Here is a 70,331-nt window from a genome sequence, read left to right as displayed (position 1 = left end):
CCGCCCCCCCCCCTACAGGGGTGAAGTGGGGGTAGAGGTCGAAGAGCCCGCCCTGCGGGCCCGAGTGGGGCCTGGGGGAGGTCGGGCCGCGGAGCCCCGGGCGCAGCAGGTCGCCCGCCGTGGGGTTGGGAGGGCAGCCGCCCGGGGCCGTGAGCTCCGCAGACGCGCTTTCTTCTCCGAAAAAGCCGGGATGCTCCCAGGGCGTCCTTCCTCGGAGAGGAATGGGATCCGGGACCAGAGGGGGAAGGGCCCGAGCGACAGGCACTGAGAGGGCCTCGAGCCGGCACCCCTTCCTCCCGGGTGAGACCAGGTCCCTCCGTAAACCCCGCCCACCCCCTCCCCCAGGCCCCCTGCCCCCCCAGCCCGCGGGCCAGGGTGGTAAAAAGGAAAGGAAAGGCCATTGCGACCTAAAGACAGAAGAGGAAAGGGGGGAAATAAATGCCCAAACGAACTGGTCAGTACCTTGCAGTCCTCATTTGACAAGTGACCGGAACACAGCCGCTGGCCTGAATGCATAATTACCCCCAAGTGAAAATTCCCCATCTAATTTGATATTTGGTTCTTTGCAGAAGCTATAGCCTTCGTAAATAATATACAAAGTAAGAAACCTAATCCCGCCTGCTAGAATGTTTAATTCATCATTATGCGAGCTAATTGGAAGGTGATTATATGGTAATTGCTCATTAGTGGTGTATATTTATCGCTGTACCTTATGTCAAGGCCATGGGAATTGTGTAGAGTCTGTTCTCTCATTTCAAGGATCAGTTTCAGAAGCAGGAGCGAAGCAGGCAAGATCAAGTTCTTCCTGACGTCAGGTCCAGCAGAGGGCTATGGAGACCCGCGCTATATATAGGGCCTGAAGCGGGCTGGGGGCAGGGGTGGCCTGGGACCGGGCAGAGGCGGGTAGCGGGGAGGTACGTGGCACCCACACCACTGCCAGGAAGCCCGTCCTCCCAGGGAAAGAAAGGAAGGGCTTGAGGCTGGGGGCCCTGGACCATTTTCCAAACGCGACTCCATCCCCACTCCAGGCACCTCCCGGGCCTTTCAGGTGCGTCTCCACGTCAGGCTTTTTGCTGGGAGAGGAGACCTTAACCCTGCTCTTTCTCTTGGACTCCTCCGGCCGTGTGCGGAGGGGCAGTAGGTTTGGGGTAGAGAAGGGGAATGTCCGGGAGGACGTGGACACTTGGGTAGGAGACGGGGAGCGAGAAGGTAAGGTTGGATTTGGAGAGAGAGCTAGAATTTGGAGGCTGGAGACTTGGACTTCCTCCCCCACCTGATCCCAGGAGAGTGGGGCAACTCCTACCCCCCTGCCTGGCCAAAATTTTCTCTCAACTCCCCACCCAGAGAAGCGGGGTGCTGGCCCCACACGAGTGCGCTGTTGGTGCCTGGGGAGGGAACCCAGAGTCCCTCTGCGGGAAGGGGCGAGAGCAGGGCGAAAGAACTCGAAGCCAGAAGAAAGGCGGGACCTGAGCCCAGTCCAGCCCCAAGGCCTGGGCCTGAGCTGGGAACTTGGGAGAGGCAGGAAGGCAGGCCTGAAACCCCGGGGGTGCGTGGGCTCGGTCTGCGGGCGGAGGTGAGGGCTAGGACCCGGCCGTGGGCCTCCGGCAAATCGGAGGATCCTCCCGGACTCTGGAAGACCAACAACCTCCGCCGAGCGTCCTTGCACGTGGGCCTGAGCTTTGGCGCGCTCTGGCGCCCCCTCGGAGGAGTGCGACGCTCCTTGCCCTATCCGGAACCCAGTCCGGGGCGCCGAGCACCCCTACTTTCGGCCCCCGGGGCCCTCCCAAGCCCCCTTCCCACTCCCGCTGGGCAATAGGCACTAATGAACAAAAGGCCAATTAGACGCAGGGGCGCGGCTGATGAATGGACCTTTCGCTTTCAAGCGTGGCACCGACTCGGGTTTCCCGTACGGGGTCGCGCCGGGAGAAGCCGCCTCCCCGAGCGGGGTCACGGCTGGGGTCAGCGGGTTCTCAAAACTCCCACTTCCCCCTCGCCGCGGCTTTGGTTGGGGGCGGTAAATCCGGCGGCCCGGCGATGGGCCTGTCTGCCGCCCCGCAACTCGGCCTCGGGGCACCCCGACCTCACAGGCCACTTCTCTCTCCGGCGCGGCCCGGGGCTGCCCAGGGGCGGCACCCACTCTAAGGCTGATTGCCGGAATGATAAAGGCCGGCCTAGAGAAATGCGCAGTTACCAAAAACGGCTGTTGTTTACCAAACTCCCGATCGATCGATCGAGCGGTCGCGCTGCAGCAGCCATCCGGGGAACCCAAGCTTGTCGCCGGCCGCACACACGCCTGCTCCCCGAGACAGACAGCTGCTGTCCCGGTTCCGGGCACGGCCGCCAGCACGCGGGGACCTCCACCCACACCCAGAGCCGCGTTCCCGCGGGTCACACACGCCCCGGGGCCCTTCCCGTCGCAGGGGATGCACAGCTACAGCCGGACTCCCAGATACACAATCCGCGGGAGACTCTGGCACGCGGACTCCGCACTCCAACTGCATTTGTGCACCTCGGTGGCCGCTGCAGCCACGCAGCTGCGCGGTCCTCCCCTAACTCAGTGTAATCTAGACGCACAAGGAAAGCTGGACCCCTTGACACGCGCACACCGTCCACACAAGCAGCACTGGCCTCTTCGGCCTCGAACACGCAGTTAGCACAGTTAGCACCCACAGGTCCGGACTCAAGTCCTGGCTCAGACGCGCAATGGTATCTCCGCACAAACACAAGTGTTTCGCAGACCTCACTGTTACGCTCAACCTGTGACAAACACGCAGCCACGGGGCTCTCGCTGTAACGACATCCACCCGCTTATTCCGACTTAAAACTGCCCACAGGCGGGCAGCCCCGACCCAGAGGTCCCCACCGCGGAGCGGGCCCGGGGGCCGAGCCGCCAGAGTCCCTCCCCAATCAGCCTGCGAGTCCGAGACTTTGTTCCCTGCGACTCCGAGGCGGGGACGGGGAGGAGCCGAGGTTTCCAGGGCCGCGCGCAGGCCCGAGCCCCCTTTCTGCCAGGCCCACTTGGCGTGGCCGCCCGCCTGTCACAATCCGCCCCTAGCACAAAAGTGGCCCGGCAGGTTCCGGGCCGCCGCCAACGCTCCCGCTCCGGCTCGGCTCGGCTGCCAGGAGCAGAGTCGGAGGGGAGTTGGGGGCACCGGACACCCAAAACGAAAGCCAGACAGGGGTAACCGTCCCGGAAGTCCAAGGCTGCTCCCACCCCGGGAGTTTCTGGCGTCTTAAAAAGCCACCGCCCACCCCCTCCTGACGCGGGCCTGCGGAGCGGACCCTTGGCTGCGCAGAGGAAGAGGACCCCTAGCAAGAAAGGCACACGGAGCCCACGTGTCCCTGGCAGGCGAACGTAGCTGGGGCACAAATGCATTGTACACTGCGCTTGACTTTCTCAGGGGAAGGCAACTGAGAACGCACCCCAAATCCACTTGGCACACAGGGGTACACGCAGGGAAGGCCCACGAGCCATCAGCAAGGGAGCAGGACGTGGATCAAATGTAACCGGCATCCCCGTTCGGGGCAACGGGCGGGACACTAGGCACACCATGCGTGCAGTTCGCCATGTGCAGGGAAGAGCGCGGAACCTTCCCCCCGATGCCCAGAGAGCCCCGCCAGGGGCATCGAGGTCTGGCACCCGTATACTACGTGGGAGGACGCAGACCTGGGGCACATGGCTCCCACGTACCCCTACCCAAAGGGCTCCATCCAGCCCAGCATGCGCTCACTGCGAGGGGGACGCAGCCTCAAGGCACACGCGCCCCGCACCCTGCCCCGCGCCCCGCGCCCAGATAGTCATCGTGGGATGGCATCTCGCAAATATTTATATTCCTCAACGCCACGGCAGCCCGCGTCCACATTAGACGCTCTAATCCTGCCACTTTAAATAGATGAATTAATAAAGCAAACGAGCGGCTAATAAGCTGACTGTCCTGCCTTTTTGAGGCGGGGGAAGGACTCGAAAGTGCGCCAAATTTGTTTGCAGTGGATCAAGGCGAGCCGCCTCTGCTTCACTTTCTTTATCTTAATTCCGACTTGAAAAGATATAATTATCTAGTTTGAACAGAGCTGCTATCAAATCCTTCTTTGGGCCGGGAAGGGGGGCGTTGGAGTGGATTGCGGCTCTCTGAGCCGCTCGGTGCAGCCGGAGATAGCGCGTAATGAAGATATGGAGGCCCGAGATACAAAGGGCATTAACCTCATTAGCATGAAACCTTTTCTTCTTACCATTGTGGGACCCTTTCAGCCGCCTAATCCCCCCTATTTTCAAAGCTTGGTTTGTAATAAAGCTTTTAGGTTTTTTTTTTTCAAAGCTAATAGTATTCTCTGATGATTTTATTGCTGTTACACTACATAGGACGTTTACCAAAAAAAAAAAAAAAATCTTTGCCACTCTTTCCCTTTTCTTGTACTTAAAAAAAGTAGATGGTTTCTGCAGAAATAAGCCTTTTATTAAGATGGGGGGGATTTTTTTTTTTTTTTCTGCAAAGGCCAGTCAGAATTTTAGCATGTGCTCCATGTTTGAGGCATTCTGGGTTTGGGGAAATGTGTGGAAAGGAGAAGGTAACTTGTTTAAGAAAAGGGGGTGGGGTGGGGTAGCAGTGACTGCCAGGCACGAGGGACGGGACAGCCATCGGACAGGGAGGTCTCCCTGTTAAAGCAGCTGGAAACCCAACTTGAGTTTCCAGGATACCTAGGGCAGCACCTGTCCCTTTGAGAAGCAAGCCTGGGTCTCTCCGAACAGCTCGCCTCACCCTGGCATGCTCCTGCGGCCAAACGTTCCCCACAATACACACACCTTCCCAGGGCAGTCTGCATGAAAATGTACCATGGACAGCCAGGGTGCTCCAGAGGAACAGAGATGGAGACAAAAAGGAGGGACGGGGCAGAGATAAAGAAAGAGAGCGAGAGAAACCAAGAATGAATTCTACTTTAGAAGAGAGGAGGGGAGGAAAAAAAAGAAAAATTTCCATAGTGCCCTATAGTCCCCACACGTGCATGGAATGTCTAATCTTAACTTTTCAAGGCAGGATGTTAACAAAGCTTGTATTTTTGCCCTGCATTGTAACTTGGCCTTATCACAGTGTAAAGGGTGGGGAGATTGTCCTAAATTATGTCCAGGCAGCCCCCCTGGATCCGTGGATTAAGAGATTAAAGGAGACCACTGGGCAAGGCCTCCTCTTTCCCCTTCATATTCCTGGTATGATAATTGCTTAAACTGATTTGCACTTTCACAAAAGCTCGCAGGACGCTTTGTAGCTCGAACAGAACAGACGAGGTTTCTCTATCAATGGAAATAAAACTGATTAATGCAGCCTATCAGGATAAGAAGCAAATGAAGCATGCAAAAACAACCTCGTACCCCCAGAAGGGGGAAGGAGGAGGGGAAAAAAAAAAAGCTAAGTTTCCTCCAAGACTGGTTACAACTTTTTCTTTAATGTTAAAATTAAGAGTTGAAGGTTTCTCAGAATGCTTGCCTTATAAGGCTGCTGAGGCCCTTGGGCTTGCCTCATCACCTTCAGCAGACTGGGGCCAGAGAGATGAAGGAAGGAAGGAAGGAAGGAAGGAAGGAAGGAAGGAAGGAAGGAAGGGGAGAAGGAAGGAAGGGAAGAAGAAAGGGTGGGAAGAAGGAAGGGAAGAAGAAAAAGAGAAGGAAAGGAAGGCGAGAGGAAGGGAAAGAGGGAAGGAAAGGGAACGGAGGGGAGGGGAGGGGAAGGGAAGGGAAGGGAAGGGAAGGGAAGGGAAGGGAAGGGAAGGAAGGAAGGAAGGAAAAGACTGATGGGATGGAGGAGCTTGCACTTTGGGGTTTGAAGTCAGAAGCACAATTTAGAAAGAAGTCCCAGATTGTGATTCTGCTAAGTGTTTCCTCCAATCCTAGGGGAATATTCTTCAATGCATAACTATATATCCCAGGTTGTTTTTTTTTTTTTTTATCTAGAAAATTAAGAGAGGTAAGCATTTTTAACCTGAAATTCAAACTGATCTCCCTCAGTGAGCCTTGTAATGGGCAAAGGTCTGGTTGGAAAACTTTTCTCCCATCCCTTTTCTGAAGGACTTAAGTTTTCCTAATCCTCTCCCTTCTCCACCCTCATCTGTCTTTAAAATGCCCAAGAATCCATCAGTCTGGCCCTTTTGTGGGTGAGGAGCCTGGGTTTCTTGAGCCTCGCTGGGGAAGGACCACACTCAAATTATAGATACTTAAAAAAAAAAAAACTCACTTCAATTTCTCAAAACGACTACTCTGAGGGCATATTGATAAATCTTTATTGACAAAATATTGACATTGACATACTTCTTGGAAGTATATAGTGTGTTAGAATTCTAACAAATTAACACAAAACACAAAAATATTTACATTCTGGTATAGAAGACATTAAGGAAGCATTTGTCACTCTCTTTAGTAAGTCTATGATCTTGGAATAGAAACTCAGTGCTTGAAAACTTGCTGCCATGTCCTTGGCCACACTTAACATCATCCCGCTAACTACAGTCCTTCAGTTTTTGCCACAGATAGATTTAAAGTTTGGAATGGCCTTTACAGCGAATGGTTGAATTTGGCCAATCTCTCCAACCACCAAAAGGAGTTTACTTCGTGGTTTTAAGCCTTCGGGATGTTAGGAAAGGGAATGTTCAAGAAATAGAATTAATTTAGGGTTTTTCTTTCCCAGCACAAGTCCTGACTCCTCTCGTGGGCACCCTCCCCCGCCACCCCCAGCCCCCCATCCTGCTCCCCATTTCTCTGTAAGAGGACCCCTATCGCTGAGCCTACTTCATGTACCTTTCACAATCACTTTGACGTCAGAAGGTATAAAAAAGTGTTTACAGACTGCACATTCTTAGAAAAAAAATCAAAATGAAAAGCACACAGAACCTGTCTTTAAAAGGAAAAGAAAATTACAATTCATTTTCTGTCTTTAGATACCATTCACCCAACAACTGCTACATGCAATTCAAGTTTTTGAACAGGTGTGGGATGGGGCTGGATATGGAATTTCGATTGTTATTATTACTAATTATTTTTAAAGATTGTGGGGGGGGGGGGGGACTCTGTGAAGTGCAAAATAAAAAGTCCTGTGCTTGGTTGGGGTTTTCTTTCACCATCATTATTATCATTATTTAAAAAAAAAAAACAAATCAGGACTGTGATAAACGGAATACCTGCCAATCATCTTCTCTCGCTGGTTTGGCGTTTGACTGACAGCTTCCCTTGTTCAGAGCGCCTTGGGCTTTGCCACTTTTGGATCTCTCTCTCTTTCTCTCCCTCTCTCTCTCTCTCTCTCTCTCTTTCTCTCACTCAGCTGCCTCTTTAGACAAGGGTTGCATGTTGATCAAGAAGCCTCCGTCCTCTGCCATATCCGCGCAGCCTGGGATCAGGACCCCTGCGCCCTCGCTGCTCAAAGTCTGCGATGCACCGAAGATCTCTCTGACTCCCTCTTCCTTTTTTCGGTGAATGTGTGTGTGCGGTTTGTTTTTGTTTTGTAGGTTTGTTTTTTTCTTCTACCCCTCCTCTCCCTGTCTCTGTTTTGCTCCGTGTTGTCCGTTTCGGTTTGTGTTTTTAATCATCTGAGGTCACGTCTATTTCCTCGGGACTCGCCTGCTTGGTGGCGATTCTCCACCGGTTAATATGGTGCGTCCCTTTTTTCTTTTGTTGGGAATCTGAGCCTTCTTCCTCCAGCTTCTGTCTTTTGAATTTCGTCCTTCGGTTCTGAAACCATACTTTTACCTGTGGGTGAGATGCAGATTGGGGCGCGTTAGTTCCTCCACAGCGCCCTCCTACCTCTTCCTCCTCCGAGTGGGACTGCGGAAGTCCTGTCCCCCAGCTGCTCTCCAAAGGGCGGGCCTCCCCAAGGCCTCCCTTCTGGGAGCCGAGCTTCTGGTGCTGGCAGATAGGAAGCCTGGATCCCTACTCTTCTGGGCCCTGGCAGGGAGCTTCCCTCAGGCCAGGCGGCCCAAGGTGCAGTGCCCCCCGCTCGCCTGGCCCTGAATGGCACACCCACATCCTGCTGAGAGCAGAAGCCTTGCAAAGCATGGGAAACCCCTACACCAATAATAAGTGAGGAAAAATAAAAAGAGACAGGTCCCTAACTCCCTCCACCTAGCCAGGGCAGGGAAGGCCTCCTTCCAGGCTGCAGCAGCTTTCTTGTACAAGACCCAGTGTGCTTTGTATTTTGTCTGTTTGGGCAGCATTGCCTAAATATAGCACCTCCTCTGAAAGGCCCGGGCCCTGGGTAGGCGGTCAGGATTGACCTGAGCTTCTCTTCCTTGCCCAGGACACTTGCAGGTGAGCAGAAGTTGGGGGCGGGGGTGGGGTGGGGTGGTGGTGGTTAGTGCTGGAAGAGGCCAGGGGGGATGGTGGGTGGGAGGCAGAGGCCTGGGGACCAACCCAGCTGTACCTTTCCAGCTAGGAAAAGAGACTCAAAAGTGAAAGCTTCTGAAAGACCTTGGGATAAAGAGGAAGTAAGAGAGAAACTGAGAAAGAGGAGACAAGAGACGGAGTGCCCTCTCTTCCTTTACCCTGACCAGCCCCAAGACCCACCAGGCCCAAGTTTCCAGCCTTGGTCACATCACTTCCCACCAGAGTGGGGCTGGCGGCCTCATCTCCCCAGAGCAGCTGTTAGATGTCCTGGGGGAGGGGGGGTAGCGCTGATGTGGGACTGGGCAGCAACCCCATCAACCCCTGGGGGCGCTGGGCAGTGGGTCCCCACTCAGCCACCAGACCAGACAGTGACACTGTCCCAGCTTCCCAGCAGGGCGGTACCACGAGGGGAAATGGTGGCGACAGCACCTCCCTTGCCCCCGGGGCCTGTCCCATCCGGAAAGCAGCAACCCAGGCCCCAGAAGCCCACTCCGCTCCCTCCCTTGAGAAGGCCGGCCCAGGTCCCGGCTTGCTCTCCCCAATGCCCAGTCCCCCAAAGTGCCCCATGAAAAAGCCGAGCTGGAACAAGGCTGAGTTTAATTTGCTTTGAGTTTGCTAATTGAGGGGAGGACGGTTCATTTCTCCCCGGCGCTCGCCCAAGGCGCGCGTCGGTGCGCTCGGGGCTTGACACGCACACAAAGAGCCCAGGCAGCGTGGGCAGCGAGGCGGACAAAGACCACCGCGGCCTCGGCTCTCCAGGAGAAATCAGCCGGGCCGCGCCTTGTGCCGGGCCCCGCACCAACCCGCGAGGCCCTCCTCGGTTTTGTCCAGGGGGACGTTTTAAAACAAAAGCCTCGACCCCTTTGCGCCTCCCAGGAAAAGTGTTACAACTTAATCTGCCCGAAAACGTTACTGTTTGCCGGGAACTTTGACCCCGCCCTGGGGCTCCACCTACAGTAGCGATTACTGTAGCCCTAAGCCCCCTCCCCGACCCCAGCAGGCCGAGCCAGGCCCGCCTCCTGGCCCTGTGGCGCCGCAGGGCTAGGTCCCCGGAGGCAACCCTTCTCTGCAGCCTTCCAGCTCAGTTCCGCTCATTTAAGGATGTCTAGCCTCCACCTCTCGGTTCTCCGATCCCCTGGAGGAGAGGAACAGGAGCCCTCGGTGTGAACCTTGGGTCTGCAGTGGCACAGAACTCGCCCTTAACCCACTCCCGAGACCTCTCCAGACTTCAGCCCCTTGCGGGAGGGTCTCCTCCCCTTCACCCTTCTGCATTCTCCTTCTTCCTGGACCCAGCCGGGTCCCCAGATTCTAACAGAAAGTCTCACCAAGAGTGCACAGGTGTCTTAGCCAGGAGCTGTAAGTCGTGCAGAGCCAGACAGAAGGAGCTATTCAGCCCGTCTGTCCAGAGACTGGGGTGGGTCCACTCTTAAGAGTCCCTTGCTGGAGCCCAGGGAAGCCAGGCACCTCAAAACTTACACATTCTGAACCAAACGTGGAACCAGCTCCCGGGTTCTTTGCCAAAGGCCCTCCCCGAGCTCCGCACTTGTGGCCTAGCTGCGTGGGGCCAGGGATGCGGGCTGGGGTCGCCGGGCGCGCGCCTCGCTCACCTGAGTTTCCGTGAGGCTGAGGCTGTGCGCCAGCTGCTTCCTCTCGGCGCCCACCACGTAGTGGTTCTTCTCGAAGGCGTGTTCCAGCCTCAGAAGCTGGGACGGGGAAAAGGCGGTTCGGATCCGCTTCGGCTTGCGGGCTAGCGCGTTGTGCAAAAGGAAGCTCTCCGGGCTTGTGTCGTTCCCTGCCGGGGACAGAGCAGAAGTCCCGTTAGAGAGGACGGTCCTGGCCGGGGCCGCGCGCTTCTCCCGAGCCGGGCTGGCGGCGCACGGCGCTCATGGCCTTCACGCAGCCGGTGCGGCTCGGCCCCTGGACACCCCGGGCCCTCCGGAGGCGCGCGAAGAGGACGCCGGCCCAGCCGCCGGGCCCGGAACACCAGGGCTGTACCTACGCGGCCCCCACCCGGCAGCTGCCCCGGCGGGACAAGTCCCCAGGCTCCTGACCCCGGCGGGCTTCGCAGCCGCCCTGGCGCCACGGGCCTCACCACCTCCGCGCCCCGCGCCGGGGGCAGAGGAGCGGCAGCAGAGCCAGTCCCGGGGATTGGCGCCCAAGACCCAGAGAAACTTTCTCTTCTTTCTAACCTCGGGGAATGTTAACCCCGGAGTGGAGAGGCGGTGGGCCGCTAGCCAGAGTTTTCTCGGGACTTCATGTAAATTATCTAAGTCTCTTCCCCTCCGGGGACGTACAGAGGACCGGCCGGGACCGAAATTTCGCCGGCGGGTGTGGCGGGTTTCCGCAGTCACTGCCTCCCAAGGACGCGGCTTCCGCACTGCCCCGCTCCGGAGAACTAGCAGACGCGAGCGAAGGGATCGAAACCCAGGGGTTGCCGAGCTGCGGGCGTCCTATGGGACGGTGCGGGGTCCCAGAAAATCCCGGCCACTTCGGGCCTGGTGGGGACACCCAGAGCGTAGCTGGCAGAGAATGAGGAAGGGAGCCCTAAACTTTGTGAGCAAAGACGGAGGAGTTTCGGGTTCACTCGTAAAGGTGGGAAATCGATTCACTCAAAACCCAAACAAAGAAAAACCGACAGTTTAGGAGAGAATGGGGGCAAATCGGGCCCCGGAATTAGGATGAAAGGTTGTTTTTGTTTTGTTTTGTTCTGTTCTTTATTGGGGGGGGGGGGGCAACCACCGGATCCTAGGCTCGGCAGGAACGCAAAGGGTTAATGAATGGACAAGCCGCCGAGTATTGATCGGCTGTCGGGGGAGGTAAGTCTTTTCCCCCCCGGCTCCGACCGCTAAACTAATTACTCGGCCTCTTTTCTGGAGTTTTAACTTTCCTCCTACCCCCGCCCAGAGGAAAAAAACAAACAAATAAAAAAAAAATAGCAAGAAAGGAAAACACCCAAACAGATCTTTTCATCCAGCCCGTCTCCCGATCCGGTTCGTTTCTTTTAAAAGAAAAACAAAATCACAAACAAAAACCAGACCGAACCTGCCTCCCCGCCGAGGACGCTCGGCGCCCCGTTTGAGCAGGTCTTGGCGAGAGTGCCGATCTACCGAGGTTACTATCCGCGCGGGTTCCAGGACCCTCCCCAGGCCTCCAAAAAAAAAAAAAAAGAAAGAAAAGAAAAGAAAAAACAAACCCCTTGCCTTTGCCCTGGGGGCGCGAGGGTCCCCTCGCCGCCCAAAGAGGGTCGGAAACTGAGAAGTCACGGGTCTAGGCTTGAAGGGGCAAGGAGTGGGCGGCGAGCTGGATCTTACGCAGTCGAAGGCGAACCTGGCGGCCCGGCCGTGGCCGTGCCCCTCGGAGCCAGGGCAGCAAGGGCATCGCGGGGGAGACGGAGAGCCTGGGTACCCCGCGGGCTCCGGGACTCTGAGGCGGCCGGCGCTCAGAGAAGGCAGTCCCAGCCTGGCTCGACCGGAGAGCCGCTCGGAGACAACGTCTCCGTGTACGTCCCTCTCGAAGGGGTCGAGCGGCCCCAGGCCGGCCCCCAAAGCGGCCGCAGCTTCGGAGACTGGGGACCAGCACCACGCCGGGCCCCTCGTCGCCCAGTTTCCGAGCGGGGCGCGCGGGCCGGCGAGCTGGGGGAACCTCCTCCCGGGCCTTGCCAAGCGGCCACCCGGCGCAGGCCGAGGGCAGTGCAGGACGCGCGGCGCGCTGCAGCCCCGCGACGTGGCACGTACCTTGGAAGCGGTGGCCCAGATATCGGTAGCGGTGGATGAGCCAGGGGTAGAAGGTGGACGGGTCCCGCTGCTGCGAGGCGAAGAGGGGGTGTGGCGAGTGCGAGGAGGGCAGGGGGTGGGCGGCCAGGGCGTGCGGCGGCGGCACCGGGTGCACGGGCACCGCGGGGTTGGGCGGGTGCGAGACCGCCTCGGCGAACACCAAGTCCGGGTTGGAGTAGACGCCCCTGCCGGCGGCGGCGGCGGCGGCGGCCGAGTGGAAGCCGTTGAGGAACGGGTTTATGGGGCTGGAGTTGGCGTAGCTGAGCGCCGCGGGACGGATGGGGTCCTCAGAGCGCGAAGCGGGCAGGGGACTGTCCTTGGCCACCAGCGACTCGATGGTGAAGCAGCGCTTGGGCGCCGGCTGGAACATGCTGCGCCGAGGAGCGAGCGCCCGAGGCTCCCGGCTCCCGGCGACCGCGGCACGCTGCCTCCGCCGCCCGCTGCCCGCGGCGAGGACGGACGAGAATTGGGGACTTGTTTGTTTGGGGTGGGGGTGGGGGGAGGAAAGGAAGAAAGAAAGGAAAGGAAAAGGAAAGGAGGGGGGAGGGGGAGGGAGAGGCAACGCCGAGGATCCCGAGAATCTTGCACCAAACGCGCCCAACCTGGAGAGAGGGGGAAAAAAATCCTTCCAGAAGAATTTGCAGGCGTGGATTGGGGTAATTTTTTTTCTTTTTTTTCTTTTTCTTTTTTTTTCTTTTTTTTTTTCTTTTTTTTTTTTTTTCTTTTTTTTTTTTTTTGGCGAGATGGCGTGGGGGGGATCGGAGTTAGAGGCAGGGAGGAGAGGGGGGGAAAGTTTCTCGGGGGAGGCAAAAAAAAAAAAAAGTTTTCTCTCCTCTGCAAAAGGCGGGCAGGGCGCCCTAAGTCCAAGGACAATCCATGGAAGTGTTCGCTTCTTCACAAGTTGTGCAAACGATTTGTTAGTTCATGAGCCTAATTAGTGCGGGGATCACATAAACAGCTTCCTCCGAAGCCTGGTAAATGGCTTGATGATTGGTCGCTATTACTCGCCCTGAGGTGGAAGGGGGGAGACTCTTTAAAGTGCGTCAGAGGGAGGCGAGCGCCTGGGAACCCGGAGGCCTGGATCCCGGCCGAGTGTGGAACGGAGTCGGCGCCGCGGCCTCGGCCGAACCTCCTGCGCCCGCCAGGCCGCCGGCCTCGCCGCGCCTTCGCCCCGCGCTCCCAGCTCACTCGCTCCCGCGGCGCCCGCTGCGGCTTCTCCTCCTCCTCCTTCGCCTCCTCCTCTTCCTCCGGCGTCTTCTCCTTCTCCTCCTCCTCCTCCTCCTCCTCCTCCTCTTCCTCCTTCTTCTCCTCCTCCTCTTCTTCCTCCTCCTCTTTCCCCACCTCCTCCCCCTCTGCCACCGCCTCCTCCTACACTACCACCACTCCCTCCGGGGCACCCCGGTCCCTGCAGAGTCCCCGGCCCGTGCCGCCTCTGCTGCGGCCCCCTGGATCCCGAGCTGGTGGGACAGACGGACGGACAGACACGCAGATGCCTGGCGCCTAGCTCTCGGCCGCCGCTGCCTCCCGTGGCCCCGCGTCGGGGAAGCGGGGATCGCCCCGGGAGCACCGCGAGGGTAAGCAGGCAGGGGTGGGTTCCGGGCGAAGGCTAACGGAGCTGTTCGGTTACACCAGTTCCCACCCCCAGCACAACTCCCGGCGGTTTCCCAGGTGAGAAAGGAGCCTGGGCTGGGGGGAGGGGGGGTGGTCTCCAACCACGCGTAGCAACGAGGTCTCAGGGTCGCGGTGCTCGCGATTGTTGACCCTGTTTGTTCGTTTGCAAGTTGAGACACGAGTCAAGGACCCTGCCCGGGCGCCAGGCTTCCAACCAGCCCTGCGGGCTCTCACTTTTTCTCTCTGGGAGGGTTCTCACCTCCTTACCCAAAACAGTTCCTTTGGCAATATCTGGGACCACGGGGTCCAAGGTCAGGGGAAAGACTGATGTGGTGTTACTATTATCGGTCCGTTGTCCGTTGTCGTTATTATTTTTGTTCGTTTTGTCATTATGACTATTGCTGTCCTTTTTGTTATTATTCTTATCATTATTATTACTACGATTATTACTTCTATTATTATTCTGTTATCTGTCGTCCCAGGGGCGGGTTGCTGTGCAGGGATTGCAACTAGGGACTGCAGATCGCGTCTCCGCTCCCAGGCCGTGTCCGCATTTTCGAGCTCGCCTTCGGTTTTGGGATGATTTTAGGGCCGAGTTCCCTCGTCCCCATTGGCTCACGCAACGGCATAATTATGATCACATCCCCCAGGCTGCTGGCGCTGCTCTCTGTTTATTGGTGGTTAAAGATCTATTATCTATTCATCAGCCGCTTCTTTTTTCCTTTTTTTTTCCCCCTTCTTGCCAATTGCATTCTTCTAAAGTGAAGTACCAGCAGGTATTTTGCACGTTTACAATTAATGAGAAAAAAAAAATCTGGCATCCTTTAAATCTATTACTTAGAGGCCCATGCCATTTCTCTTAAGGAGGAAGAAATGCCTGTGTTTGGTGACTAGGTTGCTGTGAGACCCGAGAAAAGTCGATTGGGAGGGGGGGGGGAAGAGCAAAGTCCGAGAGGAGCCTGCAGCTTCATCAGTTGAGGGTCCGGGTTTTTGGACACACTTCCCCGCTTCCCCAACTACCCACCTCACTGTCCTGGGTTCTCCCCGGGCCCTCTGTGGTTTCATCTGATGTATTTTTATGTTCACATCAATTTCTCAACTTGATTCCAGGCATAATTTGCTTTGGGATGGGGAGGGGAAACCTTTTAGGGAAACCCTCCAGGAAAGAGAGGTTAGAATTGTGTTTTCTGGGTGTGTCTGGGCACCTGACCTTAGCTAACAGAGATCATCTGGGTTGTCCCCCCCGCCCACCTTTCCCACAGAAGGCACATATACACACATCCACACCCAAGACAGGTGTGGACCTCCGCTTTCCCCTCATGCCCTGAGAAATCTGACTGCCCCTGTCTCAGGCTTCAGACCTCTGACGCCAGCTCTGGGCAGGGGTGGTGGCTGGGTATTCACCCTTAGCAGGTTCTTGTGGTCGTGCTTTGCAGAACACCCCCAACCCCCCATCCTTTTTCCCAGGCCCAAGGATACAGGGTGTCCAGTGCAGTTCTGGGGGTGGGGTGTATCTGGAGATGTACCTCCCTATGGCCTGAACCACCGACCTCCAGAAATATCATCTCCAGTTCAGTTAGGCTGTAGGGACATAAGCCCCACCAGTGCCCAGGCCAGCAGGGAGCCTGAAGCCACCGAGAAATGGGAGGTCTTCTCGCTGTGCTAACCAGCAAGCCTGGAATGGAGCTAGAGGTCAGCCCTCCATTTCCAAAGCTGGGAAGAAACGCCCAGTTTAGGTGGGCTGTAGATCGTGGATCCTGGAACCAGAGGGAGAAGTCCTCCTTCCTGGAAGGCTCTCCAGGAGGAATGGAAGGTCAGGCTTGTCCTCAGACCAGGCTCTCCAAACTTGGCAGTTAGGCTCCAAGTGGAAAAGTAGGAGCACCAAAAAGCCCCGCCCTGGCCACAGGGTGGGGAATGAGCATTTAATTTCACAGTTCGTATTAGGGGTCTTGGCTGGGGGCCTGAGAGTAGATGACCTTGAGGGCAAAGGGGATCCAGTTTGTGTCCGGGAGGCGGGGTGAGGCCCGCCACGGTGTATGAAATGTAAGGGCTATTAACCTTTTTTTAACGTCTCAGGCTTAGCGCTGAGGTGTTGTTGGTACTTCCTTAAACCCTTTCCTACCTTTGGCTAGGAGTGTCCAGGGTACCCAAGGGAGTGAGCGACGGTCTGGAGCCCAGACCCTCTCCTCCTCCTGCCAGAGGCAGGAAAGTTGGGCCCAGGGCAAAGGGCCCAGTCTCCTTCGTGCAATATCCTCTTCAGGCCACCCACCTCCTGCAAACTGCACAGAGGGGCCACGTTGGGCCCAAGGTGTTTCGTGGACAGCAGGTGGGCAAGGGTGAGGGAGCAGCGGGGGTCCGTTTCCTCTGCCCCAAGGGCTACCCGCCCCAAGCCTCGCTCAGGCCCACCAGAGAGATAAGTGGGTTTGGGGCTGCTCGCAGAAGCCCTGGAAGCCGGATAATCTATGCTAATTCATGCGCCAGGGACCTGAGGAACTCGGGAAGGTTCAAGCAACCACCCCGACGTGTGGGAGAATTAACGAGGACAGTAACTCATTAACCAGACTGGTGGGTGAGGCTCCACAGGGCACTGGGCATTCTGGTCTGGACCCGGACCCTGAGCCAACTCTACCCCTGGCCCTCGCACCGCCCGGCTGCCGCTCACTTTATTCGCGGCTTGGGCCTCGCAGAATCCGGCCCCTCTTTGTTCCCTAGCTGCCCTAGAGGGATGGGTGATTGGTTAAGTACTGGGAGCCTGCAGTGCGCAGTGAGGGGATTTCTGAGGCTCCATCTTAGAGCAAAGGGCTCCCTTTCCTACAGGCCCCAAACCGCCGCAGGCTGAGCTCTGTAGATTCCGGAATCCACGCTCCGCCGGCCGCCGGACCAGCAGACAACAGATGAAGGTTCGAGTCTCGGATCTGTCACTTACTGGCTGGGCAAACACCACAACCTCTCCCGACCTCCATTTTGTCACCGGTGCAAATGCGGCCAAGACTGCCTGCGAGGCAGTTGGAGCAGTGGAGGGTAGAAGTCAGGCCTGTTTTGAGGCGTAACAGAGCCCTTCTACTTTTGGTGACGGTGGTAATTACACTTCTCTGAGCGTTTTTCAAAACTCATAGACCTGTACCCTGTACAGGGTGAATTTTACTGTGTGTTTTACAGAACCCGTTCCATCCCCCCACCCCCACCCCCCCGGTCCCTGCAAAAAGAAAAAAGAAAAAAAAAAAGAAAAAAAGCCAGTCAGGTCTGGGTGACTTTGAGCAAATTAGCTGGCCTCTCTGTGCCGTTCTCTTCTGAGAACTGGAGATAAATAATAGTATCTTGGCCCTTGGGGTTGTTCAAGGAGATAAGCCAAGCAAAGGGCTTTTTGTGATTGGCGTAGAATGAGCTAGAATCGTGAGCTCCTGTCCTTGATGTTGCTGTTATTATTATTACCTGCCCACCTCCAGGGCTCGCTGCTGGGCTTCAAGACTGAACAATATGGTTGTGCAAACATAAGCTACTGCTGGTCTCAAGCTCCTGCCACTGGCTTGTGCGTGCTTCCCTCTCCTCCTCCCCAAGGGTAGGGGACTTCCTTAGGGAGGTGTTGGGGTGAGAGAGGCCTGGATTCCTGGCTAGTGCGAGGCAACAGAGGGCAGACCCCATAACTGTCTGCTCTGAGTTTCCTGCCTGGGGTGCATTCACAGCCTCCCTGCAATTCGGGATGGACGGTCAGGTTGCTGCGTGGGGTCACGACCGTCGTGACCACCTTCTTGGCTCTCAGTTTTCTCCTCCGTGAAAAGTAAATCTCAATATCTTAACAGTTGGTGAGAGGCGTCGGTGAGCTCAGGTCTGGCACAGCCACCGTCCATCAGACATGGTTGTTAGGCCACGGCCTGGCGTGGTCGCGCCCACCGGGTGCGCTCCGCCACGTCCGGGGCTGTCCCTGGGAGCCGGCACCCACCGGCGCCGCGGACCAGAGCGGAGGGTGAGCCCTCTCCCCGGCCCAACGCAAAGCGAAGTTTCCCCGGGATGGGGAGGCCTCAGGGCTGGGTTAGGAATTCCTCCAGCCCACTCTGAGAGTCCCAGTCACCTGGCCTCTCCGAACGCGTAGGGAGAGGGTGGGAAAGCGCAAAGAAGAACTCATAGCTTTGAAACCTGTTTTTAAAACATTCGTTGTTAGAGCAAATTCCCTTCCTGGCGCCCTCCCCGGCGGCTGCTCAGTGGCGGGGATCCGCGTGCGCGCAGCGGCGCCTAGTGGCGGGGGCCGGAGCGGGCGGGCTGCCCGCGGAGCCCCCGAGCCCGGCGCGCCCCGGGGGTGCTGGGGTTGCGCCCCACTGCCGAGCTCTGGCGGCGACCGCAATCTGGGCCGGAAGAGGGGGGTCTACGGAGACGCGCGGACTACAGAGTAGAAACAAAGACTTGGAAACGCGTCCCTCCTCCCCCCATCGGCTCCAGTCCTTCGAATTCCAGCTCCAGGAGGAGTTGGGCTTCTTTTCGAAGTGTGCAAGGAAGGGGGGAACGGGTTCGCTTCTAGAAAGGACGGGGCGGCCGTGGCCGCCCGTGCCAGGGCGATGGCCAACTACCGCGCAAATGCACCCACGACGCCATGCCTGAGGTCCCAGATCCCGCTGCCGGACCGCGGCGGTTCAAAGAATGGACCCAGGTTGCCCAGCGCGGGCCCCAGGTGGGGTGGAGTCAAAGGACTGGGTCGCGGGGTGCGGCTGTCCCAGCTTTGCGCCCCCTCGTGGGCGGCCAGGGATAGCTGGGGACAGGGGTCCTGGTGGTTATTCCCGAGGTGGCGATTGGGCGGCCGCGGTGGGCCCCGGTGACCGGCCCCTTCCTCTTGGAGCCCGCGGACGCCGTCTGTCTCGGGACAGCCTAGCTTCTCCCGAGAATAATCCTCGCGGGGTTAGCTGGAAATCCCAGCGACAGCCTCCAGGTAACTTCAAAGCGTCCACCTGGGGGCCAAGCCCTCACAGGCCTGTCCGGACCCTGGTCTCGGCCTCTGCTTTCCCAGGCGACAGCAGGAGACCGGTGCTGCCCTTCTCTGGACGCTAGCAGGAGCTCGTGAACTCCTGGGTCTCCCGAGATCTGTCCGATTATAGATCCAACAATTCTGAGCGCGGAACTCGGCATGACCCGTTGGAGCCACACGCAGGAGCTGACCCTAGAGTTTTACTTCCTTCATCACGTTGAAGACCATCAATCCCTCAACACACTGCCTGGGCTCACTACTGAAAGCAAAGAGGCAGAATCAAAGGAGGCCCCGATTTCTTTCTCCCTCAGCTGCTTTCAAATGAGTCTAAGGCCAAGCGAAGATAGGCGAGGGACAGACTGAGGGACACAGACAGACAAGCAGGAGTTAGGAATCGCTGGCCTTGCTCAGGCGACCCCTGCTCCGCAGGGGTGGGGATAGCACTCTCTTACACGCTCCCCCCAACGTGCTCACATTCCCCTCCATCTGCCCCCACAACCATAGCTCCCTTGGGCCACAGGGCAGTAACCATCCCCAGGTGCTCCCAGAGGCTGGGCAAGGTGTCCAGCAGGCCACAGGACCAGCATGGGAGGTGGCAGACGGACCTTCGGACCCCTCTGCTATCTTTTCGTTTGAGGCTGCTTTTGCCACCTGTGACCAACCTTGTAAACTGAGGTTCAGTCCTTTAAGGAGCTCCTTGGGATTGTCAGCGCCAATGAACCTTCGACCCTGAAACACTAGTGCCCCGTCAGCCCCTCTTTTGGAACTTAATTGTCTCTTCTTCTAATACCTTTCTATTTTCTGGACTCTGGGGGCTGCCCTAGGGCTTAGAAAGGGATCCTGGCCCTCCGAGGAAAGAAGGAAAGTGGAGAGGATCTCTTGGAGGCTGAAGATCTCCTTGAAATCTGGAGAGGATGCCTGGAAGGCGTAGAAGAAGTTGTGGCCTTTCAAAGCCAGTTTGCTCACACTCATGATCTCAGGTGAACTTCAGAATCTGATATGGAAGGAATCCTAACACCCATTTTCCAGAGTTAAAAAACTGAGGCTCAGAGGGGTTCCCCAAAGCACTCTTACCTCCTGGCCGTGCATGCAGTGGGCATTCCACGAGGGACCCTGGGACAGCCCCGCCCCCTCCAGTGTTGCCAGACACCTACATTCAAGCCAATGAGAAAAGGAAGCGAGGAGCCCCCCGCAGGCGGACGGGGGCGCCCAAACCGTCTCACGCAGCGAGGCTGGTCCAGGCGGCCCCACGTAGCGGACCCCGGCGCTTGCGTGGAAGCCACTTGCCCACCATTGTCCTTCAGACCGTCTTTTCCGTCCTCAGGCCTCGCCCCGCGCGCTCTTTCTCCTGCCCTGGTCCCCCTCCTGCGGATTCAAGGCCAGCGTTTGGGACGAGAGGGCCGTCGGCGGCTTCTCTGCAGCCGGGGAGCTGAGGAACTGGCAGGGCAACGCTGGGAGGCCCGGGCGCTCGGAGGCCACGGCCGAGACTCCGTGCACCCCGCACCCTGGCGCTGCTTTTGTGGGCGCCCCAGAGCAGCCCTGAAACCTGCAGCGCCCGCGCCTGCGGACGGAAAAGTCGGAGCGCGGTGCCAGCTCGGGTCCCAGCCGGCGAGGCGCCCTGGTCCAGCCACCTCCGCCTCCCTAGCTCTGCCAGCCTGCGCCGACCTAGCGCGGGACGGAAGAGTGTACGGGGGCTGGGAGCTTCCGAAGAGGCCCGCCGAGAGGGGCTTCCCGCCCCCCCCCCTCCCCGGTCCCGACGAGAACCCCTCCCGGAGCCTGGGCCCGGCGGCCTTTAATTACCAGCGGCAGCCAGGCTGCCCCCAGGGCGAGCGCGAGGGAGCCCCTCTAGCGGGGGCCCCGCAGCTGCACGTCGCCACCACACTCACATTTCGGGGCTCCTAGAGCCCGGGGGTTGGGCGCACCAGGCCCCGCTCCCCCTGTTTGCGTCCCCGCCGCGTCTGGGCGCGGGGACACGCGGCGCGCCCGGCTTCCCTCCCGGCCCCGCGGCCAGTCCCCGGCGGCTGGAGGAGAGGCCGAGTGGGGCCCGCAGGGACCTCCGCGTCGGGCCTCCGAGGCCTCCGCGCTGGGTCTGCCCGTCTCCCCCACCCCGGCGGGGACCCGGAGAGGCCCGACCGCAGCCGCCCTCCGCTTAGCCGGCCGCCCGCGGCTCGCCCGGAGCAGCGCAACAAAGGGTGGCATCGCGGCGGCGCGGGCAGGGACCTCATTGGTTCAATATTAGCTTTTCATTCCAGTCTATTGTGCCCATCTGAGATAATATTGACTCTGAGGTGAGAGCCCACAGACGACAGAGCTTGTCTAACACTCCGCCGCAGGGCGCTAGAAGGGAAGGGAAGGGAACCAGAAATGGAAAGTTAAAGAGACTGCAAATAAAGGCCGCTCGCGCGGCGGCGCGCCCCGGGGCGGCGGACGGCGCCGGCACCGGCAGCCGGGCGCTCTCCGCGGCGTGCGCCCGGGCCTCCGACCCGGGAACCGGGGTTCGGGAGAGGGTCTCCGGGTCCGCAGCCCGCTCTGAGGAGAGGCGCCGCGCCTTCCTATCGAAAACAGCCCCCCGCTTAACACACACTCGCGTCTCCCAGACGATCGGTCTGGAGGTTCCGCTTCCAGGTAACTGGCGAGAAATTGGTGCCCATACACACTGTTTCAGCTTGCCAGTGAGCCAACGTCGGCCTCAGAGATATTTCCCCCCTTTTAAAAGATGTACCTCTTTAGGGTAACTTCTCTGTCCGAGCGTTTCCCCTTTTTCTCCGGCATGAGCAAAGCAAACACTCGCGGCAATTATCATTAAGCTTGCTTGACTTGGAAGTGCGCGGTTAATATCAAATTTCTAACTGTGCGTTTTTGCTTTCCTTTGAATCGTCTCCTTGCGGCCCGTCCACGGGGTTCTTAGCTGCCTTTCTAACCGCAGCTGTAAAGGGCCTGTGAAACGTCAAGTCTTGCATATAAAGATTCGTTTCAATTTCCAAATTGCCTCTAAATGCTTACATTGGAAAATGGCACTTGAAGTTGTCTTCCGTGTCTGAGACCGAACACTTAGGTTTACGCTCCGGGGGCCAAGCGCCAAGTGCTCAGGGCTTGCAGTGAACGCGGGGAAGGATGCCCCGGGGGTCTCGTTTAGGAAATTTGTGCCTCCCCCACCCCCCTCATTGGAGACTGACCTCTGTAGGAGATAATCTGTTAGCTCCATTACTCCAATAAGGAGCTAGCCGTTTGGAATCTTTATGTCCACCCCAGGACACGTGGGCGCGTGGGGAGGTGGGATGGCAAGGACTAGGGTAGTGCCACCAGCATCTGGGAACCGTCCTCTGCCTGTCTCCTTCTCAGGGTCCCTGTACTGAGCTGGGGCTCCGTGATACCCAGCCCGTTGGATATTTCGGAGGAGGACAATCTTTTTCATATATGTGATCTATAATCTATTATGTATGGTCCGTTTGTATTATATATTATTTATATTATTTGTTAAACATAATTATGTATTATATATTATACAATTTAACATAACATGTATTGTATAGTTTCATCATATTACATGCTGTTTGACATATATTTAACCCCTAGTTCCTATTTTACATTATTATATCACTTAGAAATGGATACTATGTTTAATTAATTATACATTATATATTGAATGCTGTATACAGTTTGGATATATGTGTACATATAGACATGTTTGCTACATGTGTGTGTGTGCAAAAGTATTTGGAAGAGCCTTTAATCTCCCTAAAAGTATATATTTGATTGTTTAATGCAACGTTATAAAGTCCTGATGGAAACCACTTTGACAACAGCTCTGTCGTTATGACAAATGTCCTGGTGTCCAATTTTGGCTCCGGGAAAAGGCAAGGCGGGGTAAGTCTGACGTGAGGGACAACAGGTTCCCCCTCTGGAAAGTGGTATTGCAAATGCCCACTCCCTGGGGACAGAGGAGACAACGTTCTGGACCAGGCGACTTCCTCCCTTTTCACTTGCGCTGTGGTGGCTGTTTTGGTTTTCGAGAGGCTGTTTAGAGGCTCCAATGGCCCCTAAACTGATGTCATGAATTAAAAATGAATTTGGGGAGTGCAGCATATGCTCAGCCGAGGCGTCTGGGCGGGCAGCGGAGGCCTTTCCCGGGTTCTGGGCTCCAGACGCCAGACCCGCGGGCTCGGGCCTCGGCGCCCGGTGCGGACGCGCCGCAGCGCTCGGGTCCCCCGTCTCGGCAGGTCCCCGCTTCTACCGGCCGCTGGCCGCCGCCCTCCGGGCCTCGCGCTGGGAAAAGCTGTCCTGGGCTCGGGCCGCCTGCGGATCAGGTGTTGCGGACTACAGTTCGCTTCTCCTCTTGGTTAAGAGCTAAAATTAGCGGGTAGTCGCCTGCTAGCGCCAGAAGGCAGGGGCGGTGCGGGCCGGAGAAAAACAAAGTCGGGATCTCACGCGTCAGCACGTGTTCGCCCCTCTTAAAGGGAAGAGCCGCACAAGAGATCCAGTTCATGGGTGGGGGGGGGGGGGAAAAGGGAAAGGAAAAGATAATCCAAGTCAGGTATGGCCTAAGACAGCATCGGAAATGAGAAACGCCCTAACGTTACAGCGTGGTGAACAGGCACGGCCACGTCCACTTGTGAGGCCTGGGAGTCCGCAAGAGGGGCTGGGGTGGGGGGAGCAAGGAAGACCGAGGGAAGGGGGCAGAGGTTCAGACACTGCCAGGATGCGGTTGGCTGTTTCTTAAAAATGACGCCGTCCCTCCCACCCCCCCCCATGGCTACCTGGTGACCATCTGGTGGAACAGAACAGTGGAAGTTGGCAAAAACAAAAACAAAAAACCCACCTCACCAACAGACTTGGGATTTCCACTGCCAGCAGAACCCCGAGCTCTGCTAGACTGAGCCACCGCTGATCTGGGTCCAATCCCCAACCTTGGGGAAAGGTTTTTGCTGCACAAGTCAAAAGGAGCTGCGGGATGCCGGTGGGGCTCCTGGGATGAGCTGGGGGCCAGGAAGTGGGAGGAAGTCTTCGTGTTGCCAAAAATAAAGCAGCCGACCCTCCCCTTCCCCAGTGGTTGCAGTCTCCGGGGCTGGCTACATGGCTAGGTGTCTGAACGCGCATAGGATGCCAAGCCTTCCAGAGGAGAGGGGATCACAGTGCCCACCATTGGATGTGGATCTCCCCCAGATGGGCTTTGGCCCGTCTGGCACATCTGTAGTTTTTTCTCCATCCAGGTGATCCGTTTCGCCTCTGCCCAATGCGGTGGAAAACTTTCTTCTCATTGTGTAAGCATGAGCGTTCCAGATTTCTACCCCTTGCTTCGAGCCCCGCTGATTCTGATTCAAGGGGCAGTTGCCCCGGTGTGCTGGGAACTAGACAGGGTCTATTTCATTGCTCATTTGCTGCCAGGGAACCTTACACGAGAGGCGGGCCACTTCTATCACTGGTGGCCGCTGTGTGGATACTGCGCTGAGCATCTGTTCCAAGGCTCTATCTTAACTAGTCCTCCCAGAAATCCACTGAAGTGTTCAATCTATTCCCAGCTTCCAGATGCAAAAACCGAGACTCTGAAATAAAAGGACTCACCCAAGGTCTCTCTCTCTCTCTCTCTCACACACACACACACACACACACACACACACACGCAGCTGGGAAATGAAGGAGTCTGGAGTCGGGCCCAGGTCTGCCTGTCTCCAACTTGCCCTCCCTCCTCCGTCTCCGGCTCCCCCTTTGCCCCAGCGAGGAAGCTGAGGAAGCCGCAGCGTGAGGAAAAAGCTAACACTGTGCTCTGAGTCGCCCCAAAAGTCAGCGACCACAGTGGACAGAGCCTAGATCCCACATTCTCTCCAGAGCATTTATTCCAGGTCCGGAAGAGACGAGACAGCGCTGGCACATTCCCACACGCCCAGGGAGGTGGATCCTGCTGTGATTCCCCAGTTAGAGAGGCAGAAATGGGCTCAACTGGGTTGAACAACGTGTTCACTGCCCAGCCAGTTCACGCAGAGCCCTGGCACTGGCCCGGGCCAGCCTGTTCCGAGCCTCCCAGCTCTGCGCACCACATATGGGACCATTTAACCGACAGAGTCAGGCCTTGCATTCTGTTGTGAAATTGCTAGGTTGTTTTCTCTTTAAGCGTTCCTGCAAATATTATTTTGGGATTCAAAACTTTCTCTTCATTTATGCCTCTCTTCTACTCATTCTCTCTCCACGTGTGCACCCATCTGTGTAACGGGGACGTCAGGGAAACAGAACAAGGAGCCGCCCCTTATCTGTGTTCAAATGCTATTCGGAGATCGTAGGGTGCAGATTTGATCTACAGTTGTATAGTTTGCTCTGTAATTGTTTGCTTTATGCTCGTCCCTAAAACTCAAATGTGTCATCAAGAACTTAAAGTTGAAAATGGGTGTATCTTTTTTCCCTGATTTTAATGGAATTCTGAACCCTTGCTTTAGACAGTCTTTTCTATTTGCCAAGATCCAAGGGGAAGAGTCTGAGACAGAAGGAATCCTTTGGCCGAATGGTTCCATATCCAAAGCGTAATTGAGAATCCAGACAGGAAATGGCTCAAGGGGGTCTCTAACCTGGAGGTGATATACCAATTACCCAACCACCAGGAAGGGCCTTGCCAGGGAAAGGCATGAGCCCTCAGACAGCCAGGGCTGCGCCTCTACACCCATCTGAACCTCACTTCTTTACTTTTCCGCAAGAGCCCTGTCCTTCCATGCCATGAAAAGCCTTATTGTCTTTATTATCTCATTGTTATAAAATTATATGTATATTTTCATACTAGACCAGAATGTGTAAAGAAGAAAGTAACAATCATTTGAATTTCCCCTAGCCACAGGCCACCACTGTCAGATATTTGGGGACGTTAACTTTTGACACCTTGGAAAAGAAAAGAAATCGGATTATGTCTACCTGTGTTCATTATCGCTGTTCTAGTAAATAAAGGAAAGAAACGTGCTACGTAGTTCTGTTTATGTGACGTTCATAACAGGACATAGAAATCAGAACAGTGGTTGCCTCTGGCAGAGGGTTGGCTACAAAGGAGCCCAAGGGAACTTGGGAGGGTGCTAGAAATGTCCTCTACCGTGATTAGGGTAATGGTAACACATGTATACAGTTGCCAACACTCGTTGAACTTAAGACCTGTGGATTTTACTATAAGTTTTTATACCTCAATAAAGAAAAAGAAAGTAAAGGAAGGATCTCGGGCAAATATAGCCAAAGACCAAGCTGGGGTGGGGGTGGGGGGGGGCGGTGAAGAAAAATAAATAAATAAAGCAAGCGATGCTCAGCTGAGACAAACCACGCGTGGTACCCAGAGATTTACAGAGACGGAAACCAGCCTCGGCCCCATATACCAGCCTCTCCCAGCACCCCCTTTTTGCAAGTCTGCAGTTAAATCCGAGAAGACTGGATCATTAAAAGGGTAGTGCGATCTTAAGATCCTGTTGGGATCCGCCACCTACTAGACTCTTCTTTGATGCTGTTACTCCTCTATGTTTGTAGTCCGGCCCTGCATTTCCTGCTCGGGGCGGGGGTCCCTTGGAGCATACCAAGAATCTGTGCCTGCGTCAGGAAGGAGGCTCGAGGGCCTCAAGTTTTGACTGGGTTATGTTCCAAAAGTTTCTTTCTTAATCACTGTCTAGGACTCAGAATGTTGTCCCTCACCGTGACAATGTTAAAAATGGTCAAGGTTTCAAGTTTCTCCCCCACCAGCCACCGCCCCACCAAAATCTAGTAAATGCCTACTCGTAAGATAAAGAATTTTAGGCTTGGTAGGAATATAAGTGTGTTGAATTATACGGGTTATGTGCCACGAATAGCAAAATCCTTCCCCCCCACCACCACCAAAAAAAGAAAAAATATATACCTGCTACCTGCCAGGCTGGCAGTTGGGATTCAATCCCAGTGCTGGCATTTGGGATTCAAAAATGAAGACTCTCATGATATCTTCCCTCAAGCAGCTCACCTACGCAGTGAAGAAAGACAATCTCGTATATAAATAAGTGTAGCAAGATCTTCTAGGTGTAGCAATAGAGGTTGTCATAATTAAAGAAAACAGAAAAATAGAAGAGAATGCCAGTTGGCAGGGGAGAACACATTTTGAAGCAGGGTGAGTCGTTGGGGTAAGGAGTTAGAGGAAGCCCTGTAGAGAGACTCTAAGGTCCTGGGACACTTCAAAGGGCAGTGGTCCTAGATCTGATTCTACTTCAATATATATGTCCAGGGTGACTCAGTCCGTTGAGCGTCTGACCTCCGCTCAGGTCATGATCTCACGGTTCATGAGTTTGAGCCCCATGTCGGGCTCTGTGCTAACAGCTCAGACCCTGGAGCCTGCTTTGGATTCTGTGTCTCCCTCTCTCTCTGCTCCTCCCCAGCTCTCTGTCTGTCTGTCTCTCTCTCAAACATGAATAAAAACATTAAAAAAAAATTTTTTTAATGTATGTCTCCCCTTTCCATGGTAGAGCATGAAAGATCGACTTCTCTGTCACGTTTGGGGTTGGTTGGTTTTGACTTTCAAATTATTTGAAGGGAGTAGAGGTAGGCAATACTTATAATTCCAAAGAGAAAAACGAGAATTTAGAAGGTATGTAAACCTAGGAGAAGGATTTTCAGAGGTGTATTTGACCTGGTAGTGAGGGAGGAAAAAGCATAACCCCCAACACTGGGGAAGAAAGAAAGGCTGTTCCCCATTCCATTCACTGGATGGTGAAGTTGGGTCACGATGGCTTGGTTGCCGTCTTGAAAGCAGAGTGGGTTGGGGCGCCTGGGTGGCTTGGTCGGTTAAGCGTCCGACTTTGGCTCAGGTCATGATCTCACGGCCCGTGAGTTCGAGCCCCGCGTCGGGCTCTGTGCTGACAGCTCAGAGCCTGGAGCCTGTTTCAGATTCTGTGTCTCCCTCTCTCTCTGCCCCTCCCCCGTTCATGCTCTGTCTCTCTCTGTCTCAAAAATAAATAAACGTTAAAAAAAAAAAAAAGAAAAGAAAGCAGAGTGGGTTAGTGGACTATCCCCTCAGAAGTACGGCACCACTGAAACTCACATATTTATAGTATTTTGGGATCATTTATTCACTCAAGCAATAGTGTGCAGTTACCATTTATAAGGAAATTTGCAACTGACCTGCAATTAACAAGGTTTAAAGCCTTAGCGATCATGATCCTTGCTCTTAAGGACTAGTTGGGGAACTAGATAACTATTATTGAATGTGTCCAGACATAAAATCCTCTATGTTTTCTCCTCCTGATGCCATTCTACCAGCAAGTTGGGGGTAATAACAATGCAGGATCCACTGACATCACACAATTGTTCTGAGGACAGATGTGATTAGGAAGTAAAAACGCCTTTGTGAAGTTCTGACATTAGGAAAGCATTAATTGTTAAAATGCCTTTCAATTGCTTGCTTGTCAATTTTTCATTCAACAAATATTTATGGTGCACCTCTGCTGAGCAAACACTGTTAGGGGCCCTGGGGACGCAGCAGTAAAGAAAACAGACAAAATCTCTGCCCTCATGGAGCTGACATTCCCCAGTAGGACAGTCTGCTGACATGAATTAAAAGATTCATCAGCCACATGAGAGAGGCAGAAAGCTTAAGCCTGAAAATATATATTCACTGAATATATATGTATTCACTGTTTGGAATTTTGAAAAATTGGAAACAACCCTGTGTCCCTGAATGGGGGACTGGTAAAAAATTATGTTGTTTTCATTCTACAGAAAATCGTGTCACTGTTAAAAAGATGGGAGTAGCTGTCTATATGTAGTATTATGGGAAGATCTCCAAGACCTGCTAAAGGGAGATAAAGCAAGTTCCAGAACAATACATGATATGACCCCATTAATGTTTAAAATAAACACTTACCGGGGCACCTGGGTGGCTGAGCATCCGACTTCAGCTCAGGTCATGATCTCACGGTTCGGGTCCCGAGTTCCAGCCCCACGTCAGGCTCTGTGCTGTGAGCGCAGAGCCTGCCTTGGATCCCCTGTCCTCCTCTCTCTCTGCCCCTCCCCTGCTCGCTCTATCTTAAAAATAAAATAAAATAATTTAAAAAAGCAAACACCTGTTTGTTTCGTTCACATGGTAGTATATAGTTAGTTATATGTATGTATTTAAATGAGCTCTTAGAGAAAAATTCTGGAAATACACAAGTGACAAGTGTGTTACCTCAAAGGAGCGAAAGGGCACTGGTGGGGGAATGATGTGGGCCGGGGTACATTTTCTAACTACAATGTATACTTCTTGCTTCATTTCTGACAAGGAGACCGCACTGGTGTATCGCTTGTGTAATTAGACAAGGTGTATGCATGTGGGTACAATGGAGTAGTGGCAACATGATTATGGATGACAATTGTTGCTCTTTTAATCTCCTTTAATGTTGTTTTAATATGTCTATAGAGAGATATAGACACATAGATGAGACGATGCCAAAACATAAAAGGTGGAATTAAAACATGGTGCCCTGGCTCAGAAATGTTGCCTCTCCCCACCCCACCTGCAGTTTATAGTGAAACCTTTTTTAAGAGCATCATGGGATGTTGGATAAAAATCCTTGATCTCCCAGTTCTGAGGCACATGTAATTATTTCACAGGTAAGTAGCCTCAAGGATCTTTTCGATAGATATGACTTCATTATGAGAGCATCGTGCCTCTCCCAGCAGTAATTGCGCTTTGGCTGGAGCCAATGTGGGGGTTCTGGTATGTGCTGGGTGGTTCCCAATCAGGTTCTCCTGGCTTCCGACCCAAATCAAGTGAGCTGGCCTTCGCTTGGCTGATCTCTGAAAACCAGCTCATTCGGGCTGGCCAAATCTCTTCCATTGCCTCTCTCTCTTTCTCTCTCTCTCTCCCTCTGGGACCTTGGGCAAGTCTTCTGGGTCTCCAATGGAGGGCGATGGACTGCGTAGCCTATAACATCATTTACAGTCCTAAGCTTCTCGTTTCTACTGTGGCAAGTTGTTGCAATAGACCACCCGTGTTCACAGGCACCTGCCATGTGCCGAAAACACGCAGAAGCAGAGGAGCAAGGTCTCTGGTTTTAAGGGGCTGCTCGTGGCGGAGTCGTATTCTTGGGGAAGTTGAATCCAGTGAAACAGCTAGAAAGGTGGGCTCCAAAGAGCTGTTGGGAGAACTCTCCTGCACTTCCCTCCAGCCTCCGGCTCTGAGCCTCTTGCATTAGGCTGGCCTCTGCTCCTCCGGCCCCTTTGTTCTGGAAGTAAGCTGGTTAGCGCCCCCAGCCATGAGGGATTGCTTCAGGTCCCAGAGACTGACCCCCACTCGTGTTACGGTAGGGCAAGAAGAGTCTCGGGGTGGGGACAGGGATAGCCCGAGGTCAGGGTGCGATCCAACAGATTGGAGTGGGAACCCAGGCCTTCACGGCCGATCTACTGACTCAGCAAACCTTTGTGGGGCATTTTGCTGTAGGCCACGCACTGTGCTAGGTTGCCAGAGCGCAGGTGCGAATCAGTGGCCCTTGGGGCTTCCAGATCAAGCTCGAGTGATTAGAAGCTTCTCCCGGGCAGGACGACACCCTCCATTGGAGAACCTTCAGGTCTGTGCCTTTCTTCGGGGCTCCCCAGGCAAGCAGCCCAACCAGCCTCAGCCGCCAAGGAGCCAAAGGCTTCCAGAGGAGACCCAGTTCATCCTAGACACTGGGTCGGGGGCTACGAGTCAGAAGTCCTCCTCGACTGTGCAGAAAGCTCCACAGTGCTCTCGGTCGAGGCCGATCTCCAGCAAGGGAAACTTGCTTCCACGGGCTGAGGGCGGGTGGGTGCTTTCCCGGAAGAGAAGCAGCCGTGTGGCGGGAGCGGAGAATGAACGCCAAGCCGACCCAACGTCTCATTCCCTCTCCACACCTTCCAGCTGTGTGACCGGGTCTGTGGCTCAGCCTCCTGAGTCTCAGTGGTCTCTTCTGGAAAATGGGATTAGTCACAGTCCCGCTGATTCTCTTCTCAGGAGGTGATTCCGTAGATCAAATGAGGTGACGGATGGAAAAGAATCATCAAACACTTTACAATACCAGCTGATGTCGTTAGACTCTTGGAGGCCATGCGTCTTCCTGCTTTACCCCCTCGACCTCTGCCACCCCACTGGTCCTCCTAGAACCCACAGACGCCCTCACAGGATGTCCCTTAGGAGGCAAGAGGGCCAGCTGGCGCTGGCACTGGCTGGGCGGCCCCATGACTACTGCGGGTTGAGGCCTCACCCTGAAACCCATTAGACCAATGCTGTGTATGCCCGACAGGTGGCAGCAAGTGACGTTTTCAGGGCACCTCAGGGGCCCCCTGGGGGAGGGGGTTCTTCCTCAGCGGGAAGAAGGAACTCTGGGGGCAGAGGAGGCCTGGGCATCAGGAGACCCAACGCCCCAGGTCCTCGTGTGCTGTCAGCCTTGGGGTCACCTCGCCTCTCTGGGCATGAGTGTCAGATGGGTGTTGTTTTTTTATTTTAAAAGTGACATGATCCTAAAACATGTAAATATCACAGAAGAGGCAAGTCAGGGAAGGCGCCTCCCCCACTCCACAATACTCGAATAGTTATGTATGCTCCTTAAAATTTTTTTTTAAGTTTATTTATTTTTGAGACAGAGAGAGACAGAGCATGAACGGGGGAGGGTCAGAGAGAGAGGGAGACACAGAATCGGAAGCAGGCTCCAGGCTCCGAGCCATCAGCCCAGAGCCCGACGCGGGGCTCGAACTCACGGACCGCGAGATCGTGACCTGAGCTGAAGTCGGACGCTCAACCGACTGAGCCACCCAGGCGCCCCATGTATGCTCCTTAAACAATACACATAAATATTGGGGTCGCAAAGATCCCTGGTCTCTCGGACCTTCTTTCTATCACCGTGTTCGTAGGATGTCTCCTTCCTTCAACCAACGGCAGGGACTTGTAGCATCTTATCAGGCCATTTTGTATCATTTCCACAGGATAAACTCCCTGTCATGGAATTACAGGATCAAAGATATTTCGGCACATCCTCAATACATTGAGTGTTACCTTCCTTTTTAAACGTTTGAAAGCGATGAGTGAGGATGTTATTTTCTCCTAATTTTAAGCTGCTCGTTAGTGAGGTTGAGTATCTTTTTTTGTACGTTTAGCAGCTATATGCATTTCTTCTGCTGTAAAAATCTCGCTTGTGCCTTCCGATTTTTCTATTGGAATGATGGTCTTTTTCTTATTTATTTTTTTAATTTTTTAAAATTTTTGAGAGATACATAGAGACAGAGCGTGAATGGGGGAAGGGCAGAGAGAGAGGGAGACACAGAATCTGAAGCAGGCTCCAGGCTCTGAGCTGTCAGCACAGAGCCTGATGTGGGGCTCGAACTCACCAACTGTGAGATTGTGACCTGAGCCGAAGTCAGACACCTAATCGACTGAGCCACCCAGACACCCTGGTCTTTTTCTTTTTTTTTTTTTTTAATTTTTTTTTCAACGCTTATTTATTTTTGGGACAGAGAGAGAGCATGAACGGGGGAGGGGCAGAGAGAGAGGGAGACACAGAATCGGAAACAGGCTCCAGGCTCCGAGCCATCAGCCCAGAGCCCGACGCGGGGCTCGAACTCACGGACCGCGAGATCGTGACCTGGCTGAAGTCGGACGCTTAACCGACTGCGCCACCCAGGCGCCCCTCTTTTTCTTATTTAAAGCAGCACTTTATGTAGCAAAGCTCTTAATCCATTGCTTGTCCTACAAGTTATGTTATTTCCCTAGTTTGTCATGTGTTTATAGTGTTCATGTCCCATACCAAAGACTTAAATGTGTATGCAGGTAAAATTGTTAGTTTTTTCCTTTATGGTTTCGGAGGCTTATCTGTTTTTAAGAAAGCCTTTTCTCATTCTCAAGATTATGGAATTGTTTTTTATCTAGTTTCTTTTACAGCTTTTATAAATTAAAAAAATGCATGCCTCTTTAATACATTTGGGATTTTTTTTACGAACGTGGCATGAGGTGAAAACCCACTTTTTCGCCCTCCAAATGGATCACTGATTATTCCAACACCATTGAAGCACCAACCCTATTTCTCTACAAATAAGAAATACAATCTTTACCATGTAACATACATTTTATTCCATTAACCTATTTCATTCTATTCTACATTCTATTTTCTTTGTTTATCTATTTGATATTTCTACAACATTATCGTGCTTAATTCTTCTGACTTTAATAATATCTTTTCAAACCCAATGGGGCAAGCCCCATCTCATTTTTCTTCTTCTATAAAAATTGTTTATTCTTATGTATCTGGCCTCCTAGATAATATTTAGAATCAACTTGCCAATTGTCTTAATCAGAAATTTTACTGGGGTGCCTGACTGACTCATTTGGTAGAGCATTCGACTCCTGATCTCGGGTTGTGAGTTCAAGCCCCAAGTTGGGCATAGAGCTTACTTTAACATAGATAAATAAAAATTTTTGAAAAAAGAAATTTTATTGAAGTTGCATAAAATGTATAAACTAAGTTGGGGGAAGAATTGAAATCTTAGCAATGTTTAGATATCCCAAGCAGACATACAATAATGTATTTTATTTAGACTTTCTTCAGTGTATTCAATATTTGCTTCCGAACAGGTCTTAGGTATCTCTTGCATGAATTAGTTGGTGTATTTTCAGGTTTATGGGTGATTTACGCTTTGTTTTGTTTTCGCTATAGTGAAAGGAATAATTTTCATTTTATATTTTCAACTTGCTATTTCTATTGTATAAGAAAACTAGTTTGTGTCTGGGAATCCTTGCAAACTCTCTTATTGTTTCTATTAAATAATCAGTTGAGTCTCTTGGATTTTCCATTTAATAACTGCTCTGCTTATTACCAAAGAAAATCATGTCTATTGTAGAACATGAAAACACACAAAAAGAAAGTGACAAACAGTACCTGTAAAATCTACTATTTAAAAAAAATTTTTAAACATTTATTTTTGAGAGAAAGAGAGAGACAGACAGACAGACAGAGAATGAGCAGGGCGGGGGGGCAAAGAGAGAGAGAGACATAGAATTTGAAGCAGGCTCCAGGCTCTGAGCTGTCAGCACAGAGCCCGACATGGGGCTTGAACCCATGAACTGTGAGATTATGACCTGGGCTGAAGTCAGATGCTCAACTGACTGAGCCACCCAGGTGCCCTTGTAAAATTTACTCTTTAGAAAAAGTTATTCTTAACATTTTGATGAATGTTCCACCCCCCCAAAAAAGATTTATTATATATACATATTGTATATATTGTATACATTTATATATATATATATATACTTAAAATAGTATCACAATATATATGACATTGTACATATATCTCCTGAGGTATACAATGTACAGGTCTAAGAATTAAATAGATGCATGTATACGGAGTTGTTGAAATAGCATCATACTATGCATACTGTTTTCTAACCCACTTTTCCTATTTCATTAACTATTACAAACCTTTTCCTACAGTGTTATTATTCTACATCATCATTTCGATAGCTGCATTAAATGTGGGGAAAAAGCAACCCCCAACGGCAGACATCTAGCTAGTCAATTTCTTAATATTATATATCTATAGTGAACATCTTATTACTTAAAGCTCTGTGAATATTCATTATTATTCTTTAGGAGAACTTTCTAGAAGTGGCATTCTGGGTTCAAAGACATGCAGAAATAAAAAAAAAAAAACATGCAGAAATCTAAGGCTTTGGTGACAAGTTGACAAATTGCCCTCCAGAAAGCTTATGCCAATTTATTCTCCGACCTCTACTTTTCAATACATATTTCTTCTTCAGATCCCACTTTCTTCAGTAAACATCATACCATAGGCTTTTCTTAAGTGTTAAACTCACTGGCAACGTCATTTTAACAGTAACAGAGTGTTTTTTCCTGCCACTAGCCCTCTGTCGGAGCCCCCACAGCTCTGTTTCTGGGATAAATCCAAGAGTTCCCAACTTCCAGACCAAGTGACTTCGTTTGATAACGGGAAACCCCAGCTTTGGGCTCCAGTTTCCAGGGCCGTTTTATTTTATTTATTATTATTTTTTTAACGTTTGTTTATTTTTGAGAGAGACAGACAGACAGACAGAGCGTGAGCAGGGAGGGGCGGAGAGAGAGGGAGACACAGAATCCAAAGCAGGCTCCAGGCTCCGACCTGTCAGCACAGAGCCTGACGCGGGGCTTGAACTCACCAACTGCGAGATCATGACCCGAGCCGAAGTCGGACGCTTAACCGCCTAAGTCACCCAGGCGCCCCCCTGGGCTTCAGTTTCCAAAGGAGAAATAAAATGGTTAACTCAGCCTCGATTTCCTTTGCTTTCTGCTGCAGGAAGGTGGCCAGGGGGCTCCACGAAATGTTAATCGTTCTGAGAGATCACTAGCTATAAGTAGCAGAAGACCCATTTGTGCTTTCAATAAAAATGCCCCCTTCCCTGTCATTTTTTATCAGTGAAAACGGTGTCATGTTTCTCCCCATCAGGTGTTCCCTTGGCAAGAACCTCCTAATTCAGAAACCCTTCCAGCAAGGGGGTAAGTTTTTCTGCACAACAAATGACTACAAACACATCTGCATTGACAAGTCACAACTTATATCCTTCTATGGTGTTTCTGCTCTTTTGAAAATGTTAATAAAAACTTAATGTGGAAAAAAAACAACTTTTTCCAAATATGTGTACCAATGAGCCCAAGGCAACTCATACTTTCTTATAAAATAAAGTAGGTCACTCACATCAATCATGTTGTCTTAGCACATTTTTTCCAAATTAGGAATTCTCAATCCATCATACCACGTTATGGCATCTCTTTTCCAAACATTTCCTTTTAATATGCTCTTTAACATGATAAGCAAATCTAATAGAATACATTAGTGTCACTTCTCAGTGATGGAGTGTTTCCTCCTGTTGCAATTCATGATGAGTTCAGGGAACCATTTTTACTAGTTCACCCTCGAACAGCAATCAGTTGTTGAAAATATGACAGTGGCCCCGAAGCTGCCAAGGCCACACTTGGGTGTTAGTCACGGGACTCGTACCTCGCCTCTCCATGTGTCCTATATGTAGAGAACGCGGAAGACATGTGTGTCCCGAAGCAAAATAATAAATCCGGATTCCGTATGTGATAGGAGTGCTTACCCTTAGCCCGTCGACTCAGGACGGCTGCAGATGCACGCATCCTGTCCTGTGTGGATCAAACGCTTGTACTGGGCTTCGTTTTAAAACCACATTGCTCGCAGAACATTTCCAAATCTCCTGGATCACGCAGCAAGGGAGGATCCCTGGCTTGATACGCGCAAGATTCTCCAAAACCAGTTACCGACTTCTTGTACGTGAACGCGGACCCCGTGGGAGATGCCTGCTTTGTTTATGACCCACTTGAGATAAATATATTTGCATGTTCCTGTATTTGACAACGTCTACCTGGCAAAAACAGGGTGTTTATTTCCACTCGGGTCTCTGGTTCCTGGACTCATGTGTTCGGTGTTAGTGCTTGAGTTTCTTTAGGGATTTTTTTATTTGGACAGAATTTTGGAATAAAATATTTGGGAAAGTTGGGGATGGGAGAGGTTTGTCGAACGCCCAGGAATTCAGCCGTTTCAGGCTCTTGGCCACCCAACAGGAAAACATCTGAATGCAAGGGGGAAAGTTCAGTCTGTTTTCTGGACCTTTCATCTGGACACGTAGGGTCCTATAGACACTGGTTTAGATTACCCAGTCTATAAGCCGTATCTCTCTCATGTCTTGGGGAAGGGGAGTTAAGTTTTGGATTCCGATCAGTGCAGCTTCCTGACACTGCCCCACGCTCGAGCTCGAGCAGAGCTAATGACACAAGGCTGCGCGTGCCCAGGAAGTGCCATTGACTCACTTATCACAAAAAATGAGGCACAGCTCCTGCCCCTTATGGAGCATGAAGTCGGGCTTGATATCAAGCCAGACATGACTTTCCCCTTAAAGGGGGAAAAATGCCCAGGTTGTTCAGCGGAGGGAGAGATCACTGCCAGGCGGGGGTGGATATGATAAAAGTCCGAGAAGAAGATGATCTTTGAACCAGGCCCTGACCAGGGAGTGGGCTTTGGATCTGTAAGGTGGGGGAGGAGCATTCTAGCTCAAGGGCTCCTGGGAGTAAAGGGACAGGCAGAGCGAAAGCATGCAGGGAATGGGATGTGTGACAAATAATTCAGGACCAAAGGGACGCAGGTTGCATGAAGAGAGGCATGAGAAGAAATTGAAGGAGGAGATTGAAGCAAGTGTATGAGGGGCCTTGAATGCCAAGCTAGGTACAAAGGCTCCAGGGATTCTCCCTCTCCCGTGCCCCAAAATCATTCTCATCACATCAGTGCGTTTACCCAGAATAGCAGGGTTATTAGGGTGACAATATTTGTGTTGGTGCATTTGAACCCCCTCAATCTTCTGTCTCTTTTATACCTCTCCTGCTAGACGCAAGCAATAGCTATAGCAAATTAAACCTTTCCGTTGCTGAGATCGGGAGCGCCATCCTGGAAATTCTTGCTGGCCTCACCACCATTGCTCACAGAGGTCCAGTACCCTCCCGAGTTTCAGTGCTTTCCGTGAGTTGATTAAAATGTGCAGAACTTGCCCCTTTCCTTCTGGCCCATGGACCCGGAGGGGACTCCGCAATGCCAGACTTCAGGTGCTTTGGTAAGTTCATTACTTCGTTCACCAAACGTTCGTTGGGCAACCACCGCGCGCCTCAACATTGCTCTACTTGCTGGAGACGAAGTGTGGAAATGAAACAGACAGGGACCTACTCTCTGGAGGGAAAGACAAAAAAGTTAACAGTCATTCCAGGGTGAGAAGGAAGCAAAGGAAAGCAGCGGGAGCCGGGAGGGGCGACGCCCACATCAGAGAAGGTGGCCAGACCGCCCGAAGGGTGAAGGCTGGGAGGCGCCCGCTAAATGAGGAGCCCAGGGGGAAACTTACACAGGCGGAGGACGCACCAAGTGCAAATGTGTGGCGCTGGACGAAGCCAGAAGCCGCTAAGCGAGGGGGGAGAGGGAGCAGGTAGGGCTGGAGGGCTGCGGGAGGCGATCTGGGATTTGAGGTGCGCCGAGAGTTCCCGCAGGCTTTTAAGGGGGGCAGTGACTGAGCCGTGAAGGACAGGGTTCCCGCTTTGGAGCCACCGCTAGCCGCCATGTGCTTTAGCCTCGCCGTCGCTGACTTTGCCTGCAAAGTCAAAACAAGCGCTCGGAGTGCATCGGCTTTTATTTTTACAGCAATCTTTGTACCCAAACCACCGTAGCATTTTTAATAACAAACTGGCAGGGAGTCAGACATCTGTACTTGAAAAAAACAGCGCAAGCCAACTATTTCTAAATGTTTTATATTTACTTGTAACATTAGAATAACCATGAGGTTGCTTTTTGCATAATCGGAACCATTCTCATTAGGGTTCGACAGATCTCGTCCTTCATGGGCTTGGGCAGTGGTTTTCATTATGGCAGTGACATTGATCTGATGGGAGTGAATCTTTCCTTGAGCGTTTGTGGGGGGGCAAAAGGGGGAAGAAGTTGAGAGAAGCTGGGGCAAGCTAGGAAAATAAGAACTCTGCAAAGATTGCCATCAGCTTGGAACTGGGGTACCATGGAAAAAGCCCAGCCTGGGCAACCTTGAGCAAGTCACTTAACCTCTCTGAGTTTCCATCTACCCATAGGCAAGATGGCGACGATGATAGAAGCTATTTCATGGAGTTGCGGTGAGATCTAGACGAAATAACAGATAAAGGGGCCTGGCACGACACTGTGTTCCTGCTGTGTTCCTCCAAAATGAGTATTTAACATGCAAGATTCAGATGCTTTTACTCCCAGCGATTTCTATCTTTTTTCTAAAATGGGGTTGTAAGACTTGCCAAATAAAAATACAGGATGCCCCGTTAAATTCAAACTTCAGAGGAACAATAATTATTTAGTAAAAGCATGACCCAGGCAATATTTGGGACATACTTATAGTCAATAAGTATTGGTTGTTTATCTGAGATTAAAATTTAGCTAAGCATTCTGTATTTTACCCAGAGACCCTATTCTAGAGATTTAAGGGTCCGAAGAGCCTTAAGAGAGAGTGTTTTGAGATCCGGTTCAGTCTCGGTCCACTAAATGAGCACCTGTATCAGAGATGGTTTAATATCCTTGCCAAGACTGTGACTTTCTTGCTCACTGAATCCCCACTCCCTGGAACAGAACCTGGTAGGTGCTCGATAAAGATGTATTGAATGAACAGCTGAAAGACTGTAAGACCCTGTTGTAAGTCAGATTTGGTAAGTTTGTATATTTTATTTTAATGCTTATTTATTTTTGAGAGAGACAGACAGACAGAGTGCAAGCTGGGGAGGGGCAGAGAGAGGGGGAGACACAGAATCCGAAGCAGGCTCCAGGCTCTGAGCTGTCAGCACAGACCCCGACATGGGGCTCGAACTCATGAACCATATGATCATGACCTGAGCCGAAGTCAGATGCTTAACCGACTGAGCCACCCGGGCGCAACCCCGCCCCTGCCTTTTTTAAAGGTAAGCATGTATATTTTAAACACACCTTATGGATCAGGCATCTCCTTTCCCCGAAGGGGGTGAGAAGGTGGACCCACTGGCCACTCCAGCCCTCGCTGCCCCCTGCCAGACTAGACCTGGAGTCAAAAAGGAGGGCAGGCTGCATGCTCTGGCCTTCTCTCTCAGCCACCTGCGGCCAACACAGAGCCAGATCCGTGCAGTTACGTCTCAGCCCCTGCTCTGAACTCCCTTCCAGGGCTCTTCCCGAAACAACATGGGCTGTAAGAATATTTCACACCAACTCACTTGATACTTCATTTGTTTTATTAAAAAACAAGAAAAAACTTCCGGTTCGGCGTCCATTCTTTTTCTCCCTCTTCTTTCTGGAGACCAGGAGACATCTGGGCTGGGCAGTGGGGAATGCTGGGCTTTCGGACTGGGAGAAGCTGTGGGGGGGGGGGGGGGAAGGTAGTCAGGTGTGGCCCCTCCTGGGCTTCCCAGGCCCACGGATGTCTGCATTCCCAGAAAGTCCTGAGCACAGAGGATTTCCCCAGGAATCCGGGCTGGACTTGTAAAGATCTGATCCCAACATCAAGAAAAAGAAACCAGCCAGTAAATTCCCAGTTAGTTCATTTTCTAAGACTTCTGAATGTGTTTTGAATTTTCTCTAAATTAAGATAATCATAAAAGGTTAAGATATTTAAACAGAGTTCCACCTGATCCCAGGGCTTGATTTGTATGCTTAATTAGTTCCCGAACATATGGTTCAGAGCTTCTTATAAAAACAGGGTAATGACTCGAGGTATATTTGGGTATTAGATTGAACGATGTTAAAGGGACATTCAGACCCGTCTCAAAGGCCTTAACCTGCCCTTGATCTGTGCTGGAAGCTTCTGCTGACATCTGTTTCAAAGAGATATCAAAAAAAAAAAAAAAAAAAAAAAAAAAAACCTTTCCAGTGGCCTCATGATAAAACAAAAATCCATACGGAGATAGATATCAGGCATTAAAATACTTAGGATTCAGCATGGCCTGAGGAATGTGTGAGGCCCCAGAGTGTAACAGTGGGGGGGCGAGGTGAGGGGGGGGCTCAGGCGAAGAAGGAGCCGGGGCCTCTGAGAACTCCTGAAAGTGCCGTGCCTGGGCTCAGTATGGAGAAGGAGCAGCTGGGTCACAAATGTCCCCAGGGCCCTTTGTTCTTTTGCGCGGTTCAGTCCCTGATAATAAATCAGGTGCTCCTGTGTGGGGGACACAATTCAGGTCACCAGGAGTCCCTTTCCCGGCTCCCATGCAACCCCGCTTTTCCCCACTCCCTCCCAGAAAGGTACTTTTGGAGACACCCCACCTCTCCGGTGGGAGTGATGTCTTGCGCTGACTTACCCCCACCCCCTGGTCCGGGTCTATGACCGGTTCCCACCCTTAACCTCCTGGGCAATAAAGGGGAGATCTAGATATATATTTGCTCTGTGTAACACAGCTTCCAGACAAACCCCGGCCCAACTGCCCATCAGATTTCTGCCCTAAGCCCTCCCTATATAAGCACTTGGGGGCCATTCTGCCCATGCAGGTTTGGGCCACGGGTAAGAAATGACTGCCCCGAGGAGACGCAACCGTCTGAGGCCATACCATGGGCTGCACAGGGGCTCGGGCCCATCTCTGATTCGGTGCTTCGTGGCTCTGCCCAGATTCATGCATTCATCCATACAGTCACCTGTCCTTGAGCAAGCACACCCCAAGCACCTATTGTTGGGCGGGGGGGGGGGTGGGGGGGTGGGGGCGGGTCAGGGGGCGCAAGGTGCTATGGGAAAACCAGAGCTGATTTAAGGGTAGCCCTGCCCTCCAGGAGCTCACAGTCCCAGGAGATAAGGCAGACACACGAAGACGGGTATTTCGTGAGGCCGTCCCAGGTGCTGGAGACAGGTGTCAGGGACACGATACCGGAAACCTGAGAGGAAGAGATCATGTCAGGCAGGGTGGCAATGGCAGCTTCACAGAGGACGCGGCGTCTGCCCTGGGCAAGAAGATATACCCATTTGGACAATGGTAACTGAGGGCGACGGGGCATTCCAGGGGGAGGGATGGCAAGAACGAAGACCCAGAGACGGGAAACCACGGTATGGCCCCAAAACAGTGAGTTGCTTTCCAGAGGTCCACACCCTGCTCATTCGTCCCTCAACCATCCTTGAGAAGCCCATAAGGCAGGTGTAATTATTTCCATTTTGTAGATAAGAAAACCAAGATGTATAGGGGTGACACACACTTCCCAGGGTTTCACAGCTCAGATGCAGTCGAGACCGGAGTCAAACTCAGGCTTAAACTTCCCAGACCCACCTTAGGCCGAAAAGTTAAGGAAAGGCCAGACCATCAAGGGTCTTAAAAGCTGAGGAGGGCTAAGCTGACTGCTGTCTCCTGGGCAGTCGCTCCTGGGGAGCGAGTGGGGGACCTTCCAGCAGGGGCTGGAAAATCCTTTGGGCAGCTGGGAGCAGGGGAAGCCAGAGCAGAGGGAGGCGGAGAGCAGGAAGGTGAAGGAGGCACCTTTGATCCCCCAGAGATCCTTCCATCCAACCCGGGCCGGGAGCCAGAGGAGAGAGGAGAACAAGGACTCGGGAAAGGGGTGTTACACGTTTCTCGTGCAGAAGGCAGGACAGGAGGCTCCAGGAACCGCTGTCGCTGTGCTTCCAAAGGGCTGGCTCCGATTTCTCCCGAAGTCATCTGGGACGGGGACCTCAGTCACAGCCAACGGAGTGTTTATAACGAGCCACCTGCTGTCACATAGATTTCGTCATTTGGTCCCCATAACAACCACAGGAAGTGGCTCATTTTCTTATCTCCATTTTACAGATGAGCAAACTGAGGCAAGTTGTGGTAAGGAGAGGTGGCCACGGTTAGCCAGGGAGGAAATGGCTTCGACCGGAATGTGAACCCGTCTCCCCGGAGCCCCTCGGAGCCTGAGCTCCCGACTACTACCTACGACCTTCTCCGCTGGGTCTTGCGTGCCATCCAGGTGGTCACGGATGGGGTGTCTCTCGTTGCCCATCAAAGCGCGGCTGCCTAGCTGTCCCGGGCACGCAAACCCCTCCCCAGTCTGGCCCAAGGTTACGTTTCCCCCTTGCTGCCTCCCCCTGGGTCCCGGGGGATGTTGCTGCCACAGCCTGGCAGGCAGGAGGCCAGATCCAGGCTGCGATACTGAGAGACAGAGTGAGTCCCTAGAGCTGGAGAACCAGCCTGCGGCGGCACAGCAGGAGACCTCACAGCCGGGCCAAGCTCCGTGGGACCGAGATCAAAGCTGGTGGGGCTGGCCCAGCAACGAGGAACAGAAACGAGCAGGGGTGGGGCTTGTCCCATATCATTCCTGTGGCTGCATCGCTTGGCTGGGGCTTCTTTGAAGACCTGGGACACCCCTCCCCACTTGGGGTGCGAGGCGATGACCCCTTCTCCCCCCCCTGGATCCCACGTCGGGGACTGGGGAACCCATGAAATGGGGGGTGAGAAGTGGTCTGTGAAAAGGTGAGAGTTCAGTCGCCCGGCCTGGCTGCAGTGACCCCTTGTCCTGGGGCTCCCTTCAATGCGCGGCCTGTGGGTGGCACCTCGGGAGGCTGGGTCCACATCCAGGCTCCCTGGGGGAGCTGCTTGCGTTTTCCTGCGTGGGTATGGATCCCTCGTGGCTCAGTGTGTCTGTGGCTGTGGGCACAGCACCATGCACGTTGTAGGCCTTCCAGAAATCCTTGAGAGCTGGCGGCTGGAGAGACACCGCCTTCGTGCGGCCCGAGATCTGTAAAAGCACCCAGAAGGGACCTTTACTGAGAGCCAGGGTGCTCCACAGCATGGGAAGAGCACTGTCCAGGGGGCCCATGCCCAAGGCTGTACCCTGGCTTTGCACAAGTTTCCAGAACAAACCACATCAACTCAGTTTCCCTATCTGTGGCACTAAGGAAAGTCTAGCTGGTCCTAAACTTTCCACAAAAGCTCCGATCTGCCAAGCCGGGGCAAATATCAATGTGTCCTCACCCTCACCTTGCCCTTGAAAGATGGTCAAATGTAGGGCTTCCTCATCTTCACCAACTGGCCACCTCTTGGTCAGTTCTTAGTCCTGGGTCACCTCCTCTGAGGGGCCCTCCTTGACTACTCAGCCTAAGCATCCCTTCTACGCCCCAGGCAGTCTCTGTCACCCTCTTTGTTGTCTCCATCTGACTTCTTCCTGTCTGGATATTTTCCCCACCTGTTTATTAACTGTCTCCTTGAATAGGATATAAGTTCCAGAGCAGCCGGGAGCCTGTCTGAGCTTTGCCTCTGCCGCTCCCTGCTCAGTCCCCAGAGCCCAGCATAGAACCTGGCAGAGTAGGGACTCAGCTGATGTTTGCTGAATGAATAAAGGAGCCATGACCACTTTTCCGTGTCATTAGGTATTCAAAACCATGTTTAAAATGGATACAAAATAGTTCACAGCGTGGGTGTATTACAATATATGAAACCGATCCCTGATTGTGTGACATTTACATTGTTTCTAACCAATAACGATCACTTATTAAGCACCTAAGAAAATCCCTTTCGTTTTCTTCCTCACCGTCTGTCTCCTGCTGTAAGCACATCAGCTCCATGGGAGCAAGTCCCCCGTGTGTCACTGTCCCCAGGCCCAAGGGCACGGCCTGGCACACCGCACTGTTCAAAGGTATCTTTATTAAATAAAGTAAGGGCTTTCCTCCCACCAGGAGCACTTGGAATTATTTTGCTCCTCCCTGCAGCTCTACATTTTGAAAATTGTCTGTTTACCAAACGAATGCACTTATTATGTACCAATTGTTTGCCTATCCTGAAAAGTCCGTTCTAGCTGCAGCCACACGGGCACCTTCTGACCGTCACACAGCGTCATCATGTCCAGCTGATGCCATTCCATATCACTGCAAAGGAATGCGAAGTGTCAGTCAGCCCAAGTGACCTTGCTGGGAGTCACTACACGGTTCCCGGAGACTCTTCGGAATTGCAGAAATGCTCAGGAGTCCACAGAATGATCTTGGCTAACCCCGGAGCCCTGGGATCACTGCACTCTACGTCCTCGCTCCTGCCAGGGCTGCTGGTGGCCAAGGGACTGGCCAGCTCCTGTCTCTATCCCTGCTTACCGCTGCAGGCCCCTGAGGAGACCCACAGGCCAAGTTCGGCACTGAGGCCACGCAGGGAGGGCACGAAGGACAGCTTCTGGGGAGCTGTCTGGCCCCTAAACACGTGGAGGACAGAAACCTGGCTGCACACAGAGGCCTCTCTGCGACTGTGCAGACCTAGTCCAGATAGCACGATATACCAAGAAATCCTGGGGGTGCCAGGGTTCCCCTCTAAGGACAGCCACCGGTACCTGGGGGTACCCCTCTAAGGACAGCCACAGAGGTCACGATGCACTTCCGGGTGGAGGGCCGAATGAGCACAGGACCACCTGGTCTTTCTGTAAAGACCTGAGCACAGGTCTTTCTGTAAAGAAAGTACGGTTACCACTGTTAGATTGCGTTAACTTTAATGTGCTTCCGTAGTATCACTAACACTTCTCCAAGGTGCCTTTTGACTCTTCAAAGGCGTCCCGCGGGCAGTGTCACTTCAAGCCTTATTCAGGGGGGTGATGCAGCAGATGTCACGGAGGCCCAGAAAGACGCTGTGACAAATCGGAAGCCAGCCAGCCGGATGGGGATGGAGAGGCCAGAACCGGAGCCTGGTTACTCGCACCAGGCTTCGTTCAGCCAGGGGACGCAAACGGGGACTTGGCTCCACGAAGCGGCCGCCAGATGTCAGGGTCAGGGTCGCCTCATACAGTTGGGCGGACGGGGCACTGCTCCACGGCAGCCTCACCAAAGGAACGGCAGTCACATCTTGGATATCAAAGATTTGTGTATTTATTCCATTTCTCTGGGTTGCAATAAAGTGTCTATTCTAATAAAATCAGCATACTGTAACATTTTCCATCAGGCAGAAGCGACCCGTCTTGGGCAAGAGGCCCCTTTTCTTAATGTGCTCGTAGGTACTGAATGATTGCCAGCCATCCTGATAGAAGCCGCTTATATTTGGGAAACTGACACTTTCCTGGGCAAACCGGAAGGAAGAGTGGTGGCCTCACTATGCCCCCAGAAATAAAGATGCCCCATTGGCAGAGCAATCTGGGAAAAGGCAGCGTGCAGGATAAAGGACTCTACAGACAAATAAGACAAAAGACAAGCTAAGAGGAAGATGGGCAGAGGCATGACCCATTGACTAACAGGTGAAGAAAGGGGCATCGAATGTGTGAAGGTTGGCTGTGGGCATTTGTCATTGTTCGTCCCACACAGCATCCCAACCCCATTCCTCCTGACGCCCAGCTGATCTTTCAGGGCACAGTGGCCTTTTCCCCATTGCAAGTTGTCCCCCATTGCAAGGGGGACCTGCTTCCCCCCTCCATTATGGAAATCTAAGGAGGCAATTCCTCCTTCTCTACACCCCTGGGGCCACGGGGCCAGGCATAGGAATGTGCTTGGCATGCGGTCATCGGGCTACCCGACAGATGCCATAGATGTCACGCAGATTCGGTACCCAGCTCCGTGCAATCAAGGGAACACAAGTTAAATCAACAAATACTATATTTGCACCCAGGAGAATAACACAAACCACGATAACTGATAATATCCACTGTGGCGAGGCTGCAGGGAAACACGCTGTCGCGCACTGACGATAACATGTCGATTGCACAGCCTTCATGGAGAAGAACTCGACAGCATTTCTCATAAAGCGCCCGTTCTTGAAATCAGTACTCACTTCCAGTGATCCCGCTGGAGAAGAGGTCATACGTGCACAAAGACACGAGTAGAAAAATATTCATTCCCATAGTGAAAATGTACAAACGAATCCAACATTCAGGGGTGAGAAACACTGAGATTGCTGTGCGCACGGCCATAAAAACGTGTCAGAGATACGTCTGCAAACGACACTGGGAAACGCAGATTCCTTGTACGTATCACCTCCTAGGAGCACAAACACCAGAGAGGGTCCTATTGCAACTGTATCCATGCTCCAAACACAGGGAGAAAGGTCTGAATAGACCCTTCACAAGCTGTTGACAGTGATTGAGGCTAGGAAGAAAAGTGTAATTTTGCTGCATTTATTCAAACGTTCACAAATGAGCCTTTCCTCTATCTGCGTGTTCCTAGATACCCAAGTGGTTAACCCCATTGACTCTGGGGTTGAGCTGCCTTGAGCCCAAATCCGGATCTTGCTGGTTTGTTAACTGCCTAACTTTGGGCCCGTGATCTGAGCGTTAATTTTCGTAACTGAGAAAATCCACATATTGTGCTTAGTACAATGCCTGGCCCGCGGGAGTGGCTCTCTAAGTGTTACTCATTATCTTGGTATCTCTGCTCTCTCTTAGCCCCTGATCTTTCTTTTTTTTTTTTTTTTAAACGTTTATTTATTTTTGGAACAGAGAGAGACAGAGCATGAACGGGGGAGGGGCAGAGAGAGAGGGAGACACAGAATCGGAAACAGGCTCCAGGCTCTGAGCCATCAGCCCAGAACCCGACGCGGGGCTCGAACTCACGGACTGCGAGATCGTGACCTGGCTGAAGTCGGATGCCTAACCGACTGCGCCACCCAGGCGCCCCAGCCCCTGATCTTTCAAAGCCAAAGAAGTTGCTAATAAATGTTTGCTGAATGAATAAGTTTGGGGATGGTTAAGACCGTCTTTCGGAGGTCTAAAAGTCCGGAAGAGAACAGGCTAGGGGCCAGACCTTACTATTTTCCTAGTTCCTCCAGTTCAGTGTTTTTCACACTGTGGGTCATGATCGTTAGTGGGTCCTAAGTCAATTTGGTGGGTAGCAACCAGCATTTAGCAAATAGAGAATAGAAAATGTCAAAGTGTAAGGAAGAACGGGTAGTATTTCATGAAATTCATTTTGTGGGTATGCGTACTAGGTGGCAATGTAAAATGTATTTCTGACCGTTGACCACAAAGTTACAGAGGGAAACCCCGGCGACAGATGCAGCCTTCCATGACAGTCTGGGTGTGCTGTCTCCAGCCCTCTGCTGCCCAGTTCCACGTTCAACGTCACAGCCAGGGAGAGGCAGAGTCTCCTGTGGCAGCCCCACGGGCCTGTACGGTGGACAAAGCATACTAGCACCCACATGACCGCCTTCTCCTTCCCTCAACCTGCTGGAGGTCCTCCCCTCACCCAGATGGTGCTGGCACTAGGGGGGGCAGAAACCTCATGCCTCATCTAAGATTCCTAGGGGTGCCATAACCAAGTACCAGAGACCGGATGGCTTAAAGCAAGAGAAGTTTATTCTCTCACTTTTTAGGAAGCTACAAGTCCAAGACTTAGCTGTCATCAGGATTGGTTCCTTCCAGAGACGCCGAGGGAGACTCTGTCCCATGTTTCTCTCCTGGCCACTGGCACCTGCCGGAAATCCTAGGCATCCCTTGGATGGTGGCTGACGTACAAGTCCAACGTCTGCCTCCACCTTCACGTGGCCTCTATGTCTGTAGCTGCCTCTGTTTCCGAATTTCCTTCTCCTTATAAAGACATTGGATTAGAGCCACCCTAGTCCAGTATGACTTTGCCTTAACTTGATTATATCTCCAAAGACCCTATTTTTTTTAATGTTTATTTATTTATTTATTTTGAGAGAGAGCACAAATGAGCGGGGGAGGGGCAGAGAGAGAGAGAATCCCAAGGAGACTCCAGACTGTCAGCGCGGAGCCAACATGGGGCTTGATCTCACGAACCATGAGATCATGATCTGAACTCATGAACTGTGAGATCATGACCTGAGCCTAGATCAAGAGTGCAATGCTTAACCAACTGGGCCACCCGGGGAACCCCCAAAGACCCTATTTTCAAGTAAGGTTGCATTCACAAGTTCAGGTGCATATAAGTGGGTTTTGGGTTTGTTTTGTTTTGTGTGGGTTTTTGTTATTGTTGTTGTTGTTGTTTTGGAGTAGGGGGAACAACAGTCAACCCTGTGTCTACAGCTGCAAAGTAAGAAAGGAATCAGGTTGATGCTTCAGTCGGGGAGGACTCAAGTGGGAGGTAACAGCAAGGTTCTTCTCTGGCCCCCGTGTTGTGACCTTCACCTTGGGATTCTAGAACTCAAGGCCCTTGGACTAGAAGGACAAGCTCCAGTCTGTGAAACCTGTGTCCACACTTTTGGAACAGCTGGAGTGGCTTACCTAGCCGGCAATAAGACCTGGGCCGTTATTATGGACGCTGAAGATTTTTGCTTGAAGGAGAGAAATCACACCCACTATCTTCTCAGTCTATAATGGAAAAAAAAAACTGAAGTCAAATTATGCTCCTGAAGTCCAACAGTTGGGATTGGTTGAGTCAGCCCAAGAGTCCAGCCCTGGACTCCCTTCAGTGCTCTGTGTACACGACGTTTGTCTTTAATACTTAATTCTAACAATACTGTTGTCACCTATGGGTGGATGGCAGGAATGGGAGAGACTTTATTTTTAAGTTTATTTATTTATCTTGAGAGAGAGAGAGAGAGAGAGCACATGAGAGCGCAAGTAGGGAAGGGGCAGAGAGAGAAGGAGAGAGAGAGAGAATCCCAAGAGTGCAGAGCCGCGTATTGGGCTCGAACTCACGAACGGTGAGATCGCGACCTCTGCCAAAGCCGAACGTCTAACCGACCGAGCCACCCCGACGCCCCAGGAATGGGAGAGACTGTACATCCTCTATAATCGTCATTAGCCTCCTTCACCAGCTCAAAGGCACTTCAAGTTTAAAAATGTTACCATGTGATATAGACCTGTCCTCAACCTTATGAAAGTGTGAATATAAGCATCTTTAGAAAACTCTGCAAATATCTTGAAACTATAGCACACGACCAAAGCTGATGCGGTAGGCGTGACACCCGAATGTTGTGGCTTCAGTACACAACCCCTGCTCACCCCCTCCCTTTCCAACCAGATTGTCTGGCCAGCCCCTTCCAGCCTGGAATTCTAGACTCTAATGGAATAGTGGCGATGCCCACTTCTGTCTCCTCCGTGCCTAGGACATGCCAGTCTCCATGCTAAGAGCTCTACACAGATTATCTCACTTTTCCTTCCAAGAGCCCTTTGAAGGGAGAGTTTCTGTCCCTGCTAGTAGATGGGGAAGCTGAGGCCAAGTCCGGCCCGCAGGCATGTTCTGGGTTTCCTTAACCTGAATGTCTCTAGTGGGGCAGGCACTCCCCAGCTGTCACAGGCACTGACATTTCTGCTATAACCACATTCGCTCAAACACGGAAGAGAACGTTTTCTTTTTCTTAGCAGCGTTATTGAGATAAAAGGCACACACCCCACGATTCACTCATTGAAGGCATACGGTTCAATGGTTTTCACCATATCCGCAATGGTTTTTACTACATATCGATTGTGCAACCATCAATCACCACGGTCCATTTTAGAACATCTTCGTCACCTCGTAAAGAAACCCTGTACCCTTTTAACCATCACCTCACGACCTTTCTATCCCCCTCCACCAGCCCGCAACAGTCATTAATCCACTTTCTATCTGTATAGATTTACCTCCTCTGGGCGTTTCGTGTAAGTGGGACCAGGTAACGTGTGGCCTTTGTGTCTGACTCGTTCCATTTAGCATCGTGTTGTCCGGGTTCGTCCGCACGGCTGCGTGTCTCAGCACCGCATCTCTTTTTTAGGACAGAATAATATTCCATCGTATGGATATACCGCATTTTGTTCACCCAGTCATCAGTTTGGGAGACGTTTCCTTGATCCTACACTTTCGATGGCTGTTACACGTGCTCTATCTTATTTAATCCTCATAGAAGCGCTATGAGGAAAGTGTTATTATTACCACTGTTTTACAGAGAAGGAAACTGAAGTGCGGAGAGATTGCCTAACTTGCTCAAAGTCCCCACGGCTAGTGAATACTCCTGCTCGGCCATTGCTCGGCCACGGAGTTGGTCATTCCCAGTGACACCTGCTTCCTCCTTTATCAGTCTTCCGAGGCAACACACACATACCTCAGCCCGCTCATGTATCCCTCCGTGGAATCCAAATTGGTGTGCCAAGAGCCCCCCCTCCTCCTTGCCGCTTCCCCACTCCTCACCCACACCCCTATGCTGACCCCCACCCAAACTTGGCTCCTTCTCCAGCCTGCTCAATTCACTCCCTCACTCAGGAACCTTCCAGAAAACCACTTTTCAAGGCAGACAAACCCCCTTTATTCGACAAATGACGTTTGGTCAACAAACCCCTTCAAGGGGTGTCATTTGAGCGCTGTAAAATCCTCATTATTTGGGACCTCACTCATTCAATATTTGTGATCCTTTCAAGAGGCTCTGCTGGGCTAGAGTATGATTCAGTTAGCAAGCTTTTCTCCGTTGTGAATTACGAATTCATAGCATAAACAAGATTGCAGGAGGCATGTTTCGACAAAGTGTTTTCAAACCTCTTCAAAAATTGTGGAAACACCCAACAGAGACCCAATAGCTGAGATGCGGACCACGCACAAGTCCTACCCAGTCTTTAAACAGGTCCCCTAACCATCCAACACACAACCTTGCTAAATGGGAGAGTGGAGAGACTCTCAGTGTTCAACACACCATGACGGCCTCCCTTTAAAATCCGTGGCATATAAGACTCACTCTGATTCTCCAAACCAGTCCTGGTCCTCAGCCTCGCTTCTTCCATGGAAAATCAGATTCATCAGGACAAGATAGTGAGCCTCAAAGTCCCTCTTGGGCCACACAGGGCTGAGAAGCATTTCAGATGGGTCTTGGGAAGGACCCGCAGGAAAGGAGTTTTGGAGAGAACTTCCAAACTTAGAGATGCCTCCTTCCGTTCACACAACCATTCATCTTCCCACAAAGAAATTGGACTTAGCTGAAAAGTCTGAGGACCGTGTGACCACCACCTGAGACAAGCACTCTAAGCCTTCAGCCGGCCGAGTGCCAGTTGCCTTGGATTCTGTGGTCCAGCGAGTGAAGAGAGGTGGGAAAGACCAGAGTGCAGAGTCTCTGCTGACCCTAGTGTTTCCAGAGTGAAACTTTCCACTTCTTTCTAGAATCTTAGACTCCAGGCTGTCAGATATTGTGGGTTCAGGCTGCCCCACCCTATCCTGGTTTAGAAGCTATTTTATTTTTTTTTATTAAAAAAATTTAATGATGTTTATTGATTTTTGAGAGAGAGAGAGAGAGAGAGAGAGAGTGCAAGCAGGGGAGGGGCTGAGAGAGAAAGAGAGACACAGAGTCCAAAGCAGGCTCCAGGCTCCCAGCTCTCAGTGCAGAACCTGACGCGGGGCTCAAACCCGTGAACCGTGAGATCATGAATGACCTGAGCTGAAGTCGGTCACTCAATTGACTGAGCCACCCAGGCATCCCAAGAAGTTAACTATTTTAAAGTAACGGAGAGATTTCAATCTTCTGTAGCATTCCAGGGGATGCCTTTTATCCTGCCTACAGAGCAGTGTTAGTGACATCCTTTGGGGGTGGCCCGGGTAGGGGTGAGAGAGCAAACTCAGCTGAACACAGAGGTTTATGACCCCCTGAACCTTGGCTTCCACCAGCCCCACTGGTGTGGATTCAAGGACTAGTGGGCAGAGAAGTGGGAACTGTCTTCCCAACTGGCTTTGTAGCCGACTTCTCTCTGAGCCCGTCTCTCCTGCCACAAAATGGAACACTTGGCTGGAAGGGACTACCAACAGCTTTCAACTCATGCCCTAATTCTGATCTTTTGGTAGAGGCTGCCCAGAGAACTGTGTCCAGAAGGATTTTGAGGGTTTAGGGGAGGGCGAGAACTGGGACCAATTAGCAATGTCTAAGGAAGGAGAGTCATGGCACCAATCCCTTGTCAGATGTTGCCACTCCTGACGTTGATATCCAAAGCCTTCTTCGGCTCCAATCTCACATGATTTTATACTTTTTCTTGACTGTCACCGTTTTCTTTGCCTTCCTCAAGGACCCATTTCGAGGGCCGTTCCTACTCCCTGGGAATTGACAGTGGTCTACAGACAGTTGCTTATAGGGTAGGGTTGGGCCATGCAAGTTAGGGACAAGCAAGGCCAGAGGAGGCCAGCTCTCCTCCAGCCCCTAGTGGAGTCTTTCTCTGTCTACACCGAACTGGAACCCACGGGGCACGGAGCACAGCCAATGTGGATGACCTGTTCCAAGATTACCCAATATGAGACGAATGTAGATTTGTGGCCTCTCTCCGCATGGTTTAGGCATAGAGGACTAAGAAAGCCAAACACCGTCCGAAAAAAAGTGAAAATAATTTTGAACAAGGACCGCTAATAATGGGGATAGTCTCCCTGTCTGGGAAGCGGAGGGGTTGTCGCAACGGTGCAATGAGGTAACACGTGCCAAGTGCTGCGCACAGAGCCTGGCACCAGTAATCAATACCTGATAAAAGCGATCCAGGGTTCATGGGATTATTCCCTAAGGTCACTCTCCGGTGGCGTTGGGCCCAAGGATATTAAATCTATTCCGAAACCAGCCCTCCCATCGGCAGGGCGGGAGCCCGCTATCTCACCGCCGGGGCCCCGCGTTGGCCAGTTCCAATAACACGATTAGTCATTTTTCATTCCTGAGATGTCTACCCATGGGTGGGTGCCTGTGTGCATGTGTGAGTGCGTATGTGCCTTTCAGAGCAGGGGAAAATCCATATTCTCTCTCTTCTGACCGAATTAATCAAATAAATCTTCTGTAAGGAGCTGCTAAATGAATCACAGATGGCTCTGCCCTTTTACAGGTTGCAGAAAGCACCCGTTACACTTCTTTTCATTTATCAGAGGAAAAAAGATGCCCTCGTGTGCCCCTTCCCACTTGCAATAATAATCAGAACCAGTCTATTTTCCGAGGGTCCGAGACTCATTTTCCAAAAATGTGTATCAATAGATGTAACAGCGGGGAGATTATTTTGCCAAGTTCCAGCCTCCAGCACAGCAAAGGTGCCCTGGCTGGGGAGAGCGTTTATAAAACCACATTTAATAAAAGAGAGTGTTATATTAAGTATGTTTGCTAGTGTATTTAAGCATATGGTTTCCATATCAGGCATAAAGATGGCAAACACATGCTTTACCTTCTTTCTAACCTTTCCTGGAGACGTCCTTTCCAGGGGGTGGTGGGACGGGAGGATTTGGGGGTGGATGTGCGTGTGTGTTTTGTTTTGCCTTTTACAACTCAGGCGCACATGGAAAAGCACCGAGGAATGTTCAGAAAACATGCGAAGACTCTGACTTTTCTATTTATGTAATTAACCCAAGAAACTTGCTTTGCGCACTTCCTTCAGCGGCCCCAACGTCCTCCCAGCGCCCCGTTGCCTCCTCCAAGGCGCTGGGGGCTGGCTGACTTTAAAGTGTGAATCAATTTCAGCTGCAAAGAACTTGAGCTCCTGGGTTTAAACGTGGTAAAGCAAGAGCCCCGGGGATGGCTGCCCGGCTTCGTGTCCGTGCGTCCCGGTTCGCCGGTGAGCCGCCGGACTCCGCGATTCGGTCTGCCCAAAGATCCCCTTTGGGTACTTGGGCTGGGTATTGGGGAGTCTATCTTTTTCCTTTACATCAGAGGCAACGGGCTGTGGCCTGTGGGCCTGGGGTCCCCAGAAAGGCAGCTGGGAAAAAGGCCTCCGGGGACCACCACCCTAAAATAGACTAAACGATCCCCTGATTTGGAGACAACCCCGGAAGCCAAAATGCCAAGCCAGGAAGGAGATTGGGTGGGGGCATCTGCAAGGGGGCCGCCCTGCCCACCCCCGCCAGCCCAAACAGATTTGCCTGAGCGAGTTATAAATCTACTGGTACCATTTCTTTTTCGTCACTTGCCTAATCCTGTGCCCTTCGTTTCATGTGCTGTAATTATTAACATCTGCTTTCTGAGCCTGGGCCGCGTGGAGTTTGCAAAGGCAGTTTTCAGTCTAGAACAATGGTGACAGCTGTTTCATTTAGCCTAGGGCCAGCACTTCCTGTTCAGTCTACATCTGCCCTCCTGTGTCCAATTTCTGTTTCGGGGTTTTGTGTTTTGTTTTCTGGGTTTCCCCCCCCCTTCATCTGACCTTACTATACGTTTAAGAAGAATTTCTAACTTAGCACTCCAGCTAGTATTTCTAGCACATATGCTTATTAGATTGGCGAGCCAGAGAAAGATAGGAGAAAGTCAGGGTTGTCTCCGGCAGCTAGCAGGGTGGAGGGCAGAAGCAGAAAGGAGGGCTGACCAGGGGCCCAGGGAACCAGACTCTAAGGAAATTCCTGGGCCTTAAGGTTGTAGAATAGGTTGACCTCTCGGGAACTCAAGACCCGGGGAAAAAAATGGGGTTAGCTTATCTGTCCCCTGGCCTGGTGTCATCTCCACAGCTTATGAGGTAAGGGGTCACCCAAATATCCTCCTGAGGGAACTGTGTTTCTGGGTGGCCACCAACACTCGCAGCCCCTTCCCCTTTGGGAACCATGCAAACTCATCAGGTGGGCCAAGATTCAGAGGCCCCGGATTCACTTTTTCCCCCTGAGTCACCAGCAGCGCAATAAAAACCCCTTCTCTTTTGCACAGGGAGGTCCGTGGGGTGGGGAAAGGATGTGGTGTGGATAAGAGAGTGAAGGAATCCACCTTCGGACGGTCTGCCTGGACCCTTTTTAGCATATATGACTCCGTGTGACTAAAGATTGTGGAGCGTGTGCCCCGCCCCTGGCCTTCTGTCCACCCCGCTTCTCCTAATTTCGGGTGATGCAAGCGTGGGGTCCCCAGCTCGGCTGGCATGCAGATGCCAGGTTATTATTTGAGACCCCACCCCAAGCACGGGGCTGGAGACAGACGCCAAGGTCTGCGAAAGCTGCCCATACTGATCGCCGAATCGCGCAGAAACCAGTCTGCGCGTGGATAATAGTTTGCAGGGATGGGTCCGTGTCCTGTGGGGGCACAGGGCAGGGCCCGGGGGCCAGGGCACCGGTGTCACCCCTCCGACCAGGACTTCCTGAGTCCGCCTGGGCTTCTGCCCATCTCCGGGCATCGGGACTGGCAAAGCCCCTGGAGATCCGCTGCCCACGGCCCCGTCTTTATTTTTCTCGAGAGATGGAGAAACTGCGCGCCAGGGAGGGGGAGCGCCTCCTACAGTTGCAGCTTGGCGGAGCTTGAGTGTATCAATAGAGGAACAAATGAAGGTGACTCTGTGTTGCTTCTGGAAGCTTCTGGAAGCTTCGTCAACATTTTATCTATCTATCTATCCATCTATTTATGAGAGAGAAAGAGAGAGCAGGCGAGGGGCAAAGATAGAGGGAGACAGAGAATCCCAAGCAGGCTCCACACTGCCAGCGCAGAGCCCGACGTGGGGCTCGAACCCGCAAACCGTGAGACCGTGACCGGAGCCCAAGTCTAGACTCAACCGACTGAGCCACCCAGGCGCCCCCTCTTTTTCTTCACCATTTCTAGATGAAGTGTCTCTTTCAATCCCAGACCCTCTCTGCCCTTCTAAGTGGCTCACTTGAAAACAGCTGGGGCCCGACTGCCCCCTGGGAGCGGTGAGCGAGGTCGAGAGCTAGAGAGACCCCAGCTGTGGCTCTCAGTGCCGTAGGCCCACGACAGCTCCGCTGCTCCCGGCTGCCAGCAGAGAGCCGGCCAACTCCAGCAAGTCTGGAAGTTCGTGCTGACTTGACCCCCCGGGGTCAGGGAGGTTCCTGGCACGCCGTCGAGGGCCCCCATGTCTTTGCAGGGGTAAGCGGGCAGAAGGAAGAGCTCAGGTGTGAGAGAGGTGGCTGAGAGGGTCCTGCCCCCCACCCTCCCCACCAGGTGCTGGGGGTGCGGAGCGGAGAAGGCCCGGGCCCCGGGGACCCTCACCACTCCCAACCCTTGACTGGAGCCTGGAGTGGCCGAGAGGCCTGACCCGGCAGGGATAGGGGGCACGAGGGACTTTCGTTGAGCTCTGGAATCAAAATGGAGGAGGGACCAGATGGGGCTGGGCCTGGGCCCCTTTGCCCTGCAGGAGAGCCTCTCCCCTGCGCCCGCTCTCCCTGCCCTCCAGCCCAGCCCCTTCCCCGCCTCCCCCTTCTCACTCACTCCTTTACTTCTTAAAGTTAATTGCAACTTTTTTCTCAGCGCTCTGATCTGGATAAGCCACATCTCATTAGAAAAAGATTTAGCAGGAGCCAAAGCGGGCTGGAGAAGGAATCCCTAATCAACAGAGAAAAGATTTAGGTGTAATTGCTCTCTCCCGCCTCCCCGCACCCCCCCCCCCAGCCTCGATCTTTCTCTGCTCATTAATCTGAAAAGAAAGTCGCTGCCCAGCGTCTCGATGTTCAAGTATCTGCTGTGGCGGCAAACACATCAAAGCGCTTTGGGTTTTTCTTTTGCAGGGGGTGTCTGTATGGAGAGCTTTGGTTGTTGGGGAAGGTGTGGGTGGGTGTGTGAACCCTTCGGTTGGTCAGGCGTGTATGTGTGCGAAGCTCTTTGGTCATCGGTGTGTGTATATGAAGTGCTTTGATTATTGGATGGGTATGTGAAGCCCTTTGGATTACTGCGTGTGTGCGTGTGTGTGTGTGTGTGTGTGTACGTGCGCGTGTAAAGTGCTTTGGTTGTCGAGAGGTGCAGAGTAGTGCGTAGTCCCCCTTCAGTGTGTGTATGTGTGTGTGCGCTGTGCTTTGTTTGTTGGGAGGGGGGTGATTCCACAGGCACTAGTAACCCCTCTGGTCCCTTCCTCTCGCCCCAATTAAATCCCAACAGATGTCTAAGCGGTGATACACGGCCAATGAATTTAGCAGCAGACCATCTCCCCAGGTAGGACCTTTGGGTCTTCACCCATCCAGCGATGAAATGACAGAACCTTTTCACGCTCTTCTCCCAAATTCGGAAATGTGCTACGAAGACCATGCTTTCCTTTGTAATGGGGTGGGGGGAGGGAGAGCTTTTCAGTGGGTAATTTTTTCATGGAAAAAGGACTGCATGCTCGAAGAGAAGGAAAGAGGCAGTACCACTCCGATGACGTTGAATCTCACGAGGGACGGGATCATGAAAAGTCAACCCCTCTCGTACCCCTGCCCCTGGCTCCCGCCTGAATCCCCGCCTACGAGTAATTTCCGTATCATTCCAACTACAGGCCGCGCTTGTCTGTTCCACAGCGCGGCTGTGGAATTCGCGCTTTGCTTTTCTCACTTAACAAAATATCTGAGATCGTTCTGATCCCTAGCAGCATGGATTGACGCGAAGGCTGTGTTTTGAATCCATAAAATTAGTTAACTGAGAAAATCATGAAGGCCCTCTTATCCTGAGCACCAGCCAAAGTGTTGGGGAGTCAGCTCTCTCCCCAGTAAAATCTACTGATAGCAGCCTGGCATGGTGCTACCTCTTACCTGTATTGCCTCGTTCAGTCCTCAGCAGACCCAGGGAGGGAGTTATTCTCCCATTTGCAGATGAGGACACCGCTGCGAACGGAGCTTGGGAACGTGCTGGAGTCACACTGTAAGCGGCAGGGTCAGAATCTGAACCCAGGCAGTCGGAAGGCAGAGCTCTGGCCCTCAACCACTGCCTTCCAGAAGAAGACAAGGAACTGTCTGGGAGCTGGAGGTAAAGGGGGAGTGGCCGAGTACCCCCAAACCAATGGGAAACCAGAGCCCCAGGACCTTGGGTCTCCCACCCACTTTGGCCCAGCCCAGGCACCTGGTCCCCCTCCTGAACCCCAGGGACCAGTGTCAGGGGAATCCAGGCAGAGAGTGGTCCCATTTTCCGACCTCAGCCCCCTGTGGGTGGGCCCTTGGCTGTTTCTCTGAGCACAGCCCCTGCGCACTTGCACCCCTGACCCCGAAGAATTATCAAACGTAAATATTGGCAACAGAGGGGGAGCTCCCTTGGAAAGACCGAGTTTCGGTTCAGGCCACCGAGTTGAGCCAGGGGCAGTGAGGCCATGTTCTAAATTGGAAAGCAAGGACAGCATCTGGGCGCCACGGTGACCAGAGCCCTGGGCCCCAGATCTCACGGGGGAAGGGAGGGCACAGTGCCCGTCACCTGTCACCTGGCCCTCCTCTCCGCTCTTGGTCCTGATTGGGCTTTCGTCTATTGTGCAGGTGTTATGAACACTCCTGGCGACGACACCGAGGACAAAATGGACACGAAGATTTGCAGAGCGTGCGGAAGTCCCGTGTGTGACCCTGGAGGAAATGAATCTGGGGAGGGAAGGTTTTCAAAGGCACCAGTGACCTGCTCAGAGCAGGAAAGACCTGGGGGGTTATCACCTCCGCTGCTGAGCCCAAAGGGAGACCTTCCAGGCCTGTCAGGGTCCCAGCAGATTATCCTCAGGCTCCATGAAGTCGGTCTGTCCCAGACAAGGCGGAGACACACAGACTCTTAAAATATAGAGCCGTGTGCTCACAATGTTTATCAAGGCCGAGATCAGAGCCATCCAGGGCAGTAGCCACTTGCCACGTGGGGCTGTTAAGCACTTGAAATGTGGCTAGTCCAAACGAAGATGAGGTGTAAGTACAAAATCCACACCAGAGTGTGAAAACTTGGAGAGAAAATCAAACACGAAGTATCTTGTTAACAATTGTATATTGATTAGATATTTAAATGATGATATGTTGAATATACTGGGTCAAATGAAACCAAATAGAAAAATGAAAAACGGAGCATAAATGTACTTTGATTCACCTGATCCCTTGACCTTTTTTATTTATTTTTGAGAGAGACAGAGCGTGGGCAGGGAGGGGGCAGAGAGAGAGGGAGACACGGAATCCGAAGCAGGCTCCAGGCTCCGAGCTGTCAACGCAGAGCCCGATGCGGGGCTCGAACTCGTGAAACACGAGATCATGACCTGAGCCGAAGTCGGACGCTCAACTGACTGAGCCACGCAGGCGCCCTTCCTTTATCTTTCTTTTTTAAGTGGCTACTAGAAAACTTCAGATTACGTCTGTGACTTACATTTGTGGCTCCTGTTACATCTGTGTTAGCACGGGCCTATAACACCCCCTTTTGTGAATATTGTTATTCCCATTTTATTGATGAACAAACCGGCTCAGCGGTTGAGTGGCTTGACCAAGAACATCGGCCAACGAGCCACAGAAGCCAGAATTCACATCACGAGAGGCCAGTGCGCCTGGCTGGAGAGGCTCCTAAATTTGATGAAACTCTTAAACTGAGATGTGTTGTTGTTTTGACAAGAGCTTATGCAGAAGTGCGTAGTGCCAGCAGGGACTGAGGCCAATTTGGAATCTGCGAGCGCAAAATAAAAGCCTGCGACTTGGTTATTGGGGTGGCCTCCCAACACGAGTCAGGGATGTTAAGGTGCAGGATACTTCTTGGTGCATAGAAGCGCGGGTGGGCTTCTCAGTTCTCTGAGTGAACTTGGGCGGCTCCCTCCCCCTCTCTGGGCCTCAGCTTCCCCATCTGCGAACGGAAGGGGCTGCATCAACTGTTCTCTGAAGTTCGTCAGGATCCACAGTGCATCTCAGCAGATGCCCCCCTCTCAGTGGCTGAGAGTGAGCTGGAGAGCAACTCACTGGGTCCTTGGGCAAGCGGTGTCTCTCTTGTGCCATCTGTGAGATGGGGACGAGGACAGCATGGGCTTCAGAGAGCTGCTCGGAGGGCTAATGAGATCATGCAGGCGGTGCCCTCCGCGCATGCCTGGCGCACGGGGAGCACCCAGTACATGCCTCTCTCCTCCTCACTGTAGCGGCATCCGGGTTGACCAGCTGGCTTGGATAGTTCTGGGTCAGTAGACGCAGATTCACAAGCAGTGTCTGCCTGGGAGCCTCCCCCTAACCTGACTCACTCAAAGGCTGAATCTGATCAAAGGCAGGAGCACCTGATCTTGGCTTCTGAAGACTTGGTTACGGCTGCAACTCGTCTCCCTGATGGCACGAGTGACGGAAGCACCCAGGAAGAGGGCAGCTTGGCGGGGGCCCAGAGGACGGTATTGCAGAGCGAGACCCAAGGTTCTTGTAACAGAGCGTCTTCTGGCACGTTCTGAGGAAGCCGGGAAACTTCCACTGCCCAGGTGCCGTGTTAATTTCTAGCGTTCCTTCTTTCCCTCGGTTGTAGTGGTCCAGCGTCACTTTTCCATCCTTTGGAGGAGGGATGTAGATCCGGGGCCACAAACCTTCCTCGCCCCCATTTTCCCCCACCGTGGGAGGACTCTGACCTTGCTTGGTTCTTCTCGACAGCTGTTTTCATTTTTTTACCCTTGAATTGTGGGTAAACAGTCTCTCGTATTAGATAAACGCTTTATCAGCTCAGCAGCTCACCCTCTACCTACAACTTCTTTCTCACAAATACAAGGCTGCATTAAGAGTAAATTAAACCGGATTTTTGTCTCCTGGGTTGTTATTTTGGATTTAATTGGGAGGAACCTGGAGTTCAAGAGTGCAGGCTCCCAGCTGTCTCTGGCGTGAATCGGCTGCCATCTGCTGGGCAATGCTGGTATGACACGGTCTGCACGCCTGGCGCCAGCGGTGAAGAGGTCCATCCGTTCAATCAGGAAACACGTATTGAGGGGGAGCCGTGTTCCAGGCGTGGTTCTAGGCACTTGGGCTTCATCGGTGAACAAAACTGACACATGTTTCTATTCTTCTGGAGCTTACGTTCTTGCAGGAGGTAACAGGCAATCGATGATAAACAATAAAGAATACCGTAAGTTAGAAGGGGGTGAGTGCATGGGAAAAAGAGGACAAAGTGAAACATGTAAGGGAGGTGGGAAGTGCCGGGTGGGGGAGGTGAGTTGCAATTCTAGAGGGTTTTCCCGGCCAGCCTCATTGAGAAGGTGACTTTTGAATAAAGGATGGAAGGAAACAAAGGCGTCTGCCATGGAAGTATAACAAGCCTTCCTCATAGAATGGATGTAAGTACAAAGGCCCTGGGGTAGGACTGTGCTCTGTGCATTCAGGGAGTAGTCAGGAGGTCAGGGCAGCTGAATGGAGTGAGCCAGGGAAGAGGAGTCAGAGAGGTGCTCAGAAAGGGGGAGACGAGCCAGATAGTGCAGGGGCTTGTGGGCCGTTGGTGGGGTTGACTGGCTTGGGCTACCGTCACAAAACATCGTGGTGGCTTACTCAACAGACGCTTACTTCTTACAGTTCTGGAGGCTGGGAATGCCAAGAAAATAGAGTCAAGCCATGTGGGCCGAGGTGACGTGTGTGTGTGTGTGTGTGTGTGTGTGTGGTCTGTGAGTGTGTGCATGAGCGAATGTTTGAGGATGTGTTTGTCGGGGGGGGGGTTGTGTGTAGGTATATGTGTGTAATAGGGAGCAAATACTCAGTGACTGAATGCTTCATTCTTCCTTTATTTATACCACAAGCTTGCTTCCTCAGCATGTCTGCTGGGACAGTTGAGGCTTCTGTCAAGCCCCTCAGTCTCCTTTCCCACCAGCTCGGCCCCAGACCCTGTAAGCGGGAAGGCTCTTGTCCTCTTGGCATATTTACATACAGCAGGCTGACTTCTTCCCTCAGTCCTGCAAATGTCCCTGGATATCTTGTCCCCTGCAACTTCCGCTGCTCGCCCCTCGTCTCGGGAGTGGAGCCCACCCTTCCCCTGGTTTCTTACAGAGGGCAAGACCCACCACAGCCCCACCCAAAGGAGATGACCATCTCCCGGAACCCCAGAGTCGTGAGTGGGCTCAGTTGCCCAGCGTAGAGAGGTCAGAAGTGTTTGAGCCGTGGCAGCCAATTAGGTGGCTTTAAATCCCACACTTGCCGCTTCCCAACTTAGGGATGGGAGGCGAATTCTTTATTGTCTCCCAGCTGCTGCGCCAATGGGAAGGTCAATACTCATGGAGTAGGTGAGGGGACTAACGGGATCTTTCCCTCGTGTCCCTGGTATTTTACTGAGCACCTACAACGTGCCAGGTGCTGGTCTAGGCGCTGGAGGAACAACACTGAACTCTCAGGAAGTGTATATTCTAGCAGGATGTCATGTTAGCTGTAATAAGATGTCAAACTTTCAAAAGCAGGTGCTCATGTTTCTAAAAGCACGTTCGGTACACTCCCGGTTGTTATAATGTGTGTGTGCGTGTGCATGTGCATGCGTGTGTGTGTGCGTGTGCATGATACCAAGGGATAGATACTGGAGACACTAAATAGCACCATTTGCATTTACTTAAAAAATACAAACCATGCTGTATAAATATTTTTAAGATGTATCTCAATAGTAATATTATTAAAACATTCACCAGAAATATAAACATTAACCACTTCAGGATAACGATCCCTGATGAGAAACAGAGGGGGGAGAAAAAGAGAATGGGATTTGGAACTAGATGTTTAAGCACATCTGTAGCATTTTATTTCTCTGTAGGAAAAAACCCGAAGCAAACGTGGCAAAATAATAAGGTCCATTGACTATTTCTAGATTTATTACACCATCCACTAAATGCAAATACGAGTCCTACGTGATAGGTCCTATTTCTGATTAACCTATCAGTAAACTGAGGCTCAATGAGTCATTGCACCAAACAGGAAGCTGGTAATTGAAAGAAAGTGTAATTGAATTTGAAGTCTTAGCTCATTGCATTAAACCATCCCACCTCCCGAATGTAGGTTAGTAGAGAACTAGATGCTACCTGCTATTATTTTGTTGCGAATTTTTGTATCTGAGTTCATGAAAGATAGTGGACTGTGGTTTTCTCTTTTGATTATTAAACTGTATTTTTTAGAACAGTTTTAGCTTCACAGCAAAATTGAGTGGCAAGTACAGAGCGCTCCCATATAACCCCTGCCGGAACACATGCACGACCTCCCTCACCATCAACAACCTGCACCAGGCTGGTACGTTCGTTGAACCTACGCTGACACATCATTATTGCCCTAAGTCCACAGTTTACATCAGGGATCACTCTTGGTGTGGAATATTCTAATGACTGGTTTTGCTGCCCTGAAAGTCCTCTGTGCTCTGACTATTTGTCCTCCCTCCCGTCAACCCCTGGCAGCCGCTGATCTTTTTACTGGTTCCACAGTTTGGCCTTTCCAAGAATGCCATATAGTGGGACGAATACAATACAGAACCTTTTCCAGACTGGCTTCTTTCACCTGGTGATATGCATTTCAGTTTCCTCCACGTCTTTCCGTGGCTCGGTAGCTCATTTCTTTTTCGTGCTGAATGGCATTCCATTGTTTGGATGCCCCCACAGTTGGTTCATCCGTTCAGCGACTGGGGGCTTACTGTGGTCGCTTCCAATTCGGGACTCTTAGGAACAAAGCTGCTATCAACATCTGCATGCGGATTTTTTTGCGTGTGGACGTAAGTGTTCAAGCCATTTGCGTAAATGCCAAGGGTTGCAACTGCTGGATTGCATGGTAAGGGTATGTTTCGTTTTGGAAGGAACTGTCCATCCATCTTCCAAAGTAGCTACACCATTTTTCATTCCTACCAGCAGCGAACGAGAGGTCCCGTGGCTTCACGTCCTTGCAAGCGTTTTGGTGGTGTCAGTGTTTTGGATTTGGGCCATTCTAATAGATGTGTGGTAGTGTCTTGTTTTAGTCTGCATTCATGTGATGACTTATGATAAGCTATTTTTTTTTCTTCTCTCTCTCTCTTTTTTTTTTTTTTTTTTTTGCCATCTGTGTATCTTCTTTGGGAAGGTCGGTTCAGACCTTCTGCCGGTTTTTTAAAGCCAGACTGTTTGTTTTCTTATTGTTGAGTATTAGAGTTATTTGAGTAGTAGTCCCTTATCACATGGGTCTTATGCAAATATTTCCTCCCAGTCTGTAGCTTGCTTTTCTCATTCTCTTGACATTGTCATTTGCAGAGCAGAAGTTTTTAATTTTAATGACATCTAGCTTACCAATTACTTCTCTCATGAATGGTGCCTTTGGTGTTGTAGCTAAAATGTCACTTCCATACCCAAGATCGTCTAGGTTTCCAGCTATGTTCATGTGCCCTTCTCTTTCTAGTTTCCTAGTGTGGAGGCTTAGATTATGGATTTCAGATATTTCTTCTTTTCTAATATATGTGTTCAATGTTATAAATTCTCTTCTAAGCACTGCTTTCCCTGCAGCCCACAGATTTGGGTAAGCTGCAGTTTCGTTTTCATTTAGTTGAAAATATTTTAAAATTTCTCTTGCGATTTCTCACTTGACCCATGCGCTATTTACAAGCGTATTGTTTTGTCTCCCAGTGTTTGGGGATTTTCCAGCTATCTGTCTGTTATCGATTTCTAGCTTAATTCCACTGCGGTCCGAAAGCAGACATCGAATGCTTTCTTTTCTTTTAAATTTGCTAAAAGTGTGTTTTATGACCCAGAATGTGGTCTACTTGGTGAATGTGAGCTTGAGAAGAATGTATTCTGCTATTGTTGGAAGAACTTTCTCTAGGAAAGCCCTTGGTGTATTACTCATAGTTCTTAAAAATTCCTGGTCTGATTATTCAAACATTCCTGCTGTATCCGACTCTGGTTCTGATGCTTGTTCAGTCTCTTCAAACTGTGGGTTTTTTGTGGGTTGTTTTTTTTTTTTTGCCTGTTAATAAATAGGGCTTCAGGGATGTATTGGTAAGGCGGGGCGGGGTGTAGGTTGTGGGGAAGCAGTCTTTAGCAGTCCAGGGGCATGGACTGTGAACTTCACAGGTACATCTGTCCCCACCCACCCTCGATTTAGGTGGGAAAGGATGGGATGGAGCTAGAGTTGTGTGTTCCCCTTCCTTTCCACGAAGGACTGAACCAGGCTGGAGTTCAGTATTTCTCCTCACCCACGGCGATTAGGCTCTGATAAAACCCCAATAGGTTAGTCTCAAGGAAATAGCTTCTCTCCAGGGCAAGTCTCCTTAAGAACAGAACTATCTTTACAATGTTCCCTTTTTCCACCCCTCCTGCTGGAAGCACAAGGGGATTTTTCTGGGATGTTCACCGTGAGAACCTGGTGGCGCTCCTGGAGATAAAACTCACAAAACCGTGAGGGCCACCATGATGGAGGCCCCTGGAGTTTTTAATTCACAGACTGGTGTGCACTGAGCCTCCCACGCTTTGTCCGTTACACTTCCGGGTTCCTCCCCCTCAACCCTCTCACTGATTTCCCCAGAGGTTTCTGCCAGTGGGTTTCTGCCCTGGCAAACTGTGATTCTCTCTATCCTCTGGTCTGTGTCTCCAATTGGGGGGTGTGGGGGGGGGGCGCCGTGGTTTGCCCTGTGACCTCACTACTTTGATGGATCAAAGAAGAGTGGTGCATTTTTCAGTCTGTTCGGCTTTTTATTTGTTGGAATAAATTGGTACCTTCTAAACCCCTTCGTTACCAGACTGGAAACCAAAAGTCTCCTCCCTCGTCTTTGCCTGGTTTGGGTACATGAGGAGAGCACTAGCTTCACTACGGGAGTTGAGGAATGTTCCCTCCTCTTCTAGTTTCTGGAAACGATGATGTAAAATTGATGTTAACTCTTTAAACGTTGGAGGAATTCTGCAGGGAAACCAGCAGAGACTGAAGATTTCTTTTTCAGGAGCTTTTTAAATTTTACAAACTCAGTTTCTTCGATGGTTGGATGCCTTTTCAGCCGGTCTATTTCATGTTGGCTGAGTTTTGGTAGTTTGTGGTATTTGAGGAGTCGTTCCATTTCTTTTAAGTGGTCATTTATGAACGTAAAGATGTTTAAAGTATCTGCTTATTATCTTTTTGACAGCTGCAGGATTCATAGCAATATCCCCGGTCTCATTTCTGATACTGGTTATCTGTGTCTTCTTTTTTTTGTCAGTCTTGCTGGAAGTTTATCCATTTTATTGATGTTTTTGAAGAACCGGCTTCTCATTTGATCTTTTCTGTATTTTTCCATTTACAGTTTCAATGATTTCTGCTTCTACCTTTATTATTTCCTTCCTTCTGCTGACTTAGGTTTGGTCTTCTTTTTCTTAGAAGTGAGAACTTAGGTTGCTAACTTGAGACATTTTCTCTTTTCTACCGGGAGAACTCAGTGTTATAAATTTCCCTCTCAGTTCTGCGTTAGCTGCACCCCACATAGGTTGATGTTATATTTTAACTTTCGCTAAAGTTCTATGTATTTTGTAATTTCCTTTGAGATTTCTCTTTGACCCATGAGTTATTTAGAAGCACGCTGCTTAATTTGCAAGCAATTGTCTTGCTGTCTTTCCACTCACTGAATTTTAATAACTGTCTCTGATATTATTTTACCTTCATGAGAACCACACTTGGTCTGTTTGTTCTACTGTTATATCACCAGGGCTGAGAACAGGACAAGAGTATGTGTTCAAAACATAAGGATGAATGAATGATGGAAATATTTAACCTTAAAATCAACAAAGAAAACACTAATTTGAAAAGACATGCACACCCCTATGTCCATCACAGCATTATTTACAATAGTCAAGATATGGAAGCAACCTACTTCCATACGTTGGATGAATGGATAAAGATGTTTTATATATATATATAAAACACACACACACACACACACACACACACACACTGGAATATTAGGCAGCCATAAAAAAGAATGAAACCTTGTCATTTGTAACAACATGGATGGATCTAGAAGGTATTGTGCTAAGTAAAATAAGTCAGACAGAGAAAGACAAATATTACATGATTTCACATATATGCGGAATCTAAAAAACAAACAAAAAATAAAAAACAAAACAGGAACGGTCTCATAGATAGAAGAACAAACTGATGGTTGCCAGAGGGCCAGGGGTGGAGGGATGGATGAAATAGTCACGTGAAGGGGATTAAGAGGTACAGTCTTCCAGTTTTAAAATAAATAAGACACGGGGATGTAATGTACAGTATAGGGAATGTCATCAATAATATTGTAGGGGCGCCTGGGTGGCTCAGGTGTCCGACTTCGGCTCAGGTCATGATCTCACGATTCATGGGTTCGGGCCCCGCGTCCGGCTCTGTGCTGACAGCTCAGAACCTGGAGCCTGCTTCGGATTCTGTGTCTCCCTCTCTCTGCCCCTCCCCTTCTGGCTCTCTCTCTCTCTCTCTCTCTCAAAAATAAATAAACATTAAATAATATTGTAACAGTTTTGTACAGTGACAATGGTGGTGGGCTCATCGTGGTGGCTATTCCATAACGTATATAAATTTCAAAACACTACATTGTACACCTGAAACTAATACAATATTGTATGTCAATTATCTTCAATAAGAAAAACAATAAAGACAAGACTAAAAGCTAAAAAAAGGGAGAGAGAAGTATCAGAACATCGATGGTGATTATCACTGGCTGAGGAAAGACAGTTTTCTTTATTTTCTTCTATCTTTCATACTTTTGGAATTCTCTGAAGCGAGCTTATACTAATCAGGAAGGGCATTAGAAAAGTGTGAGCTACTATTTCTGATCATTTTCATTCCCTGCCTGGCAGGTTATATCAGAATTCAAATTGCTGGAAAAGCTGAAGAAGACGGGCAGGGCTAAAAAGGCCCTCAGGAAGGTTCCGGAGCTGACCTGACCCACGCTCCCTCGGGGACACAGGTAAGGACCCTGCCAGCCATCACTTTTGCCGGCTTCTGAGATTCCTGCTACAATCACTCTATCATGTACATTTCACGTGACAAGGGTCCATTTCATCCTTCTCGCCGCCCAGAGGCCCCTACGGTTCTCGTGAATTAATGTTCATTCCAAGAGATCTGGTTTGCCGTTGGAAAGAAAATATCTATCTGCCTAAGTCCAGCCATCAAAATCCCTTTAACAATTCACTTTAAGGTGTTTCCTTTCAGGGCTTGTGGTGTGCAAAAGATTACAAGAAAAAAAAAAATAGGAGGGAGCAGAGAAGAGACACTGTAACCTTGTCTGGGCTTTTTTGTTTTTGTTTTTTTTTGGTTTTTGTATATAACCTTATTTCACACCTTTGGTCACAACCTCTTCATGTGTTTTCAAGGCAATTTCTTTGAGAAGCCGAGCAGACAAGACACTGACGGTAAAGTTGGCCAGGGGCACCACCCACACAGTTCTTAGGTGCAATTTCTGAAGATGATTGAATAGGCTTTTCTACTTTTGAAAATAATGCTGAGAACTTGGATTACATTTTTGAAATATGTTCATTCAATAGAGAGATTGCCCAGATCTGGAAAGTTTTATTCCTTCCTTTCCTATTTGTGAGGTGACGTGACGTATTGTGAGGCTCAGGGATTTCCTGGGGGCCCAGGATTGGGCAAGTGTGTGGGTGGCCCCGAGCACCCTTCCTGGGGAACACTCCACATACAGCGGGAAGGGAGAGTGGCCAGCAGCTACCTTTTCCTTGGAGCAGAGCCAAAGAAGGCGTCAAGATCAATAAGCACAGCCATGCCGATGTGTTGGAGTCTTTTTTTTTAAGTTTGCTTATCTATTTTGAGACAGAGAAAGAGAGAGAGAGAGCATGTGGGAAGGACAGAGAGAGAGGGAGAGAGAGAATCCCAAGCCAGCTCTGAGCCATCATCATGGAGCCCAACGTGGGGCTCGATCTCATGAACCAGGAGTTCGTGACCTGAGCCGAAAGCAAGAGTCAGACACTTAACTGACTGAGCCACTCAGGTGCCCCCTCTGATTTGTTAGAGTCTTCAAGAATAGCCAAGGACATGAGAATCTGGAAAATAATGACATAACCCGGTGGGGGGAAAGTGAAAGAATCCATATCTCGGGAGCAGTTCATATGAAATAGAACAGGCTCTGCTAACACTGGCCAGAAATAGATACTGGAATACAAGCCAGTCTGCCCATTAGAAATCATTTGAATTCTACCGTTCCTGGGCATCTGATTTATTTATTCATTTAATTTTTATTAACACCTACTGTTCAATTAAATTCCAAAACATGAATTGCCCCTCCGTGGCTCCCCGATGGACACGATCCTTGCTCCCTGTGGGGACTGTTCACCAAATAGTTCTGGCTCTCCGCTTTCTCAGAATGCAAGGATTTTGCTTTCCCTGCCTGTAAACGTCAGGCATGGCCATGAGACGCGCTCTGGCCGGTGACGTTTGTCCAGAGTGACACTTTGGGCAGACACTTCAGCCAGTATGTTACTCACTCCCTCTTCCTCCCTCTTCTGTTGTGACTGTGGATGTGTGTGTGTCAGGAGGAAGCTCTCCTGGGCCCCCAGAGTCAATGACATACAGAGCGCCCCTTGCGGACCTGCCCTGGACAGGTAGCACGAACAAGAGAAGGCATTTGTTGTGCAAGGCCACCGAGATCTGGTGGTCATTACTGAAGTATTACTTAGTCCGTCCTCAATGATGGACATGCCCACACGTGCGCACACACATACACACACACACACACACACACACTTACTGAGCACCTACATGTGCAAGAGAGGGACCCAGGGGCAATGGGTGACAAGACACAATTTCTATCCCCAAAGTTAACACGATGGTCTGGGAGATAAGATATCTACACCATGCATACTGATGATGACACAGGAGTGGATAGTTCAAGAGCAAAATGACAAGGTGTTTGTGTCGCTGTAGCCGCAGAAGGAATTAATCAGATGGGGTCTCCAGGACGAATGTCGTGCGTCTCCTCTTGACCGCCCCAGATGCCCTCTTTACCTCCTCCTCCCTGCTCTCTGCCCCGCGAGAGTGACTCACCTGTACTACATTACGAGGCTCCTGATGGGGTTGGGTCGGCGAGGGAGGTGGGGGTTGGGTGAGGGTGCAGCACAAGATCCCAGAGAAGAAGGAGGCTGAGGCTGGAGTAGTCATTCCTTTGGCTCCCTTCTCGCAGGGTCACTCAGGCTGGCTAAGGCCCCCAGCCGACGGGCCCATCTCCTCTCAAAATGACCCTCTCCGTTCGACTGTCTCCTTCCAGACTCCCGTGACGCTCTCTGCCCTTACCCATTCAGGCCCACGGTGGTAAGAGTCCCACGGTCATTTATTGGCCCCGTAGCCTGTACTATCCCATTTGGTTTCCCTACACCTTTCGTAAATAGTTCTTTTTTTAAAGGAGTTGTTAAATTATCCTATTCTGAGCATGCCATCTGTTTCCTGATAGACCCTGACTAATAGATCTTGCTTGGGAGAGCCAGCAGGAAATGATCACGCTTGGTCTAATTATAGGGTCAGCTGGTGAGAGGCGGAAGGCTTTAAGAAATGATTAACTCTTCGTTAAGAAATGAATTATTCAATGGCTTCGTGTCTCCCACCCAAAATGAAAAACTCTGCTCTAGAGAATAAAAGGATTGGAGGCGAAATACTGGCCTCCTCGCACCTATCGAGAGCACAAGGGGGCCAGTGTGGAGTCTCTACCTTACCAAGCCCTTTGCAAATGCGGGACCACAGGAACCAACTGGGAATCACGTCATCTCCAAAGCGCTTTCCCAATCCTTCTCTGGCAAAGTGACACAAGATTTCCAACCACTATTTTCAACTTGACTCTGAGGCTAG

The 70,331-nt window shown here is 51.5% G+C and overlaps 1 protein-coding gene and 1 long non-coding RNA gene across 3 annotated transcripts; both read right to left on the bottom strand.

Annotated features, from left to right (window-relative positions):
* Nucleotides 1-6,741: 6,741 nt before the first annotated feature.
* EMX2 (empty spiracles homeobox 2) lies at nucleotides 6,742-12,502 on the bottom strand. Of its 2 annotated transcripts, XM_047072739.1 has the most exons (3): nucleotides 12,094-12,502; nucleotides 9,967-10,151; nucleotides 6,742-7,726 (listed from the first exon to the last, which is right to left on the bottom strand). In XM_047072739.1, exons 1-3 carry the CDS (start codon nucleotides 12,500-12,502, stop codon nucleotides 7,559-7,561), a joined length of 762 nt encoding a protein of 253 aa, XP_046928695.1. In that variant the 3' UTR covers nucleotides 6,742-7,558. The 2 variants fall into 2 exon arrangements, with proteins under 2 accessions (XP_046928695.1, XP_046928696.1); XM_047072740.1 differs by lacking the exon at nucleotides 9,967-10,151.
* Nucleotides 12,503-59,028: 46,526 nt separating this feature from the next.
* Nucleotides 59,029-69,956, bottom strand: LOC124507165 (uncharacterized). The gene is made up of 2 exons (XR_006960939.1): nucleotides 69,537-69,956; nucleotides 59,029-60,626 (listed from the first exon to the last, which is right to left on the bottom strand). It is a non-coding gene; the product is annotated as an uncharacterized LOC124507165 (long non-coding RNA).
* Between the last annotated feature and the right edge of the window lie 375 nt (nucleotides 69,957-70,331).

This window comes from Lynx rufus, unplaced genomic scaffold (assembly GCF_022079265.1).
Source record: "Lynx rufus isolate CCGP_SWC_20201006 ecotype Redwood Valley unplaced genomic scaffold, mLynRuf1.p SCAF_11, whole genome shotgun sequence".
NCBI lineage: Eukaryota > Metazoa > Chordata > Mammalia > Carnivora > Felidae > Lynx > Lynx rufus.
Note: the sequence above shows the minus strand (reverse complement) of the source record. Positions and strands in the feature narration are given on the sequence as shown.

Bases quoted from the DNA above. Each gene is read 5' to 3' on its own strand.
- EMX2 (XM_047072739.1), bottom strand. From the start codon at position 12,502: ATGTTCCAGCCGGCGCCCAAGCGCTGCTTCACCATCGAGTCGCTGGTG. The intron at 10,152-12,093 runs GTACGTGCCACG...TGTCCCCGGCAG, and splicing joins TCTGGGCCACCGCTTCCAAG to GGAACGACACAAGCCCGGAG. The intron at 7,727-9,966 runs GTGAGCGAGGCG...TCTCACCCACAG, and splicing joins TCAGCCTCACGGAAACTCAG to GTAAAAGTATGGTTTCAGAA.